A 72,089-nucleotide genomic window follows, 5' to 3' on the forward strand; every position below is an offset into this window, starting at 1 on the left:
CAGATAAAGATTGAATTCTGCGCCATTCCAGACCACTTACCAGACTTCCTCTTTTGGCATTTCATAATTCTTCCCAATAGGAAAGGTTTGAGGCGCCAGCGTGGTGGAAAAAGAACCAAAACAACAACAGCAGCAGTAACAACACAAACAACCCACCTCTGTCACCCCGGCTGCCCACGTGCGGGATCCTCGAAAAGCGCCTCTCGAGGTGTTTGTATGTATGGTTGACTCGTGGCGGGTGGGCAACTGAAAAGAGTATTTCCAACGAGACAGATGGAAGCGTGGGCCCTCGCTGCTAACTCTGCCTGCCGCTGCCTGGAAACTGCAGTGAGTGGCTCACGTTGACAGTAGGCTACGAACAAAAGCAAACACTCACAGTTTGGAACCAATCGCAACAATATGGCTGGCAGATGACAGGTCGTACTGCGCCGTTGCTATATACAATACAATGCAGTTCAGTAGGGTTACAGATTATTATTTCTTTCAGTTACTTCCTCACAGATGTGTGTCTTTCTTCCGCATGACTGCATATCTCACAATAACACACACACACACAGACACACACTCCGGATAAGGGTTAGGGCCTTGAGCAACATTTTGTTTGGCCATTACATGAGTCATTAGCCTGCGGTGGGAACTGTATTTGTCACTGGCTGGTAGAAATAGGGGATAACTGTTTTCTTATTGGAAAGGCATTTAGTGGTTGCAGTCAGGATATGAGCAGACATCTGAGGTTCATTACGTCCAAAATGATTTGATCAATGGAAACATTTAGATTAATGAAGAGCGATTGTTTGTTTCCCAAACTGACACAGACCTCATGAACCCTTTCAACCTCTCCCAGTTAATGTTCTTATGCCTGATTAATAACAATTAGGTGATTTCTATTTTGACAGTACAACTGATGAGATAAGCCTATTCATTTATCTGTTCCGGTTGTTGTTGTTTAGTAAATCAACCCTGAAATGGCGAGCACGCCATTCATTTAAACAAGCATAGAAATTGAAATACCTATGAATATAATTGCAGTACTTAATTTCATTTGACATACATTAAGATAGCATTTTTTATGGCATACATCATAAATGTTTCAATAAGTCAGTTCCTCTGAATCAATTACTGGATATTTCTTTTGTTGAATGAATAATTCATTTTCTTGATTTGTGTCATGAATAAATTAAAGCAAAGCATTTGTTCCCCCACCGATTCTGATGAAGCCACTGATGGTCCATTTCAGCTGACAGTTGGTCAGACATTCTTCCAAGACTTGTTCTCAGCACTCAGTTTGGAGACCGTGACAAAGATGCCAAGATACAGTACACACACACACGCTTCATATTCTTTCCTTTTCCCTGTGGTCGGTGGAACTGCTCCTCCATTTTTACTGTACGTGTCTTTTCTTTCCTTTTCTTATAGTGTTTCTGACTTACTCATCACCTTGGCAGGCTGAATCTTATATTCCTGTGTCTATTCTTCTGGCAGACTACCACTGGCTTCCCTCACTGTATGCAATTTAGAACTGACTCTGAGAAACTGTGTTGCTTAGTTACAAGGCGTTACTGGTCCTCGGCCTGTGAGGAGACTTACTCTCTGGCTCCTCTGCTGGCAGATGACACACGCCATCCTGGAGCTTTTTTTTTTTTAAACAAGGTCTTCTGAACACTTCCTTCCCCTTCTGTAAACAAGTGGAGCCGAGAAGAGGAGAGGAGAGCTGAGTAACTGTGCTGGGAAACCGAACTCAGCAGTACATTTTCAAACCCGTGTGTGTGTGTGTTTCTGTGATGTGAATGGATGAACGAAACACCAACGCGTCTGTGTGTGCACACAACCGGGTGCTACTGGTTGCTCTGTACTTTCATCACACTTTAAAAAGCTTGCATGAAATTAAAGTAGCTGTTTGATCTGACTGCAATCTCAGCAATGGCCATTTCCCTTATAAATAAATAATGATTTGCTTTTGAACAGCCAGTCCATCAAGAATGGCAATTAAACTGACAAGGTGCATTTTTTTTTAAACTGCTTCACGCCTCCGCTGAGACAAGCCACAAAATCTTTTTCTCATTTTGCAACACTCAAGGCTACAGAATGTGTCTTCGTCTCCGGTACACAACTGGCTTTTTATATAATCTCTGGTACAGATTAACATGATAAAAGATGGATGAGAGCGCTTGTAACAAATATCCTCCAGAGCAGCTTTGCAATCCTCAGCCAACAGCGGCAGCAGCAGCGCTACCTCTATACCTCCTCTCAGTCTGCTGCCTCAGCTCCTTACAGGGAGAGAGAGGGAGAGGGAGAGAGAGAGATGGAGAGAGAGGGAGGGGGAAGAAGCAGGAGGGGGAGTGAGGGAGCTGAAGCTTACAAGCGAGCGAGAGAGTGAGAGAGGGGAGGGAGGTAGAGAGAGAGAGAGAGAGAGAGAGAGAGAGAGAGAGAGGGAGGTAGAGAGAGAGAGAGAGAGAGAGGGAGAGTCTCACTGAATCCTGGTTGGCTGGGGAAGTGGGGGCTGACTCAGAGGATCTGGAGAGGCAGTGCGTGTGACAGATGCAATTCTCTCTCCCTCAGCCCTCGCCATCACACACACACACACGCAAACACACACACACACGCGCGCTCGCGGGAGACTCGCAGCCATTGGCTCCACGCACTGGACCGGCGAACGCGCAGCAACTCTATAACAGCCATGCCTGCCTCTGCCTCGGCCGCCGCCACCGCCGCGTCATCTAGCAGCCCAGCGCACGGACCTGCTCAGCACTCCGGCAGAGAGCGCCGGAACGCCAGTGCCACTCGCACACCGCGCCACAGCGCAGCGGCAGCGTGAAGCACCAGCGATCGGGAGCAGAGGGGAGGAGAGAAAGGAAAGCGAGAGAGAGTAGCGGCCAACTGAGGAGGCTGGCCAGAAGAATAGAAGAAGAGAGCGCAGAGGAGAAGAGAGTGCAGAGAAGAGAGTGCAGGGCTCTGCTGCTGCCAGAAGCAGTGAAGGAGGATATCGCGCTGTTGGAAGCAAAGTGGAAGAGGGGGGGAAAATAACACAAAGAAAACCCTTCCTCTTTAAAACAACAAGAAAGCTGCAAGTGGCTCAGAGACACTGTGTGAGTGAGAGTGTGTGTGTATATGTGTGTGTGCGTTTCTGTGCTTCAGAGCTTGTGAGCATTGCTCCACACTGCTTGAGGAGTCTCCTTCCTCAGTGAGATGAGGGAGCTCTCTTTCCCCCTTCTCTTGACTGGGGAAGTGAGCCGGTGCCTTTGATCTGAACACCAGACAGAAGTAGGAGAAGCAGAGGAAGAAGAAAGTAGAGAGGAGAAGGAGTAAAGCTGTGGACTTCTCTCACTCTCACTCTGTGTGAGAGAGAGTGCGTGCTTGTTTTTTCTCTCTCTCTCTGGCTTTTGTGTCAGACCGGGACTGTTTACTTCGTGGCCCCCCTGTCAGCACGTTGTGCATGGACGCCGCTGGAGCCTCATGGCGTGTTACTACATCGTCATCAGCTCCACGCACCTCAGCAACGGCCACTTTCGGAACATCAAGGGAGTTTTCCGAGGGCCCCTCAGCAAGAACGGCAACAAGAACTTGGTAATTATCCCCGGCTCTTTTCCGTCTCCATCTCCCTCTCCTCTTCATATATACCGACAAGTAGACTAGGCTAAACAGAAATGAGTATGAAGCGAGGTGACGTTCAGTGAAGTGAAGTGGATCAGCTGTGTCTGATCATGTGTGTTGTGCTGCTCCCACATTGCATGCTGGTTGTGTTCGAGGGCCCCCTTTGGGGCAGGAAAAAAAGTTGAGCACTAAGTCATGTGGGGAAGAGTTAAGTGCCAAAGAGAGAAGGGAGAGTGCTGTGCATGTTGTCGATATTCGCCCCATCCAAACACTCAATGGATTGGCTTTTTTTTCATTTGTGTGACAGCATATGGAAAGCTGATGCAGATGGATGAAATGCGAGCTGTCCTGACCAGTGACCGTGTGTAAATTCCTAACAGATGGAGGGGGACGTCTCTAATCTCCGTACACACAGTCATAACTGAAGCTCGGGGATTTAGTCTTAATAGTCCCTTTAAAGCTTCAGCTTCTGTATAATCCCCCAACCGTTGTCCCCTGCCAGGTTCGTGCCACTGTTTCCAAAATCCACAGCATAATACAACTTGCCCGAATCTAGACTACGGCAACTGGGGAAACCAGAACGGGAGATACATTGTTAGCTTTCGACTCCTTTTGAAAGTACTTTGAAAACAGTGTCTCGCTTTTGTCTCTGCTTTGCTTCCTTCGTAATATAGGTCGCCGTATTTAGACAGACAGTGGAAATACAGTTATGCAGTAACTAACTGATTCAGCCCCACGGTGTGAGTTTCAATTAAAATTCTGGGTTCCTGAAAGGAAGTGTCTCTCAAAGCGTTCATTTATTTCTAACTTCCGTTTATTTATTTATTTTCCGTGTTGTAATGTGCTGATGAAATTGGCGCGCTCTGGCTCCCTCAATGCTCAACTCTCAGTCTCTTACAGTGGAGAAGAACAAAGCCGTCTTGACAGCGAACCCCCCCCCCCCTTCTCCTTTTTAAAAGAATCCGAAATGATTCGAGATGAAATATTGAAGCGCTCCCCGTTCGGGATCAAGCGCTGACATTGCTCATCTGCCTTCCGCCCAGCTTGAAAGAGCCGCACGGCAGCCCTGATGTGTGTGTGTGTGTGTGGTGTGTGTGTGTGTGGAGAATCACCACAGTGTAGGCATCAACACCAGCCAGACCCTCCAAGATAAACTGTGTGGAGAAAGAAATGGCAGGAAAAGAGTTTCTCTCTTCCCTTTCTCCAGTGGCTCTCACTCAAAGCAATTATCCGTCTCAATCTAACCCCTCTCTATCTCAGCGCAGTCACTCTCACCGCCTCTCTCACTTACTAGGGGGACCCAGTGCCATTTAATCTAGATTTACAGAGGCCCAGAGTGGCCAAGATACTGGGGCTTGGAGGAGGGGAGGGCAGGGTTGTAACCCCCCCCCCTCACACACACACACACTCCACAACCCCATTTACTCCCTTCTCAAGGTACCACACACACACACACACACAAACACTCAGTAAATACACCTCCTTGCCTGGGTCTGCTGTATACGTGTGTCAGCCTCCCAGGGAGGGGAGTGTATGGGCAGAGCGAGTCTGCAGGAACGCGAGGCTTTGTAAAGTGCTTTGCTTATCCCTCATACTGGTGCTGTGCCATCTGGCTCTTGTGCCTGGCGCGCCAATATTTTTGGCCAAATCTTTCGACAGTGTAGAACATTTGTAGTACGGCACGGTTTAAAAAAAAAAAAAAAAACACGAGGGAGGGAAGGGAGAACGAGAGGAAGAGAGAGAGACAGAGAAGGAGAGAGGGAGAGAGAGGAAGGAGAGGAGTGTAGGCCTGCGTATAATAGCCGGCTAATAGATGCGCGTGGGGGAAAAGTGGGAGTGTGGCCCCGTGGTCACCCTTCTGCTGCGGTGGACTTGTGCTGCCCGTAATGGAGAGGCACTCAGTGAAATCCATCTCTGTAATTAGAGCTGCAGTACTTACTCTCCGGGCCGCCCCAACGCTAAGCTGCTGCACGCATCACAGGGCACCCAATGAATGAATGAGAGAGAATCACTTGTTGACTTCATGTTAAATATGTATACGTATCACTATGATGAATTATTAAAGAGAGTGGTAGCACAATGCAATAGTCATGATTTTACATAGTATTGTCCATAGAAAATATAGCGATGCTATGACGTATTTTTATGTATTTATAGAAATGTCTGAGAAATGGACAGACATTACTGAAATGTTCTTAATGTGCAAAATATGGCACTGCATCCGTCACTTTCATAAAAGATCAGAATTAGTGGCACACGCTCACACGCCGCTTTCTCCGCTCAATGGCCGTTCACACTCTACTCCCACAACAATTTAGAGAAACGGAATCTGTGTGGAGAGGAGGGGTCATAGGTCAGCCTCTTTACATTCTCCTCCCATGAATCTCAACCTCATTGTGTGACAGGCGCTCCAATGGAGCCCCCGGTGCTGGTGTGGAAATAGATTTCCTTAGGATTTCCTAATAAAAGTAAGTCTCTTTTAATGGTTAACTGTCAAGCCTTTAATTTAAGCCCTGGCACATTGCCTCACGCAGGAAATAATTGGCCGTGCAGCCCCCACGAAATGCAACGCGGTATTCGTTTTTTAAGGACAGTCCCTGTAGATTACGGCTACCAGTAAATAGAAAATATGATAGATGGCAGAAGTTCACTATCTCAAAGCTACTGCATTGCCATTATCAGCCATTTCTTCACGAAGGGGGAGGCATTCTGAATGCCTTCATGCGATCATAAATTGAACAAATACCTGTTTGGCCCTGTGCCATGACAGTGCCGAGAGGAGCGCTGGCCATTTATAACTTCTGTCAGTTTCCCCGGAGTGAACAATGGCTTTAGCGCGAGTGGTATTTTTCCCTCCCCTAGCTGTCGTGAATATGCATATAGCTGGGGTTATTTTCAATGGCCTTATTGATTTCCTCTCTGAGTCACTTCACCAGCGGGGCTGGAGCTGAAGCCGGAGCCGGAGTCGGAGCCAAGGCTGCCAGCCAGCCTCACTCCCCTGTGCCTGCTGCACCATGATGCAAGCATCCGTTTTCCCTGGAGCCGAACTGCATTTATTTCCACCCCTCCTACCCCTACCCCAACGGCACCCTCCTAACTCCCTCTCAATGTCCCCTCCATCAGCATCATCACCATGACCACACACCTCCCCTCCATGGCTCCCTCTCTCTGTCTTTGTAATCTCTCTGCTTCATCACATGGAGATAAAATCAGCCCCCATTACAAAAGATCTGAGGATGGGGAGATGCTCTGAGGTGCAGATTTCTATTGTAGCGGTTCACATTGTGTGCTATGCAAATGGCTTTTCTTCAAACATCCAGCCAATGTGTATGTGTTCTCAGCTGGTGTTTGGGGAAATGTTCCCAGCGGCTCGCTCTCTCCTCTCTCTCTTTCTCTCTCTCTCTCACTCTCTTTCTCTCTCTCTCTGACACACACACGCACAAACATGCATTCACTCTCTCTCTCAAAAATGCATTCTCTCTCTCTCTCTCACTCACACACACAAACATGCACTCTCTCTCACCCTCTCTCTCTCTCTTTGAGCTTTGCTCTCTGCCTCTCCTGCTGGGCTCCCGTGTGTGTGCGGGTGTGTGTGTGTGTGCAAAGGTTGCCGACCTGTGCTTACTATTCACAGGCTGCCCTTTTGCCATTAATCAGAAAGAGCCAGCACACACACAATGCCTGGTGCAGTCCTGACTAATAACTGTGCTGTGCTGTGACTAAACGCATGGCTGAGACAGCAGCCAGTGTACACAGCCAGGGCCGTAATCAGAGAAAAAACACCAGCCACATCCAGCCTCAAGCTGGCCCGCACTGAATGTTATTAGTTTAGGGGGCAGAGAGAGAGAGAGGGAAGGAGAGAGACTGAGGGAGAGAGAGAGAGAGAGAGAGGGAGAGACATTATTATGTTCCACTTGCCTTTAGCCTGTCTCAGCTAAGGAAGCTCTCTAAACTGTGTTTGTTGGGGGGAGGAGGGTAGGGCATCAGTGTTTGAGTATATGTTTGCATGTGTGTGTGCGTGTGTGTGTGAGTGAGTGAGTGTGTGTGTGTGTGAGTGAGTGAGTGTGTGTGTGTGTGAGTGAGTGAGTGTGTGAGTAAGTGCGTGAATGTGTGAGTGTGTGTGTGTGTGTGTGTGTGTGTGTGTGTGTGTGTGTGTGATTGTGTGTGAGTGTGTGTGTGAATGTGTGTGTGTGTGTGTGTGAGTGTGAGTGTGTGTGTGTGTGTGTGTGTGAGTGTGTGTGAGTGCGTGTGTGAATGTGAGTGTGTGTGTGTGAGTGTGTGTGTGTGTGTGTGTATGTGAGTGGAGCGAGTGAGCCACTGAGCTCATGCATTGAATGCTGTCCTAATTGATAATTACCGAAGATCTCCTGTTCCAGCGCTGACCAAGGCCCTGGCATTGGTGTTCCCTGTGGATAATTAATGTGGCGGCCTTGCCGATTAGTCAGGCCAGCACCTATCCAAAGCCCCACCTCCCCCAGGGCTTTTACCATTTTCACCACCCAGGTGTGACAGGACAGGGAATCGGCTGTTGAGCGGTTTGTTCACGTAGGGTAGCTATGCATTATTTACCAGTGGAGCGGAGGGTGGAGGCGAGACTTGGCACGGCGTGGCGTCAGAGCTGGATACAGGCCGCCCCCCCCCCACTAGTGGAGTCCACATGGGAGGGACACGCACGGCAAAGTGCGGCGATTCAAATTCACACCGCTCCGCTACTTGTTCTGAACATCGGTATCTGAGCTTCATTTGAATAACTTCACAAATTCGTCTTCGGCAGAGAGTCTTTTTTTTTTTTTTTGCTCAACGCAGCTTTTAAACCCCCTTGTCTCGCAAACGAGTTCGCCTCAACCACATGCATGCGTGTGTGTGTGTGTGTATGTGTGTGTGTGTGTGAGTGAGTATGGAAGCGAGCACGTGTGAGTGTGTACGTTTCTGTCTTTGTGTGAGTGTATCTGTGAGCGCACAGGTCTTTGCTTTCATCTGTTCCTCCGATTCTGTCACTTTTCAAATCTGACACTTGACGATATCAGACCCACCCCCGCCAACGCCACCACCCCCTCCAACCGCATTTGTTTTCTTTACCCCTGTCGTCCGCACAAAAGGATGGCAAAGTAGATTTTGGGGTGTTATAAATGTGCAAATCCCGTGTCTTCCACCACCGCCGGACCCATTCACTCTCTGATACCCGGAAAATACCCCCCTGGATAAACAGTGTTCTTCTGCCTCACAAAAGCACAGCGGGGGACTCCTGTGAGCCGCTCCACAGCTATAATAGCACAATTACCCTGTATCAGGGATACATTACCCTTTTCCCTGCACACACAGACACACACACACACACACACACTCGCACTCGCACACACGTATATACACACTCACACACATACACCTGTCGTCCTCAAATCGAATGTTTTCAAAAGTGATTCGCTGCCGAAACTGTATTTTTTCTGAGCTCATACATATTTACTGTAAGTCAGTCCAAACAAGGAGGTGGTCCACTCTGACTGGCGTGTGTCGATGATACATGGCCATACATGCTGTTCAGACACAGTGAGAGTGAACTGCACCCCGGCTGGGCTGGGCTTGGAACGTTCCTCTGACTTTGAAAAGCACTTATTTTCCGGCAAGGACCGTGTGCAGCTCGGACTGTATTGTGTGGAAAAAATGCTGCGTTTCTAAAGGTTTATTTCTCGATGACCCTGTTGGGGGGATGAGGGCCGTGGCCCCTGTGTTACGGCCCTGCACTCCTGTGCTGAGGGGCCGTGTCTGATGTCGGTCGACCTGTTTTTTTTTCTTTTTTTTTTTTCTTGTCCTCCTGCCGCCCCCACAGGGACTGTCGCTTACTGCCACACAACTGCACGTGACAAATCTTCCCTGACCCTGCCAGCTAGAACATCACTACACACACACACACACACACACACACACACACACACACACACACACACACACACACACACACACACACACACACACACACACACACACACACACACACACACACACACACTCACTCACTCTCACAGCTTCCTGGCCTTCTCCCCATCCACACACACACCAGCACACCGCCCACCTTGAGCAATTATGGTGAATAATGCAGCAGAGCAGGCCAAACTGAAGGGGGGGAATAGAACTGAAGTGTGCAGGAAACGAGAATGCTTTTTAACCGCTGTGCTGGCAAAGTGCTGTATGAACGAGAGAGAGAGAGAAAGAGAAAGAGAAAGAGAAAGAGAGAGAGAGAGAGAGAGAGCGAGAGCGTAAAAGAGTTGGTGTGTGTGTGAGAAAGAGAGTTAGTGTGTGTCAGTGAGAGAGAGAGGGTTAGTGTGTTGGTGTGTGTGTAAGAGAGAGAGAGAGAGAGAGAGAGAGAGGGAGAGAGAGAGAGAGACGGAGTGTGTCTGTGTGTCAGAGAGAGAAAGAGCCCTGTGGTCACACCGATAATTGAACGCGTCCCCATCGTTTCTCGGAGCCACTCGCTACCATTTGCGTGCTGAGAGCCTTTTTAATGTTGCCGATTCCTTTGAGCGATATTATAATGCAGAGAGCAGCCGGCAGCCTCACCCACGCCTGCCTGATTGGATGCTTGATAGGAACAAGGCCTCTTTTTTCACCCTCTTTCGCTCTCTCACTCTATCTCCCTCTCTTTCTCGCCCTCTCTTTCTCTCCCTCTCTCGCTTTTTCTACCATCTCGTAAGTTTTAAGGGGCTAGGGGGAAAAAAGGGGGGGGGGGGGGGATATACTCATATATGAGAAACCACCACAGCCGACATGTAGACAAAAACATACTGACTCAGAGAGAAAGGGAGAGAGAGAGAGAGAGAGAGAGAGAGAGAGAGAGACAGCTTCTTCTCTTCTCCTCGTGGCACTTACTGTTCATTCTCTAAGAATACCTCTGCTGGCTGTCTGACTATTTACCGATCCTCAGCCCTACGTTGTCTGCTGCAATTGCCTGAGAGGAGCGAAATCAAATTGTAGACATTACTGACGATGGAGGGATGTACGTTAAGAGTGTGTGTGTGTGTGTGTGTGTGTGTGTGAAGGGGTGAGAGAAAGTGTGTGTGTGTGTGTGTGTGTGAGAGCATTTGTGTGTGTGTGTGTGTTAAGGGGAGTGAGAAAATGTGTGTGTGTGAGTATTTGTGTGTGTGAAGGGGAGAGAGAAAGTGAATGTGTGTGTGTGTGTGTGTGTGTGTGTGTGTGTGTGTGTGTGTGTGTGTGTGTGTGTGTGTGTGTGTGTGTGTGTGTGTGTGTGAAGTGCTGCAGATGAGGTGAGTGGTCCCCGAGTGACCTCAGCGTTTCTGATGAGGTGTGTATGAAGCGTGTGAGAGATCCCCCCACCCCCCACCTGCCACTTCTAATGCAGGGAGATCTGGAGTAGGGCTGGAAACAGCTCTTTGATAGAAGTCAATTAGCCTATCTCTCTCTCTCTCTCTCTCTCTCTGTCCGTCTGTCTGTCTGTCTCTCTCTCTCTCCCTAGCTTTCTCACTATCCTCTTCAAACACACACACACACACACACACAATATTGCCCCCCCCAGCACCCACAGGCTGAATTTATGGATTAAACATCACATGCCTGCGAGTTGTAAAGGCATTTCTTCCCTCCGCCATGGCCACATTTTTTCCCCTCCATATCTCCTCCTCCGGAGAGAGAGAGAGAGAGAGAGAGAGAGAGAGAGAGAGAAAGAAAAAGAGAGAAAGAGATAGAGAAGGGGCTTGAAGTCTTTATTGGTGCTTGTTAATTATTCAGGCATCTTCACCTTCATTACTCTCCAGGATGTTGCCCAGGGTTGGGCCGGTCTGCAGGCGGCTGACAGCCCGGGTCTTAATCTGCCACCATTTAGAGATGCTGCCCAGGCTCAGGGTCAACCGCTGGCACCTCCAATTGGCATCAGGGGTGGGCTGTCCACAGGATGACTGGTGCAGGCCCACCCATCACAATGAGAAGCTTGGTGCAGGCTGGGCTTTGATGGATGAGATTGTGTGTGTGTGAGTGTGTCTGTGAGTGTGTGTGTGTGTGTTATGTGAATTTATTTGTATGTGTGTGTGTGTTTGTGTGTATCAGTGCACATAAACATACTATATCTGTGTATTGTGTGTGAGTTTGTGGTGTGTGTGTGTGTGTGTGTACGTGCATACATGTGTATGGCACATATGTGGATTTGCTGTACGACTGCCCTGATTCTTTTGCATGTGTGTGTGTCTAAGTGTATGTGTAAGCAGTTCTGTGAAAACCTGTTGGTGTAATGTCTGACCAATTACAAGAGGATGGGAGGGAGACGATGAGGGGATCGGGGGGAGGAGGGCTCTGTTTAATCAGCGGGTGACAAGACTCCCAGTTAATGGTTCCAGAGCGGCTAGGAGCAAAGCAGCCAGGGTTGCTGTTCTCTTGTCAGTGATCTGGCAGCCTGGAAGTTTGTGTGTGTGTGTGTGTGTGTGTCTCTGTGTGTATGTGTGTGTGTGTGTGTGTGTGTGTGTGTGTGTGTGTGTGTGTGTGTGTGTGTGTGTGTGTGTGTGTGTGTGTGTGTGAGGGGGGTGTGGGTAGGGGGGGGGGGGGGGGTTGGCAGGTCGGAGTGACCCCAATGCTTCCTGACATTTACAACAGCCTCTCCAAAACGCCCCTCTTCTCTGCTGGTCACCCGACGCAGCTGTGTTATTTTTACAAGCCTCTAGACTGTGCTCTTTTCACTGCAATCCGCTCTCACCGCAGACTGCTGCGATGTAGGAAATAAATGCATGTCGTGCTTTAGGTTATTGCTTATACATATTTGTAAGACACTTGCTCCCCCGCTGTTACTGTCTTTGGTGCATCATCCCATTACACCAATGGTTGACCTCAGTGGCCTGACATATAAATATCTATATACGTACATAAAAACGTCATAAACTGGCCAAAACAACCAATCTCACATCATAGCAAGAATAGATACATGCACTGGCCCTAATAGCTTGCGGCATTATTGACGTTATAAAACTCTGTTTCCATAGGCAACTCAGGTAAATAAGCTGCTGCTATTTCAGTGGAGATAAGAGGGAGTGGTGATAAAAGCAGAGGGAGAACATTGACCTCTGACCTTAGGGATCTGTAGCCTTGTCATCTGCCCATGTGCGGAGAGCTCAGGGCAACCCCCCTTTTTTTCTGGATTGCTTGAAGTGAATGCGACTGCTGCAATTTCATGGTGTGGTGCTTCTGTGCCTCCAAGCAGGGCTGGCCTCATAATATTTAAAGAATGATGAGAGTTTGACAAACAAATGTACAGCGTGCGGGGAGGGGAAGACGACGAAATGCGTATGCGCAACCTACTGTGACAGTGTCTGCTCCTCACTTAAACGAGAGTAGTACTGATGACAGGACAATGCTGAGGAGTTAACCAGATCTCCATAATTCACATACAGTAGCGGTGTAGACTTCAGAGATTTACTGCGAAGACACAGTCAGAGAGATAGAGCGTGCGTGTGTGTATGTGTGTGTGTGTGTGTGTGTGTGTGTGTGTGTGTGTGTGTGTGTGTGTGTGTGTGTGTGTGTGTGTGTGTGTGTGTGTGAGAGAGAGAGATAGAATGAGTAAGTGAGAAAGAGAGCTTGAAAGCTAGAGAGAGTTAGAGACAGAGAGAGGGTGTTTCAGTATGTGCATATTTAAATGCCGAGAGAGAGGCACACATGCCTGGGCTGAGAGCACTCACTGATTGGTGGAGAGCAGTACAGAGATGCCCTGCTGCCTGCTGTGACTAAGTTGCTAAGAGTTTTTCATGGCTCTCTCTTGTAACCAACATGTTACCAACGGCTAAAAAAACACCAGGCTGGAAGGTTTATACAATACATGGAAGGTTTATACAATCTGAACCTTTAGGGGACAGTAGAATGCATTCGAGTGGTAAACATGGTGGAAAAATACAATTAATTCGATTCCATGAAATTATTAAATTACCTTCAATATTACCAGGCAGTATATAAGCCAGCGGATAGATATAATGGCATGGTACACAAGGAGTTATAAATGAATGGTTAATTAATTGTGAATACAATAAATGGTAAGCCTAAATGTTGTAAAAATGTAAGGTAAAACCCGAATGGATGTAAGATAAAACCCAAAGTACAACTGTAAATAATAACAACTGAATAAACAGGCTGGATGTCAATTAGAACAAATATACCTGAATGATCAAATAAATAAATTAAACAGACAGAGTGATAGAAGAGAGCAGGGAAGAGAGGATAGACAGAGTGATAGAGAAGGAGAGCAGGGAAGAGAGGACAGATAGAGTGATAGAGTAGGAGAGCAGGGGAGAAGAGGACAGATAGACAGAGTGATAGAAGAAAGCAGGGAAGAGAGGATCCCCGCGTTCAAAGATAGGAGAAGAGAAGCAGCACTCTAAAGTCTCCTCAACATCTATCGCTATGCATTCGCCACACGCCAATCCTTTAAGTTCTCTCCAACAGCCCTCTGATTGGTTATTCCCAGGGGGGCTGGGTTAAATAAAGAACTAAAGTGAGACTCTAATCAAATTATACAACTATGGCAGGTACTTCAGATTGCAACGAAACCATGATCAGACTGCCGCCCACATCACAAGGATCAATTCAAGAATATACTACATTCATCATACACATAACATGGAAATGCCAATCATCCTGAGGTTCACTCTGTGACAGAGAGGGGTAAGGCTGAGGCAAGCAACCAGATTCTCAAGGAATGCAGGATGTGGTCATTAGTTGAACTGTGCCCGGTGGTAGACCATGGTGTGCCAGACAGCACCCAATGCATGGGGGTTGCTGTGAATACAAACAGACCAGGTTTAGAAGCTGTGGCATGGCTGCTGACTTTTGACCTCCTGGAGAAACACTGTGACTGTCCATTTTCTGGATTTAAATCATTCTCAGAGTGAATTTGGCCGTACTCTCTTTCTCTTTCTCTCTCTCTCTCTTTCCCACTGATGAGAGGACAGTCTGTGTGTTAACGATTACCCATAATCTAAACGCACACTCCTCTCTTCCGTGGTGAGGCATAACCCGACTTTAAAGCTCGCGCGGCTACCTCACCGTGACCCTTCTTAATCTGTACCTTCCCAATAATATCACCATGGCAAATGCCCTGCTGCCTAGCCACAACACCCCCCCCACCCCCCCCACCCGACTCCACCGCCTTCTCACACCCCTCCCCAGCCTCTTTCTCTCCTCAGCGCTGCAGCACATAGCGGTGGTCCGTATTTGTGTGTCAATTTCAGTCAATTCTCCTCGCTCTGATATGTGAGAAGGACAGTAAATCTCATGATTGATGGCGCTCGCTGTGAGTCATCGCGAGTTAAGGGAGCGCCATTTGTACAGGGCCTTCCAAACAGCCCCGGCAGTTCCTGGCAGATGCCCGGCCCGCCAAAATAAAATGCATCATATTTCGACCGGGCCAATTAATTACCTAATCTCTGACACTAAACGGCGTCGCCGCCATAACTCAGACATCCGCGCATTCCTGCCGATCTGACGCGTCCGCTTAAGAGGAGAGGTTTCGAAACAAAACTGCTCATGACACATCAAGCCCACCCCCTACCGCTTACTTATTTTTAAAACAACCCTCTCAATTAGTCCCTTACTTAACTTTACACGGAAGGCCTGGAAAATCACGTTGAGCTTCAAAAGAGCTAAACCTGCCGGCGATTTGTAAGCCAAGTCCAGCTGCGCCTTCATTAGAATTCTCCCATAGATAAAACATTGATTTTTGTGTCTGGCGGCCCTGGACAGATCCCTCTGAATTTATCCTCCTCGCGCCCCTCATTTAATCTCTGCTTGAAACAACAGCGGCAGTAATAGCTGCGGATGGATCCCAGGGAATGTGCGTGGTCAGCGCGCTGGGCTCTGGGGTGATGCTGCTTCTGCTGCTGTCGGTGCTGCAGCGGGCCGGGCTGCCTCTACTGTCTGCTTCTGCTGCTGCTGCTGCTGCTGCTGCTGCTGTGTAAATTAAAGGGGCTCGGGGGCCCGAGGAGACAGCTTTATGACGCAGGTCTGCGCCCGGGCCCTACTCTGTGTGTGCCAGCCTGTGATTTGGTCATGTAAATGTTATTTCGCTGCGGTTCATGTTGGTGTCGTCTGGCATTTCGTCTCGCTATCTGGTGCAGGCATATTCTGTGTGTGTCTGTGTGTGTGTTCGGCAATTTGTTTTGTGTCTGTGTATGGGTCTAGTCAATGCATTTGTTTGTCTGTATTCATGTGCGTGTCTGTGTACTCTGTGTCTTTTCTGTGGTTTTGCATCAGTCAGCGCTGTCAAAGGAAGCAGAGGGTAAGAGTGAGCATATACTAAACCTGAACGAACGAACAACACCACTGAACGATTGCATACACCCCTGCAGTAAGTTCTACAACAAATTGCTACATGCTATTTTGCAAGGTTCATACTTTAACCTGCCCTTTTTAAAGAGAGCAGGAAAAATGATAGCCTTGCTTATCATACCTACCAGTCTGGCTTTTTGTTTTGTTGTATTTTTTTCACCAACGGCTCAGGGAAAAAATACCCTACTTAATCAGAAGCTGGCAGCAGCAGCAGCAGCAGCAGCTCCTCTGAAAAGCTCAAGGTGTACAGCTTCAACACTGGGAGTTTGGTACATTCTTGTAGGAACTTTCCGTCAAATAGTTACATCTGTGTAGATATGACATCATTTAATTTTTTACAACAACAGCATAATGGCACAACACAGTAGCTCTTTATGGCAACAATACTGATGAATAATACAGCATTTACATCTACAGCTGTTTTGTCCTGGCAAATCAGTCAGCCCCCACCAGCCCAATTATACACACTGACATTGGTCTCACATTGCCTCAGCGTATTTGTTATGCTCTATCTTCTTGTGTGAGTTTTTCTGTCTATGAATCTATGTATTTTCTCTCTCTCTCTCTCCCCCTCTCTCTCTCTCTCTCTCTCTCTCTCTCTGTGTGTGTGTGTGTGTGTGTGTGTGTGTGTGCGTGTTTGTGTGTGTGTATTCTGTTGTCATGTAAATTGTATCTCCCGTTGCCTCTTCTTTGTTCTTGCGCGGAGGTTATTGTTGCACCATGTGATTGGAGTGACTCTAATGTATGCCTGCAAGTGTGCTGCTCACGCATCCACCTCTTTGTGTGGCTATGTGTAGCAGTCTGACTGTGCATACGTATAAAAGTCATTTCCATCGTAATTATACTACGTGACCAGCTTGTTTTTTTACCTCCTTTCATCCCGTATGCTTTTAAAGAATTCATTTGATCACCTGGTATAGGCTGCAGTGATATTTATGGTCCCGAGACTCTTTTTTTACGATATGTGTAAATACGTGGTAATGTTGACGTTACTGTTTGGAATAGATAAGGGGTGTTTTTTCTTTCAAACAGTAGGTTGTGCTCCCACACTTCCCTGTTGTCGATTTTTGTTTTTTTAATAGATATGTCTTTAGATCATCTGAATGCAGTAAATCTTTTATTTAGGTCTCACTACCCCCGCCCACACACACGCACACACACACACATCTCCCCGTGTGTTTCTGTGTGTACCTGAATTCCTCCTCTTTCATTCTGAGGATGCTGTGCTGTTGTTTGCTGTTGGGTAGTCCTGGGATTACATGACAGGAGGCTGGGAGAGGGGGGGGGGGGGGTGTCGGGGTAAGTCAGACCCTGGGGATGGATCAGGTTTGGCTCGGTGACGGGCAGAGAGCCAGAAATGTGGCTTCATCTCACACACTCACCCTTCCCCAACCCCTTTCCTCCAGAGATGTATTGATCAGTGCCACTGACCACCCTCTGCAAATCACCTCCCGTGCCTTTGGATTGCGACATTACCTTAGTGAACCTCCTAGCCCCACACCCCAGACCGCTAGTCGCTAGTCCTCTCAATAGAATCATCATCTCCACACAACACAGTGCCCAGTCCCTGCAGACCCCTCCAGACCTCGGCTGTTAATGGAGAATATCACCCAAGCAGAAGAGCAGCGTGTCCCTCACTAACTTACAGTGGTGGCTGCTGGCTAAAGCTAACGGAGTGAACAGTTGCTAATAAGAGTTATCTGTGTTCTGTGACAATGAGCTTCAGATTTCTCTGTGGAGGAGGATTCTTTTGTTCAGTTCGGTTGCCCACATAGTTCACCTCCCTCTCCTCCACCCACCTCGCCTCCGTCAGCTGCCAGTGAAAAAGCAAGGAAATCGCAACGCTTAACTGCTTAATGAATTTCATTAGCTGATGCTACTTAAGTACTGGAGGACTAATTAAGCTTTTTTGAGGAGCATGTCAAAAGGAAATGTGACACCGGATTCTCAGCGGATGCTGCAGGCACAACTCTTGTGATGATTTTTTAAAAAGCACACAATGGACTCCCGGAGAAAATATAACATAATTTTTTTCTGCCACCCCTTTAACCATTATTAAGCAAACATATTGTTACACAGGGGAGTTGAGAACAGCTTCTTTACCTTTTTATTCGAGGCCAAAACAAAACCGTTGGGAATCGTTAATCTGAACATGCCAGGCACAGTCTATTGTCCACACAATGGCATCTTTAATTGCTGCCTTGTCCAGCTGAATGCATGGGGCTTGCTCTTTGTTTTGTACACAAAATCAATTCCGACTACATCCTAAAGGTATAGCCTCACACACCAAGCCACGCCCTGCATTCCTTTCTCTTGCCTTGACTTCCATTGTTAGTCCTGAAATTGCCTCAAAATACAATTTCCCAGGACTTGATGGCAATCTGGAAACACAGCAGTCTAATACACACATACACAGATGCATACACACACACACACACACACACACACCTACACACACAGTTGTGGAGGGCACACAGTGAGGGGATTAACCCAAATTGATCAGGATTTTAGCAGCACGTTAGCGTCCCTCTGCTTTTGTGTGCAGGGCGCGATAGCATCTTCTCTTCACCATGGAGGTGTTCCTTCGCTGCCGGGGTGTATAAAGCCAGAGTCCTGTGGCTTTTAATAATTAATGTGTGGTCAGTGTTCTTGCAGCACTTACTGGGGTTGGATGCAGGGGTAGGAGAGTGTAAAGGGTAATTTGATTTGCTATTTTGAATTGCATCAATCGGGGGAACGGGTGAGGCGAGGCTAGGCTAAGCTAAGCGTGTGCGCGCGTGTGTGTCACCATTACTCTGACATATGTGATGTGGACCAGATGTCGGAGTGGATCAGTGACGTGGCGGGCCCAGTCTGCCAGATGGGTGGGGTTATTGTATTGGATGAATGAGGTGTGCCCTGTGTTTGAGAGGTGGCCCCCCACAGTAATGCAATTCATCTCTGAAGAATGGCAACAATAAAGAACAGCAGAGAGGCTATGAACTCTCAGCTGAGTTAAAATCGCACACATAAAAATAGACGCTTGGACGATAAAGAAGGAGGGGGGGAACAGGCCACATCTCTTATGAGATTGTGTGAACCTGCACGCCCAGGAAAAAGTGGCAGGGGTTGGGTGCCGTGGAAACCAAGCCAAATGGACACTCTGAATCTAACTCAATTTAGGCTGTATATAATATTTACTGTAAAGGGAGAACTATTTTGTGCGTTTAAAAAAAAAAAGAAGTGTGCTAAAACCAACCATTTCTGGTTGCACCTAGCCTGAATGGCGTAAAAAGTCAAACAGCATAAGACTCACTCCTCCGAAATCAGCCCTGTACCCGGTGCAGTCAAACACTGTCACCCGTCGGCTTATCAATGTGCCAAATCTGCATCCTTCTTCTGTGATACCATCTGACACACCCAGGCAAAACCCCGTCCTGTCATGCTGGAGATGTCAGATAGGGTCCAGCATCAGACATATGCACCTGCGTCATGTCTGCCTGTCTATCGCGACTCTTTATCTCTGTGCCTCTGTCCCTCCCTCCCTCTCTCTCTCCTTCTTTCTCTCTTCTCTCTCGCTCTTTCAGCTCTCTGATATCGTATGCTAATCAAAGCCTTTTAGCTCCGGCCAAAATCGGCGTATCGGATCTTTCCCCCTGGCTCGGTGCACGCCAGGGGGTGCAGAGTTCCACTCTGCCCCAGACTCTGTCGTTCACGGGGGAGTTGATTAATGCAGCATGCGTCTGTACCTGACAGCATGATACATTATTGATCAAAGCACTTATTACTGTTGATTTTGGGTCTTGTGACATTTACAACCGCAATTATTTTTCTCGCCTGAAATTGGTGACATTTGGTTCTCATTTAAGAGGGAAAGGCACTTAGCTGATGGCTGATTAAAAGGCTTCTCAATACACTGCCACCAGGCTTTGAAAAAGAAAAAAAATGTTTAAAAAAATACTGGAACCCAACAGGTTCTTCCAGCAAGATAAGTGCAAGCCAATAGTCACCTGACACATTGTTGTATCGGTAACCTTTCAGCCTAGAAGCACACACATACACACACACACACACACACACACACAGACAGACACACAAACATCATAAAGGTTGAACAGGCATTTCCTACGCTGAAAATCATGCACTTTCCCAGAGCCAGTGCCATTGTGAAATGCTTCCATGCCGTTTTTTTTTTTCCTTCCTCTTTCTTTTCTCCTTTTTGCCCCTTTTTTTCGCTGGCTAACCTTCACACTCACACTCACACACCCAGACATGTAGTGAAATAGAATTCCAGCCTTTAATATCTGGAGCAGTTCCTCTTTCTGTGTCGGCTTGCAGAGGCCCGATACGGAGGAGAAATGGCTTTCACGCGATCCTGCCCAGAGTCTGCAACCTATCAATTCAGGCCCTTTCATTTCGCATTGGCTGTCCTGTATCTAAATAGCGTGTATTATATGCCCCCCCTCATACGTGAGAGGGAAAAGCAATCCACCTCTGGGTTGATAGATTTTTTTGGGCGGACAATACTATCTTTCTCCCTCTGTCTGTTGGGATGGAGTAAGAAGCAATAATTTTTTCTGATTAAATGGAACTCGCTAGGGGATGTATCCAACAGGAAAAGCATCCTGGGAATTTAAGACCAGGGCTGGTGTGGGGTGATGTGGGGCCGTGTGGGGACGAGAGAGAGGGTTGGGCTCTTGGACATGGAGCCGAAGGGAAGCGACAGTGTTTCTGCTTAAAAGACAAATGATGCCGAAAGAGGAAGGAGGCCACAATGCGTATTGATTTCTGTTTGTGATGGGGTGGGGGAGTGGGGGAGGGACTCATTTTGCCACAACTAGTAACAGATTGGCCATTGTCTCAGCCAGCTGACTTTCCATTAGGACTCACCTTGCCTGCCCTTTTGCTCTATTCAGCTCCGTGAGAGCTCTTCTTGGGCCTTGCTTTTGCTCCATTCAGCTCCGTGAGAGGTCTTCTTGGGCCCTGCTTGTGTTGCCCAGCCTGCCTTAGATCTGAAGAGAGGGAGAGAAAGGGAAGGGGAAGGGAGAGTGGGCGAGATAGAGAGGGAGACGACAAGGCAAAGCCAACATGCACCTGTGGTGTTTCCATGCAGTTTCCTCGGCTTCTCCACCACGCTGCGAGACGGAAGATCCATTTCCTCTCTTCTTGGTTGTCTCTCATTTGTGTGATTTAATGGCAGGGGAGTGGGAAGAGGAGAAAAAAGAGAGTGCCTCTCTCTCTCTCTCCCCCTCTCTCCATCTCTCTCTCTCTCTCTCTCTCTCTCTCGCTCTCCCTTTGGGGGAAGGGTTTGATTTTTCGTTCAGGGCTTTGGGTCAGAGAGGGCTTCTAGTGCCATCACAGTCCCAGTAAGGAGAGGGAGCACTGGGGCCCTTTCAGGTCACGTGAGCACTGGGGCTGCTCTTCAAAACAGACACTGCAGGCCCGCTGTGTCCATGATGCCTGGCAGAGTGAAGACCTGCGGTTACAGTGAGCAAGCTTTACCCAGGCTTCACCTCATAACACTCCACCACATGGATGCTTTGCCTCCACTTTGACCTTTATTTGTATATAACAGAGCACCGCAGCATTTGTTATCTCAAATAAAAACTCCAGAGTACTATAGTTGAGTACAAACAGAAACCACACCATTCAGAAAACTGTACTTATTTTTAGGTTTATTCTTATATATTTATATATATATATATATATATATATATATATTTATGTTTACGTGTGTATCTTTCTCCTCGAGGCTTTATTTCACTCTGTCTACACAGAGTTGTAGAATCTGTAATGCTGGAGAAACACATCCAATTAGAACGTTGCAGTTCTTTTTGGGTCTCTTCCCTTCTCTCTATCTATCTCTCTCTCTCTCTTTCTGACGCCCTCTCAATGAATGTTCCACAGAGTTGTTGAGATGAGATGATGTGAGTGCACTGTGTGGCGCGTTAGAGTGTCTTTATTTACCCTAGAGAGCTTCAGGGAACATCTAAGGCCTCCGTCACAGCCTAGCAGCGCTGGACAGATTAAATGCAGTACCCTTACCAAAACTCCCTTTTATCCAATTATCTTTGTTGTTTTGCTGATATCTCTTCTCATCTCTCTCTCTTTTCCGTGCTCTCTCTCCCTCCCCCTTTTCTCAGTTATCTTTTCCATCTTTCTCTCACCTCCACATGTTTCTCTCTTCCTCCCTCTCTTTCCTATTGCACCCTTTTTCTCTTCAATGCTCTCTCTCTCTCTTTCATCTCCTCTTTCTACTCTCTCCTACCTCCCACTTCTGTTGATTCTCTCTATCCTTCCCTCCCTCCCTCACTCCCTTCTTTTTTCTTCAGTCTCTCCTTCTTTCTCTCTCTGCCTTGCTCCGCTCCACACTTCAGTCATCCTCTCTCCTCCATTCCTCCCTCACTCTATCCCTCCCTCACACTCTCTCTCCTCTCTCTGCCTTGCTCACTTCTTTTTATCCACTTCTGTCACCCTCTCTCCTCCAACCCTTCCTCACTCTGTCGTTCCTCAGTCATCCTCTCCTTCTCTCTCTCTCTCTCCCTCTCTCTCAGAGCCTTGCTGGTTTCTGTGTTGATTTGTGCTGAGGGGTCTATGAGTGGTTCCTCAGCCTTGGTTGAGGAGTGCGTTCCCTGTGGCAGTGGCTAGTCTCTGTGGAGGGTGCTCTGGCTGCCGCACAAATGACCAGGCGCCTTCTCCTGTGATCCTCTTCGCCACATCACAAGACAGAAATACATTCAGCCTCTGCCATAGCAACCGAAGATAGAGATTTTTTCCCTTTGATTGCTGGCCTTTTTTAAGAGCAAGAGCCTTTGTAAAGCCAAAAAAAAAAAAAAAGTGTTCCCTGTTGACTTGCATGGGAGCAGAGTGGGTTAGTTACGGAGGCATTAGTGGAATATTTTTAGCGCGTGGTCCTCCAGCGTTTAATCTTTCTCCCTCGTTTGTTTGTGAATGCCTTGTGCCTCGTGTTTTTTGAGGGACACGACTGATTCTTCTTTTGTTTTCATCGGGAGTATCTTTTTGTTGTCAGTATGCGGGCTTGTGTATTTTGCAACTGAGACTGTGTGTGTGTGTGTGTGTGTGTGTGTGTGTGTGTGTGTGAGTTTGTGTGTGTCTTAGTGTGTGTCCCCTTGTGTACAGCTATGTGTGTGTGTGTATGTGAGTGTATGTGTGTGTGTGTGTGTCTCTGTATCTGTTTATCTCTGAGCCCTTTCTCACTTATGTGCTCCGGAGGGAGGCAATGTGCTTCTAGAACATTCTTAATTGGTGGGTGCGGTGAGCCGCCGCTGAAGTAGCCGAGGAGAAGGAGGCACTGGAGTGAGACTGAGCGACGACCGAATGCAGGAGCGGGAGCCCACAGCCGCCCCGACACGGGCACTCATTACCAGTCAATGCCGACAGCATCTGAGAGAAACAACTCCACCAGGGCGTTGGGGAGACTGACAAAGTCCAACTCAAAAATATTATAAGAATAGAAATGAAAAGAAAAAGTTAACCTCCCCTTTGTTTTAAGGCAGTTTTTTTATGGCCACCCAGCCAGGCCTTGCCCATTTATTTTTTAAAGGGGGGAATATAAAAAAGGAGACCAAACTAGAGATGAAATGCTGATGGGTGCTGAAGCGGCTGAATAGAGTGGACGGTCATAGGTTCTCATCAGCCATTGCATTTTAAGACCTGCCCTGCCACCGGGACCAGGCTTGTTAATATATGCCAATAGATGAATATTTCAGCAGGAAAGTGATAGGCTGGTTTATGAATTGTGACATTCCCGAGATTGATTATGGTGCCCGATGACTTTTTAATTAGTAATCTTGCCTGATTGGCACTTTCTGATGTCTCAATCTTGCCGGTTCTTTATTACCAGACTTGGCCTTAGCAAAATGTTAAGTATGGAAGGGATAATAATATAATATTGTTCCAGGCCTGGACCTCGTGGATAATTAGATATGTTATAAAAAAACTAAAGCTTGAGAGAGAGAGAGAGAGAGAGAGAGAGAGAGAGAGAAGTAGATGCTCCTCATAAAAAAGGCTATTACATGAGAGAGATTCAAATGGCTCGAAGCGCCCCTGTAAAATCCCTATCATGGTACACTTTGAGAGGTTCAGCTTCAATCACTGATGTGAGACATCAGGGGAGAGAAAAAGAAGAGAAGAAAGGAGACGAGAAAAAAGAGAAAAAATCTATACAGCAAAATGGGATGAGATTAAGAGACCAGCCCTCCATGTTGTGTAGCTCCTATATCAGAGCGCCGCTCATGGGAATATATTGAAGCGTGTTGGGGGTGCCTGCTGCCTAGACTCCCAGCATGCACCGGGTGTTGTGTTGTTGTTTTGTCCGTGCTGCAGCGGTCAGGTTGTGTATCCCTTTTGCGTATAGTCAAAGTATGTGTGATTGTTCCTCATTTCGTATGTGTGATATGCTGTTTAATGCCAGCGTTAGTCCTTATGTTACCTTTTTTGTTATCCATCCTCCATTAATGTGCCCGTCAGTGTGGATGGTGACCTCCCCTCCTGTTGTGCCATTGATGTATGTGTAGTCTGGTTTAGTGTGTGTCATAATAAAAGGCTTCCGGCCAAATCGAAAGCAACTCTGTCGACTCACTTGAGAAGAATCCAAAGAGGCTACAATATTCTAGGGAATTCTTGGCCTGTTAGATCGGGCAGACCAGGCAGTCAAACGAGCCGTAATGAAACAACGAGCCACAGAAAGGGCACATGTGGGGAGCTGTTCTGTTATGCTTGAGTCTGACGTGGGCATAGCGCTCTGGGCTTGGGCTGTGTGTGTCATACAATGAATCGCCATCATAACCTTCATATCTGTGACCTTTTCACCGATAGCTAAGGGTGCCTGCGCTCACATGGCCTGCTGAGTTTCCTGAAATGTTATTTTTTTTTTCCCAGGCAGATATTTGAGTGTTCATTCGTTTTCACCCTCCCTCTACCCCCACCCCTCAAAAAAAAAAAAAAAAAAAAACATCAGGCTTTTGTTCGCTTCTGTCGCATGTGTCAGGAATAAAACATGAGCTGGTTCCACTCTTCATCTGCCTTAGTTGCGCTCTCCTATTAATATTTAAGCGTCGACCAATGATGCATTTACACTTGATGGTTTCTGCTCAAATGTGTCTCTCTCATGCTTACCAAGCAACATGAAAAACAGTTTGCTGTATAGTCTTGGAGCCGCAGAAAGACATAAACATGCTTTTTGAAAGTCACATTGCTGGCAATAACGCACAGGTGCATTTTCTCACCAAGCCACTAGTGACAAGAGGAGTGATGCCCCATTGAAAAAGGCTCACCATATTCATTCAAGCTATAAATGTTTCATCAGCATCTAAATGTTGACGGTGCCCTTCACTCAGGTGAAGCTGCCTCGTTTGCTGCTGGCCAGTGCAGGAACCTGTTCTTAATATTTCCACCAGTCTGTCGCCACCAGCTCCCATATCTGAATTTTAAGGTAGGAAATGTTGAATATGCTGAAATATGTATGACAGAATATTCACTAAAATATTCATAAAATATAAAAAAACAACCATCACATCCATTTCAAATCTAAATGTTTAATTAGAAGCAAAATATTTGCATTACCCATGCTGTGAGATAAGAAGGATATATACTGATGTCTATTGCACCAAAACTCACCTGATATTCTGGTCACAAAATATAATTTATCAATAATCCACAGTCCACAGCCAGCATACACACAGAGGCACCTGTCCTTCCTATACAGTATTTACCACAAACATACATACACCTGAGTTTGAAACTTAGATCTCTGAGACAGAGTACCAAGAAACCTGACTTGTTCACCTCAAATCTCTCACTGGGTGTACAGCTATGGCTGGGATTCAGTTCCTAGAACAAGCACTGTGTATCGAGTCAAATCTGGATGTTAAGAGTAGACTTTGGGAAGTTTTAGTTGAGTTGTAGTTTTGCTCTGGTAAATCTGATAGAAAGAGTACTGCCATCTGCAGCTTTCCTTTCATGCTGTACTCGCATTTAGAAAAAAAAAAAGTCATTAAACTTTGTGGAATGTTTTAGAGATTTTTCTTGATATCAAAATGAAGACGTTCGAACAACGCTTTGAAAAAAAATGTGTCTCAACTCTTGGCTGCGGCTCCCGCCCTTAAACATCTGAGACGCTCAAGGCCTGCTTCACTCTGGGGGTGAAATTAGTTTAACACCTTTAGAACTGCTAACATCCTGTGCAGTTGTATGGGAATCAATGGCTGTTTCTTCTGGCATTTAAGCCAAAGACGTAACACGGGAGTTTTAGCTGTTTAATTTTCATCATGTTTGAAAGACGAAACATGCTTTCATCTCTATGTCCCATGAATATTGGGCGGGAAAAAAATCATTTTGGAAAATCTTATCAGTGCGAACCAAAAGAAAAATCTAGAAAAGAGAAAAAAGCAAGCTTTGTGATTGTAGAGTGAGCCATCACTTTCATGTGAAATAACTAGATTGTGAGTTGAACCTATTGTGTTCTACGTTAAGAATACATTTATGCAGCATTTATGCTATGAAAATCAAACACCACCGAAATTCAACACTTTGTCAATGAAACATGTGTGTGAAATGTCCTGCATCAATGTATGTTATGTGTGCATATCATGTGTACTCCAAAATGATAATCCCAAAACACATTTGATTAATGTCTGTGATACAGTGGCTAGTATTATTTCCTGAGCCTAAGCTTTGTCACTTTTCTCATGGCAGCCACCCTTGCTTGGGTTCAGTGTAGTTCAGACGTCAGGATGACCCTGAAAGCCTTCACCTCCTATCTCCTATCTCACTGGTTGAAATGCGCATTTTAGGGCGAATGATTGGAGCTGCCATAACAGTGCTGACATTTCAGAATGAACCAAGAACTAAAACTGATGCAGTCGAAAGGGGCCGCAGCTTCAAAGTGCATGAAGCCAAAGCTTTTAACAGACCGTGCTGACATTCAAACGCTTGACTCGGTCACACACACACTCACAAACACACACACAAACACACACACACGCACCCACACACAACTGCGCACACTACACTCACACACATGAGCACACCCACCCACATACGCGCATACACACACACACACACACACACACACACACTGCACCCCCCATTAGGTGAGGTTAAACGTCTGCTTGCATCCCCCATCACCCCACAAACACAGATCACTTTACTATCAAGTGTGGCCATTAGCCCTTCAACCCCCCCTCTCCATTTCTCCTCCTTCTCTTCCTCCTGTTCATCCAGAAAAAACACCCCCCACCCAGGCAGGACTGACCCAATCCTTCCCCTCTCTGGTCTCTGGGCTCAGCTGGCTGGAGCCCAGACGCCCGTCAGCGCAGGAGGGGGCCCGCGCGTCTGCACTGAGCTGCACTGAGCTGCACTGAGCCGCAGCCGGGGCCCAGTCTCCCCTGAGAGCTCTTCCCCAGCTGCCCTACCCGGTCGCTGGGCCGCCGCATGTGGTTGCCCGGGCCCCATCTTCCGCCTGTGCAGTAGAGCTCCGTTGCCTCTAATGACCCGTGACAGGATCCCAAACAACAGACTGCGCACAGGATTGCGCTCACTGCGGGGATGTTTATGGTTTCTGACACCTGACTCCTGTTGTCCTTGGGACCGATCAGGGGATGCATATTCACGCGCTGTTGTCACCAGGATCCCGTTGAGACTTTAGATATCGCTCCTGCTTCTGCTTATCTCCACCCGCCCAGACCCCCCACCCCACTCCCTCCCGAAATGTTTTGTTTGATTTCTCTATGATTAAAAGTCTGTCGCTAAAATCTAATTTTCCCAGTCGTGCAGCTTCATTACACATATGAAAGACATGAATGAGAGAATGTGTCGCGCGCGCGTGCAAACGAGACTGTAAATATCAATGAATGTCATTTAGTCGACGAGAAGCTTCAAAACACCTGGTGATTATCCTAGCTCCCCTCTGGAACTTGATACCAGGGCAGATGCGATCTCACAAGCACATGGCAGTTTACAAAAAACGCTAACAATATTGTAGTCTAAACCGTTGGCTCGTCTTCTTTTGAACATACATCAATTGTCGGCATGAGAGCCAAGTGGTATGTCCTCTGGGTGATTCATTCATCTGGAGGATTTCTGGATCCATTCCTCTCCCCCCTGCTGGAGAAAAATAGACTTCTCACCAGATTGACACGTGCTCTTTGATTGTGTGCACTGATAGATATCCAACACATTCGGTTTAGTCGGCGGTATTTATTTTTTATTTTGTTTTGCTTCCAAAATAAACCTCGTTTCAGTGGCACTCTCGCTCCGCACATCATAGTTGCCTAGAAGGATATCCAAGGGCCTGGTTTGACGTCTCTTTTGGGGAAAATTGTTTTTACGAGCAATTAGCCATGCTGCCTCATTTGCCTTTCCGTCGGCGAGAGCGGGAAGAGTCAGTGCAGCGTATCATGTCGACATGGCGGTAAGGGGGGGGGGGGGGGGGGGCCCCGTGGAGAGACGCCAGCCCACCGATACAGGAGGATGTGTCAGATGTGCCTATCAGGATGCTCTGCCCCTGCATGGGCACTCGTCTTAGCCCGACCCACATTTGGTTCCGCCGATGCCAGCCCAAGCGGAGGTGCGAAAAGACTTTCGAGTCATTCTCTTTACATATAGGAGAGCAACTTGCATGGAATTCAGAGAGGTCTCTGTCTCTCTCACTCGCTCTCTCTCTCTCTTTCTTGTTTCCATGGTTTCTTGTTTTAAGCCCATATTTGATGAGAGGATGGGTTTTCCCAGGAGAGGTAGCTGAGAGGATTAACAAGGCGAACGCCAAGGAGCACGTTTCTCTCAATCAGAGCTACAGATGCCTGTGCTTTTGGTAATCACTGTTGCAACCTGACAAAGTTCTTTAATTAGCCGCGAAAAATGACTCTGTGTCATTATTTATACCGTAATGTGAAAGGCAGTCACTTGTTTTATTGCTTGCCGCGTGCATGCAGGGGCGGATCTTTTTATGAGATGGTTCATTATCTGAAGGATAAATGTGTTTTACGGCCATGTTAGGGGGTCAGATTACTTTGGAGCACCATCATGAAATAGTTCCTTGTCTTTGAGGGAATTTGGGAAGCAAAGCGTATTGCAAGTGCAGCATTAATTAATAATTGGAATTTTCAAATTGGTTCGTAATATTAATTGAGATGGGTGATTCATAGAATAACATTTCTTTTGAACTCCTCGTTCTATAAAGAGCACACTACACTATAGCGAGAACTTGATTAGCTTACAGTACAGTGACTAATAATGCATACAGAATGTGTCATGAACCTAAGTGCGTAGAGACTACAGAATGCTTTACTGTTCTGACTTTTCCTATTTCTCACATCATATAAATAACTAAGGCAGTCATGGCATGAATGTTGAGGATTTCAACCACCCATCCCTCTTTTAAGGTTTTGGTTTTGAGGCTACATGACCCAGGAAATAACCCTCTATGGCTAACACAGAGTTAAACAGCCGAACATAACAGTGGATATAAGCAGTATGTGACTATGAACTGGAACCAAAATGTGTCAAACCTCGACATCACAGCATTGTAGTTATTGCATATGTGCACAGCTAGTTGAATGGCAGTTTGGCATACCAGATGATTTGTAAAATGGTTTGCACAGACATGGTTCTATTTTGTTCATGTTCATGAACGATGTTACTGACAGTTTTTATTTTTTTGTTGTAATTGCTACAGGCTTTGGTTCAAAAGCCCATTACTGGGCTACCTAGGGAGTGAGAAAAAAGAGAAGGTGAGGTATCAATCAAGAGTAATTTGAAAAGAGGTGTTTTGTTTGATTCCATGTTCATTTTCTTATTCTTCCCTTCACCCGTCCCTTCTCTTTCTACCTAAAGCCTCTCTTATTATTATTATTATTATTATTCACAGCGTCTGCTGGCGGGATGCTCTAGGGGAAGACTATAAGTAGGTCATTAGAATTATTTTAGAATTTTTTTTGCTCTTTTCTTCCTTCGCTCTAGTTCTGGGGGGTTGGAAGGGGCAGAACTTGGGCCGCGGGACATACAAATGATAATCGCATATCATTTCATCAAAGCCAGGCATTGTTTCTTTTTTTTCTCCTCCCCTCTCTTTTGAAGTATCTTTAGTCTCGTCCTATTCAGGATTATTTGCCTCTGTCCTGTTTATGCTTGTGTGCATGACCTGACCTAGACCTCAGAGTCAAGCGGTTGGACACAGTTCAGAGGGAGAAAAAAAAGAGAGAATAATAAAAAAGCCCTGAATAAACAGCCTCGGTGAAAGGCTGCAGGGTCGACCAAATCCCCAGTCAGTCGGTGCATCCACACAGGCTATGACCCAACCACCATCCCCCAGCCAAAGAGCCTGCAGAACATCAATCTGACTGCTCAATGAACGGGAGCCTAATCGCAGACTACATTCTCCAGCAACCCTCCTCCCAACTCCCCCCTTCCACCCCCCCCCCCCCCCAGATAGCCTGCATATTTTTGTCTCTGGATCTGCACTGATGCGAAATTGAAAGGTCTTTAGTCCACCTCTATATCACTGTATCTTTCTTCCTTTCTTTCTTTCTCTCTCTCTCTCTCTCTCTCTCTCTCTCTCTCTCTCTCTCTCTCTCTCTCGACGCTGGCAGCCGTATGTGCCCAGCGGTCCGCTCTTCGCTCGCTCTCGTGTCAGCGTGTGATGAAAATCCCAGTGCAGTTGTAGGGTCATGAGGCTGGAGGCACCGTGAAGACGGACAGAACGCGTGGCAGAGCCGGCGCCCTGAGATGGAGGGGATTAATTACGACCTGTCTCATTCTGGTAGAGTGTCTCTTATTATTATTATCGATTGGAGCGATGCGAGGCCCTGGCGGAAGGACGCCGGCCCCCGTTTGATTCAAAACGCTGATGCATAGTCATCGCCGGCGGGCAGGGTCCAGGCTGAGACAAAATGAGACGAGACGCGGGACCATCTGAGGGCCACATCATTCATCAAGGCAGATTGAGTTGAGAAGAAGAAAAAGATGATGAAGAAGAAGAAGAAGAAGGAAAAAAAAGAAAAACAGCACCTTAGATTACACTTTTACGCTCTGTGTTCACTTCACTGTGGCGGAGAGACCCGAGAGATGCATGTGTCGCCGGGGCCCCTTCTGAGGAGACGACGGGTGCCGCTATGGCGGCGTCTGATGAGGGATGAAAAGAAAGAGGGGCCGCTCTCCTCCTCTGCTGGGAAGCCATGCTGAGCCTCAGGTCTTCAATCACCAGTGACCATCAAAAGCCCCCGACTCGCTACAGATATGGACCCCACAAAGAAGCTCACAGAAAGGGAGAGGGAGGGAAGGAAGGAGGGAGGTAGCAGTCCGAAATGGTCCTGAGGTAAATAAACAGTGTTCGTCATGAAAAAGATAAGAAAATTTTTACAGCTGCAACAACAAAAACAAAAAAAATCCCCTCGGCTCCTGATCGCTTATATTCATCACCCTCATGATTGTTATTTAAATCAAGGCAGGGTAGGATTTAAAATGGATGCAATTATTCTTTTTTATCGTTCCATAATCATCCAACTGTTTTTAGCACACTTTTAACACCACTGGAACAGTAAAATCAAATGATCCACCGGTAATGGCGGCGCGTGTTTACACGGCGCTGTAAAGAAGACGAAGAGCCGGCATAGGCACCTAAGAAAGGAACGCCGTGGCAATTCTCACTCTCAGCTACCCACCAAGGCTGTGAGGGGAATTAGCAAATTAGTCATCTTTCTAAATAAACGTCACCACCGTCTGTGGGTAGCTTTTAATCTCATTTGTTCCAGCTCGCATGGAGTTATTTTTATTGCCGTGCCAATGAATGAGGAAGTGTCACAAACTCGAGCTGCGCATCACTTGGCATTTACGGCTGTTTTCCCTTCACATTTAGTAGCATACAGTACATCTTCAGATTTCATGTTTACATGTACAGATTCAGTGCTCTTGCAAAGAGAATAAAATTACACACACACACACACATATATATATATTTAGAATAGAACCTGTCAACAGACACATACACACACACACATGCACACGCAAAAAACCTCCCCAACCCCCAGATTCCCCATTATGATATGCATCTAGCACATGTCTGATATGGATGCCTGCATACTGCTGAAGCCTCATTTTCAGAGGAAATACGCGCGCGCGCAAAAAAAAAACATCTCCATTTTGGTCAGGGTTGTTCGAGCTCAGTTTCATCAAGCAGAAAAATGTCTCTATAATTGCTGCATGCTCTTCATGAGTTTCCGGGGCGCCTCTGTCTCTCTCTCTCTCTCTCTCTCTCTCTTCTCTGAAAGAGAGAACCATGCTCTGTTCCCTTCATAACCTCAGTTGATTGCAGATGATAATTATCGCACCTCAGCTTCGCTCACAATGGGAGGGCAACCTCAGGAAAATTAGCAGTTGTCAGATGGAGTCACCTCTCTTCTATCTGGCTGTCAGAGCGTTGCTTGTGCGTCCGTCTGTCTGTCCATCCTCGGTTTTCACCTTGGCTTCCTTCACCACACATCTTTTTCTTCTCCTTTATGAGTCATGGAGTTTTGTTGCTACCAGCCCTGTAGGAGTTTCAAGTTGGAGTCGAGGCCTGTTTTTCCCCTCTCTGATAATTGTAGTCTTGATGAGCTAATTCATTTCTTTATTCCTTGCCCCAAATCCATCGGCACGAAGAGACCGAATCCAGCTTTTAACTCAAGCCCCCGCGTATGAGTGTGTCAGTATGTGTGTGTGTGTGTAAGTGGTGTGTGTATCTGTGTGTGTTGTCGGTGTGTCAGCGTGTGTGTGATCTCACCTCTCCTTGTCTTAATTCAGCTACATCTACTTCATGCTCTTTTCGGCTGTGTGGGCCCCAGGGTGAGTGAGAGGAGAGGAGAGGAGAGCAGAGCTGGAGTAAGAGAGCAAATTACATTGCCTTCTTTGGAGAGGAGCAGTCATGCATGAGAGAGACACCGTCCAGCTCCCTGATGTATAAAACACAGGGATGGGACGACGGAGGCTCGGATTTCTCATCAGTGTGCCCAGGCGACTCCACTTGGTCCTCCCCCCTCCATCCCCTTTCTGTACCCACGCTGCCAAGGCTTACCATAAAAAGAGGCTCTGCTGGGAATCCGCTGGAACCTGGGATGCTAATTAAACCCCATTCACTTTAAACCATTAGGATTCTCAGACAGATTTTTCTTTGTGTGTGTGTGTGGGGGGGGGGGGGGGGGGGGGGAGTAGTGGCATCTATGTGTGTGTGTGTGTGGGGGGGGGTTGCAAGTAATCAGGATCCAGGGAGGAGTGCGTGTGGCAGGAGAAATAATAGAGGGGAATCCTTGGAGTGCAGGGCTATTAGTGGGGTTAGTAGGGGATGTGTGCGGTGTGAAAATGCGAACACCTGCACATAATGCACGTATGCACAGAACATTTGAGTATCATTCAACTCCTTAGTGGTGTCCATTTGGGGCTTTTTGCGGGGCTTTCATGGGGACTGAAGTGATTATCTGCCAATAGGGATTTACTTCAGCAAAAAAAAGAGAAAGAAAAAGAGCAAAAGAGAGAGAGAGTGAGATAGAGAGAAAAGAGATAGAAGGAAAGTGTCAGAAAAAAGGAGAAAAAAGGGAAATTATTATAATGGCCTTGGCAGCTGAAGTGTGTTCTCTTTCTTTCACGACTGCAGTAGCCTGACATTTACAAAAGAGAGAAATTGCGTTGAAAAAGCCTCTTATGAGGATGAACTACATCCTTGCGGTGGACATTTTACTTTGTTTACCCTCTCAAGAGGAAACGTATTACCTATCAGAGGGGCTAAAATGCTTCCTAGAGTCCTCTCTCCAGTGCTGAAACCAATGTGCAGACAAGCCAGACACAGTTTTCATTATGGCCCTGTGTAGTGCCCTCCGCACCGCCCCTAAGTGAGAGGGAAAGAGCTCTCTCCCGAAGAGGACCATCTGTGAGAAAACCAACTGATGGCCGCTGAGAGATATCGCAGTGGCAACCCACTATATTTTTCTCGTCTCACTAAAAATCTCTGTTATTCGCTACAGAGTGAGCATGTCACAATTCATTTCTGAGTACTGCATGATAGCAGTGCTGTACGTGTATGGCCACATAGGATAAGGAAATACTTAGACATGAAGTAGAAGGTACTTAGAAACTACTTAGAAAATTATACACAGTCACAGGACTTTTTCTTGTTCTCGAGTTTTTTGCGACAGTCTCAACTTTGGTGTGATGGAGCTGTGCACAACAGAGAGTTGATGTTTGTTGCACCATAGCACCCAACAAATGATGATGAAAAAAAAATCACTTGCGCTACCATGACTCCACTTGGAATGTCATATGAAAAATGTCATGCATCATTTTAAATGCTTCAGCTCTTGTAAATTATGGCAGGAGCCATTTTGTGCGCTACAGTAACTGTCACATCACTCACAGTCATGTCCTTGATACATGACCATATGAGCTGCTATGGGTATACTAATTCCTCACACAAGGTTAGAACGTCAGAGCAATTTTCAGCATATTTGCGGCTGATTGTTATAGAGAATAACTGAAATGACTCAAACTGAATGATTAGTATGTGGATGTCAAGGTCACTCTACACCTCTATAAATACATTACCATGGCTGCACTGAAATACTGGAGTCTCTTAATTTACACACCTAATATCAAAAACTAATAGGCTTGTTTTTCTGTACAAAAGGTGGCTTTATGTTGAGACAGAAAGAGTAGTGAGAAGTTTGCCTCCATGCATTGAGTCAGTCAAGGAATAATCTCCTCTGTGTTCGGGAGAGAAACCCACAGATGCTTTTTCCATCTAGGTGGTGCTTTAGAATCAGCAGCTCTTACTGGACGACGGGAGAGAGAGAGAGGGAGAGGGAGAGAGAGAGAGAGAGAGAGAGAGAAGCGGAGAGAAAGGGAGAAACAACCGCTTTCCTAGTGCTTTAGTAGCAGCTCCCTCTCCAGTCAATACAAGGAGATAGATTCTTTGTGTGTCAGCAATTTAGAAACAACAGCCAACAGGAATCCCCCAGAAGCTGTACAATTAATCATGACAGCCAAGGTGCCAAATTTGGTGTTGAGCAGCTTCCAGTGTTTGCTAAGAAAAGAAACCAACATGATCAGAGAGGCTGGGCTCTGCACTCACAAGTTGGCCTCGTCCTTTTCTGAGCGAGGGTTTAGAAAAGCGAACAGATGATCGGGGAATTTGATCACCTGATGCAGAAAGCTCTTCATAAGAGAGATGAATCCCTGCGGACCAGTTGATTTAAAAAAGAACCTGAACGACTCCTATGGTTCCTGGAGAGTGTGGTATGTGGATAGACACAATGGGGGGAGAGAGCTCCTTGGGTGAGGATCCTGTGTAATTCCTGCCGTGAATAGTCGTGATTCTTTGGAGGAGATCATCGTCTTGATTCATTAGCTAGTCTGTGCTGTATCAGTGATGGAAGCCATTGTGCCAGTGCCTTGGCAAGAATTCACAGGCAGGCCTCTGATGAACAGCCTTGTTAGAATACCCAGGGCCATTTCCACGCGAAAAAAGAAGGGAGAGAGAGGGGAGAAAAAAGATTGAAAGTATGCATGAATTCACAACTGCATTTTCAGAATGTAATTTGCAAAGCTAATATTTTACACTTTATTTTTTCCTGATAAATTATGCAAGCATATCAAAGAGAAAAAAAACCTCAATTGTAACGTAGTAAATTGCTGTCCTAATTTCAGCGCCAGGATATTGTTTGAAGGCCTGCTGAAAAATTCATCAATATCGAGTCTAATTTTCCTGCATGTGGAAGTTTTGGCTAATGTTTGTTTATATGAAATGTCCTTATTAAAACTTACATAAGTAGGTGATATTATTATTGCACTATACTAACTCAGACCCTAATACTGACATCTTGAAACAACTTGCCCTTATGAAACAAGCATACTTAAGTACAATTAAGTATTACATACATAGTACTTAACCCTTCAGTCTCAGGCCTGTCAGGTACCTTTGAGGTGGCTTGATATGTATAGACATTTTCTATATACTTCCCTATTTCCCTACTTTTCTACATACATCGGGAAACATTAATCCAAAATAAATTATTTAGCACAAACTCAGTAACAATAATCTGAGAGCAGTAAGAATGCCATTATTATCATTTTTGGTGAAATCAACTGTAAAAATACTTATTTGTGGCTGCAGCTCCCAATGACAGGGATATTTCTGTTTTCATCTCTGTTAGTTTTAGAATGTTCTTCAGTCAACTACAACCTCCTATGAACTTTCAGTAGGAATTAAAGATGCACAAAGATGTAAACCCCAAATCATTCACGCCCCAGTAGCAGTTGTGGTTAAGTCTTATGTCAAGTCAGGTTATTCACATTTGTATGGGAAGAATTCCTAAACTGCACTGACAGCCACAGACATTAGCATTCTCGTATTTGTCACTGTGTAACTTGTGAGGTTTTGGCATTCTCCCGAGTGTTGAATTGAAGCTTAGTTTCTGAATACCCACCAAGCTGCTGAAGAGGGTTATTTATGCTCACGGCCCCTTGTGTACGTGGCAGTTCCCATTTTGGGCTTGTTAAAAAAAAAAAAGTCTAGTAATCCACTGTGCAGAAATATCCTGTCTTTTGATGTCACATAATGTAATGCAAGATTGGAAAAAGTGCTGCAACAAAATTAAACAAAAGACAAATATTATCGTTGACAAAACGAAGCTTAATGCATTCATTTTCATGCATTAGCTCAGTCAATGAATCAGGGTTAAACAGAGGCAGATTATGTTGCATAATAGTGCATTAGTCCATGTCTGGGGCTTTCCTTTCACACAGGAATAATACAATTACTGTGATTATTAATAATACACTCCTCACAGCACAGGGATGAAGCTAGAATCCTCTGGGTTAGCACTTTTACGGGACAAACTCCCAGGCTGCCAGATAAGGCGAGCAGACTCAAACTGTGCACACACACACACATGCACAAACACACACACGCACACACACTCTTTCAAACCAATAGAGGAAGTCAGGGTGCCCTTGAGAATATCCAGCACTCTGTTTTTTTTTTTTAACGGACCCAGGAAATGGGGTGGGATGTGGGGGGAACCGATAAAGAGAGAGGGGGGGGGGCTTGTTTTTGCGACTCAGGAGGGGGAGCCTCTCAGCGTGACACAAAGCGTCATTTAGCGCCGGAACTCCCCCTGTGGTGATTAGGTCTATCTGCTGTGTAAATGACTTCTCAGCTTCACACAACTGCGTTCCGCTGTTATTTATTTTATTAGTTTATTTTATTAATAATGTTATTTCCCTCCTCGTCTTTGGTGTAGCTGGTGCCGTTCTAATTGCCTTTGCTCTGTTCTCTACTTAAAAAGCAAAACAACAACAACAATAACAAAAACAAAGGTGAAATGAGATGCTTTTATTTTTTTATTTTTTATTTTTGGTTGTTGTTTTTCGGCAGTGTTTACACATCACTGACCTTCAGCAACCTTGGTATTTTTTTTTCCGGAACCTTGTTTCCACCGAATGCAAGTCGTGACGCCTGAGAGGCAATGCACCTGGAAATCAAATCTGAACACCCCGCTCCATTAGCACGCCTACCCGCTCATTAAGTGCAATTACTTTGCTATTGTGCCTTGCTTTATCTCAGTGGGAGTGGTGGAGGTGTGCTATAATTCGTGCCAATCAACACGTGTTTAGTAGCAGTTTTTCTCTCACCTCGTTGCGGAGATTGGGGAGGGCGGACGATTTTTCACAAGTCATCAGCTCATCTCAAAGAGCTCTTATTACACCTCGGCCTTTAATGGACTCAATGGACATTCCCGTGAAGTGGCAGGGAATACTGACAGGAGTGTCCTCGCACACACTTAGGCCACTGGCCAATAGTCGCAATATTAGCTGATAGTGGTTTCATCCACTTTTGCTTTTCTCTTTTCTTTTTGATGGAGCGCTCAGATCCTGTCGCAAATGGAGCACTTGGTGAAATGAGAGAGAGAGAATGGGAGAAAAGGGCCTGGAAGTGTCTGTAGAGGTGACGGGGCTGAAAGTTCAAGCTGTGCCTTGAAATTGTCTGTGGATTGGTTTTGTGGTCGGCTTGTTCGACTGTCCCCGTCTCTTTGGCAGGATAATGTCAGAGCATTCATATGACTGATACTGTAAACAGAGCATCAGAATGGGGTTTATGTGGTTTGTGGGGGTAGCCAATGGCCATTGGGTAGGACACAGAACACCCTTGGGGGAAGTATGGATCTCACGTTCTATTCAGCGCAATGCATGCAGAGTTTTGAACGTCTGACTCTCAGCAGCGGCTGAGCGATGAAGAAATTTGATTTGAGATGCTATCTCCCTCTGGTGAAACAATTCTCCTCCCTGTTTCGTTCTGAATCAATATTTAATAAAGAATATAAAAAGAGAAGATGAGGATCCCGATGAAACAGCCGAAATGGCTGAGAGGGAACATCAGTTAAAGATGCAAGTGCTCTCGCAAAAAATGATGAATATAAACCAAGATGACATTAATAATATGTGTCTGCTATTGAAACTAGAGCAAACAAAATATCATAGCCAGCAATTTCTATTCTTCCATGGCTGGCCACAAATGAAATATCGGATCCATTTAGCCATAGTTCCACACTGGCAATCTGTTGTGACCACATACATATTGGACAAATAACACACACACACACACACACACACACACACACACACACACACACACACACACACACACACACACACACACACACACACACACACACACACACACACACACACACACACACACACACACACACACACACACACAAACATGCACACACACGCACCTACTCACAGTCAAACAATGTAGTAGACGTTCATACTTCAGGGTCGTCCACCACAGCAGAAAGGATTCAGACTAACTTTGGGGAGAGAGAAAAGGATAAAGACAGTGATCCTCAGACACAGCAGTTTCTCTAGTGGGTCCTCAACCTTAAAGTCAAGTAGAGATAAGCAGATTACAGTAATTGTAGCTATTCTCTATGACTGCTTTGACTTCAGGGACACAGTGTTAAGAAACTGTGAGTCAGCCAGTGGCTTAGCTTCCAACAACAGTGCGACTCAGCAGCAGCAAAATAATAAATGACATTTAACCCATTTCATTTTAAAGAAATAAACAGGCTTAATCTGTTAAGAAGCGGGATTATTTTTAATTACGCTTTGCATGTCTAAATCCTCGTTTTGTGCTTCTGTGTTTGCAGGATTATGCCGAGAAAGAGAAGACCCTGGCCAAGGCCCTGGAGGACCTGAAAGCCAACTTCTACTGTGAGCTGTGCGACAAGCAGTATTACAAGCACCAGGAGTTTGACAACCATATCAACTCATACGACCACGCTCACAAACAGGTAATAGCGCAGGGCCACTCGGCTAAATCGGCCTATTTCCACTCACTCACGCCATGCTGCTGGCTGGCCCCGAAGTCTGCTCAGTGAATGAACGTAATGGAGTGTTTCAGTAGGATTGCAATAGGCTGCTGAACACGTGCGTGTGTGTGTGTGTGTGTGTGTGTGTGTCACAAGACAAATGATGTCACCCTGGTGTTGGTCGCAAAACGTGCATGGTCATGTACTGGGAGATGGAGTTTTAATTTCAGGCGCCATACATCACACAGTGGACAGCACAATTGGAAGTTATTGTATTTGCTGTTATTGTTGCAGTTGTTTTCTGTTCATTTCGAGACAAAGTGGATCTATATGGCATTGCCGGCAATGGGGTGGAACTGCAGGACAGAAAGAGCCTTGTCTTCCTTCCACCCTTCCCCATTTACAGGGCAACCATAATATGCAATGATACAGCTCAGTGAGAAAACTCAGCATCTGTCCAGACTTTGTACTTTGTGACTAAATTATTTCTGTTTGATTGTCCCTCGACATACCAGCAGTCATTCACAATTCCAGAGATTTGGTCTGTGAAGAACTCTAGGGGAGTCGACATGTCTTCTAAGGCAAAAATATGTAGCTCTTTTTTCGACCCTGAGTCCCGAGCAATCCTTCTCAGAGCTCTGTATCACAAAATAATTTAAAAGCTTAGAAGCACCCTCTCCACAGATCGACTTGTTAATAGAATCACACGGACGTCCAAAAAAACACAAGTCTCACCTTTAATAGCGAGTTAAAGCTTTAATTCCGGCGCTTGTCCTGTCGTTTGATATCCGCGGTGACCCTGGCAGTCTGCCTCGGAGCAGAAAGTGAATTTGCGGCATCTCAAGAGCCCCTCTCCTCCGTCAATATCAGGCCTGGCTGAACTATTGACTGGCCACATCTGCAAACCCTCTGCCCGTGACCTTACTACTGAGCACCGCAGCGGGAGTGAAATGAATGGATTATGGCAGCAGACTAGGAGGGAAAAAAAATAACTCAGACGTCCCTTGAGCTTACACTCATGTCAACCCACCATTTCTCCTCTACTGCCACCACCACCGCCAACAACAACAACAACAATAATAACAACAACAACAACAACAACACCAGCACCACATCATATCTACATTTCTGTTGGTCGTCGTCATTCATCACATGCATTTGAGCGCCCCTGGCTGCCTCTAACTAGAGATTAAGTGAGTGAGCGGCGCAAAGCAAGCACTGCTGCTTGGTCTCCGACAAACTGCTGATGGATGAGAGGCACAAACCCAGAGTCTGTTTGCAGGCAGACGGAGCATGTTCTCAGAGAGCATGACTGAGTGCGGCAGGGAATGGGGCCTTTTTCAATGAGCTTCCCAATACTTCTGAATGAAACCCAACACAGTCATGACTGTAGTTTCGAGTGTGAATTGTACACAGCAAACATTCAATGCCTGATTGTTCGAGAGCAGATGAAGCTGCGTTTTATGTCAGGCTAAAACTGAGTCAACCTGTTGAAAAGATGAGGAAATATTTATGCCGAATCATGATTTTCTTGTTTTTTTTTTTAAAGAGGGGAGCGTCACGGTTTATTCACAGTCACTCGAGGACATGAATGCTCCTGCAAATTCTCATTGATTTCCATTTTTTCCGAGCATCTCCCAAATGAATCAACTCGAAGTGCAAAGGGATGAAATGCGAGACGTTCACAACAACAAATCATTCTGCAACACTTCTGCCTCGGCGTACCTTCAATCAATGCTAACACCTCCGCTAAGCAACACACCTGGGAACTGTGATAAATATAGCCCACGCCAACCTGTTTGCTATTTTCTGCAAAGCAGCGTTGACAAGACAGCACCGCACAATGAAGAGGGGGCTGAGCCTTCCCACACAGACATTGCATCCAGGCAGAGTAGGCGATTCGAAAGCCTATACACTGTTAAGTGTATGTGTGTGTGTGTGTGTGTGTGTGTATGTTGGAGGGGAGGGATCAAACCAGTTACCCTTGAATGCCCAGTTTGAAGTGGAGGGCTCTTTACATGACCAAATTATATCTGATGTGAGCGCCTGGCTACCCTGGCTATGAGACCCCAGCCGTGGTAAATGCAATCACTGAAGCCTCCTCAAACAGGAAAGGTTAGAGCGGCGCTGAACTGTGTATAACATCCCGGGCCTGAGCGGAATGCCTAATGTGGGAGCAGACACCTCCTGGCTACCTGATGTCACCACTGCCGTTCTTACTCACAACTGTTACTATAAAAAAATAACGTGGGTGACCTTAGATTCTTTCACCGAAAAGCGAATAAATATACCAACAGATAATTAAATAAGTAAAAGTAAACAAATCGGAAGAGAAACAAGTGCGTCAGTTTGGCTCAGCGTGGATTTAGGTCTCTGAGGGAAGCAGGCATCTTTCTTAAAGCAAAACATTAAAAATTAATAGACAATTAAATGCAGGCTTTTAAATTAATTGGACTTGACTATTGTGGCAGTCTCCTGTGTGCAGCTAAGGTGTTTTAAAGGGAAAGTTTGAGTATATAAATCAATTTTTGAATTATTAATGGGAAGTCATTTAGATTACATGGCTGGATTAATGTGAGCATTTGCGCAATGATGGCTGCCTGATCGATACATTTCATTTGGCCCCCTTGAGAAGTATCCGCTGTCACGTACAGGAACTGCCAGAGACTGTGGGGAGACAACGAATGGCATCAATCCGAAATTCAAATCACAAGTTCTTCTGGACCAGGAAGCAAATGCAAATCAGTATCACTGAGTTTTATCTAAAATAAATAGGACAATTTCATGCAGTTTAGCAAAGCCCATCCTAAGCTACTTTTCATTTGCACAGAAAATGGGTTTGATGAAGCATAACATTGGTGTGCAAACACCTTTATTACCTTCACCAGTCTTGAAGAGATTTTTAATCTTTCGCGGTCTATCCCTGAATGCCTGATGCACAGAGATACCCAGACTTCATAATGCAAGGTTGTTAAGTGGAGAAAAGGATTCCTAGTTTCAAAGAGGATTATTATTCATATTGTGATGTTGCTTTGACAAGAAGTATACTCTCTCGGCAGTCTACTTGCATAGATACACACAGATATGCCAACTGAAAGCCTTCCTCTCCTCTCTCTTTCTCTCTCTCTCTCCCTTTCTCTATTACTCACTCTTTGTGTCTCATTCTCTCCTACATTATCTTTCCATCTCTTTTTTCATTCTCTGTTTCTTTCTTTCCTCTCTCTCTCTTCTACTCACGTCTCATCCCATCTTCTCTCTCCCCCCCTCCTCTCTGCAGAGACTCAAGGAGCTGAAACAGAGGGAGTTCGCTCGCAATGTGGCCTCCAAATCCAGGAAGGACGAGCGGAAGCAGGAGCGGGCTCTGCGCCGCCTGCACGAGCTGGCAGAGCAGCGGCGGGAGGTTCACTGGTGGGTGGAAGCCTCCTGCCTTATTCATAAAAAGCATGACATCTGTGCCTCACGCACACATGCACACACACGGCTGCTGTTGCCGTTGTCGCTCATTCACCAGCTAATAGCGTTGATTGAGAGACACTGCTGGTGAATGCTATGAGCTGTTTTAGCTGTGTTGACTTCCTCCCTTTGAGAAGGGATGTGGAAGTATGTTCGGAGCATATGCTGATGTTTGTTTGCGTTTTGTCTTTCATCTTTTCTCCCGCTCTCTGTCTCTCGCTCTCATTCACTCTCTCTTCTCTCTCTTTCTCTGTCGTCTCTCTGTAGTGCCCCAGGGAGCGGCCCCAAGTTTAAATCCACCACAGTGGCGGTGGAGGCAGGTCTGAGGGACCCCTGCGGTGATGGATCCCCCGAGGAGGTGCAGGGACTTGCTGCGCTGGAGGCAGGGAGCCAGACATACAACAGCAGCAGCAGCAGCAGCAACACTTCAGGCCTGGCAGCCAGCAGCAACCATGGCAAGCAGCTGCCATGGCCTCACACAGGCAAGCAGAAGAAGCCACCAGGCAGCCGGCGCAAGATCGCCTTCTCCTTCTCCTTCCCGAAGAGGGCCTCTCTAAAGCTGGAGTCGTCAGCGGCAGTTTTCTGCGAGGGCACGGAGGAGGGATCGATGGAGCGGATCCGCAGACAAAGGCTCCGGGCGCCCCTCGTCGAGCTCGACCTACCCGGATCCCTCGGGGACACGGCAGCCGGCAAGGCGCTAAATTGCGACGAGACGATTTACTGCATTGGCACACAGCAGGCCCGGTTTGCTCCGAAGAGCGGCAGCGTGGAGAGCGAGGGGTCATCTGATACGCTAGCGGGCCAAGACAACCCCAGATCCACTTCTGATTTGTGCGCTCTGCTGGTGTATTCGGAGGACGTGGCCAGCAGCCCTTCCATTTCCCAGATAGCCGGCTCCCCTTTCGCTCTCAACAGCGTGGACATCGCGCTGGACTCAGAGGACTCCGTGAATGAGAGCCTCAAAAGCTGCAATGCTAATGGGGGAGAGGAACTCAAAGAGCAACCCGCCACCGAGGAACCCGTGTCGGAGGACAGCAGCCCTTTGAGTCAGAACTCCTCGGACATGTGCAGTGAGGCTGACTCCTCGCACACAGGTCACATAACAGAAGAGAGCCAGCCTCTAAAGACCCCTTTCACAAAGCCAAGTCAGCCTTTTTTCTCCGTGCGGAGCAGAGACGGTAATACCATTTTCCAGTGGCCGTCGGAGATGCTAACCTTCACAAAAACTGCCCCGCCCTTGTCGTACAGTTGCAACCCGCTCCATTTTGATTTCAAGGGGTCACACAATCGAGCACCCAGTGACCCAAGGCAGGATGCCGAGACCAAGATAGATGAGGAGTCCTCCATCAGCTCGGCCTCGGTAAGCCCTGGGAAATCCATAAGTGCAGACAAGCATGTTGAAGAGGGCACGTTCAGTCTGGACCACAGTCCCACTGGAGACGGCGACACGAAATCAAGGAAGTGCCATCAGCACAGCAGTGACACAGAGAGCTGCCTCGGACTAAAAATACACGAAACATGCAAGCACTCGAAAGAACGATCTCACAGCCAAAAGCGAATGGAGGAAAAACTGCGGGTCAGGGACAGACGGCATTACCGAAGTCACAACAGAAAGAAGAGGCGAAGAAGGAGGAGGAAGAGGAGGGTGCGTCACCACAAGGCCGAAGGGGCCAGCGAAAGTGATGCCGAGAAGTGCAGGAGATTCCAGAGGCACGTAGAGTGTTGGGAGGAAGCGCCTGATAGCCAATTTCGAGCCAGCACTTCAGCGCAAGTGCAGCAGCCATTAGAGAAGTCAAAGCAATCAGCTCCGAATCAGGCCGAGGACAGCTGCAGCGGGGCTCCTGCAGCCGAGAGGCTGCGAGCCAGGAGGCAGGAAGCAATGGGGGGCATAAACGGCCCAGCGGGTGTCCTGACTCTCTCTGATAAGGGCCGGGAGGACGGCAAAAAGGTGGCGGCAGGAGGCGGTATGAGCAGCCCTGGCTTTCCATCTGCCCGCCTGACATGCTTGATGGGGTGTGGGTTGTGTCGACTCGACATGCCCCAGCCCCAGATCTCCGGCTTCAAAAGTCATGACGAGCTGCCTCTTCACACTGGAGACGGCAGCATCAAAGCCCTGCGGCAGAACCAGCGACTGAAGAGGAAGCGCAGTGCCTCTCTGAATGACGTGGATGCCGTGTGCTCGGATCAGGTGACGTGCGCCCGTCTCCGAGCGCCGGGCAGACAGCTGAATGAGCGGGGGCATCAGAGCTCGTCTGGCGAGGAGTCTGCATGTTGCGAACACGGAAGATGCCGGAAGAGAAGAAAAATTGTCTGCGACGTGAATCAGTCTCCTGACCCTGCTTGTAAGGTGCCCGTTGTTAAAAGCCATGTTCTGACTGACCAAAGCATGAGCGATGTGGACCCAAGCGTGAAAAGCCCGGTTCTAAAAGGAGTGTGTGACGGCGGCAGCATTGGCTCAGACAAAAGCTCATGTACTATTGATGATCAAAAGAGCCCTGTCGCTGACGCTCAGGCCGAGAGCTCCATTATCCCTGACCCAGGTCAGCTTGTGGCAGATAGCGACCGGCAGATGGGGAGCCCATCTCGCCCTCAAATCAATGAGCAGCACGGTCCTGACAACCCCCCTCCCTCCCAGTCAGCGGAGCGGAGAGATCCGAGTTCCACGGAAGCCACGGGAGACACAAGCGACAGCGGTGACACTCTCACCGCCATATCTCGACACGCCGACTCGGTGGCGGAAGATCACTCTAACAAGCCGGCGGCTGCGGCGGCCCAGGTCTGTTTGGCGAGCAGGAGAGAGAGGGGGAGAGAGACAATGCTGGCGAGGTTTGAAAAGGCCGGCCTGGACAAATCGTGTCAGCACAGCAGCCCTACAGCTCAGCCCCCGAGGTTTCTCCTGTCTGTCGGAAGGACCGAGGAGGAGAAGGCTGGCAGAGAGAGCTACCGGACCACCAGCAGCTGCAGCAGTCCTTTCAGCGGTCCTCCTCCTCCTCCTCCCCCTCCTCAGCTGTCATGCTTCCAGCACCCGTCCGACAGTATGGAGAGGCACTGCCTCCTGCAGATCCAAACGAACAGACAGGTGCTCCATCACCACCACCACCACCAGCAGCAGCAGCACCATCACCACCACCACCACCAGCACCAGCAGCAGCAGCACCACCACCACCATCAGCAGCAGGTGTTTCAGGCGACCAAGCTTAAGGCTCTGCTGCCTCAGCCCCAGCCGCTCCCGGTGTCTTCGCCTGTCCACCTACACCGGGTCCACCTGCCCTCACCTGTGCCCTCCGGCTCCATCACCATCCGCCACACCATCCTTCAGCACCACCACCACCACGCCACCTTCCTGCCCGCAGCCCCACATCACCACCACCACCAGCCCCCTCCTCCTCTGCCTCCCCCTCCTCCTCCGCCGCCTCCACAGCTCTTCCCGCAGGTCTTACCAGTGACTCGCCTGTCCCTAGGAGCTGAGATGTGCCCGCCCGGCGCTCCGGCTTTCATGACTCCGTCCCAGGTGTCTGTGGTGGCCCCACCTAACTGCCACCCAATGACTGTTACCTTCCACACCATTCCCCGGCCAGCCATGTTTCCTCAAATGCTACCCCCACACCCAACAGTCATCCCTCTTCAGCCTCTCTTCTGACACTGTACTCACCTGTGTGATCAGATTCATTGTGTTAGTAGGAAGAGTCACAGAGCTCAGTGCTCTGCCCGTAAAAAGCTAAGATGTTAGCATAGCTACTATAGCTGCATAGGATATGCAGAGAGTATTCGACAGTAAGTAGTTTGTCAGTGCTTTAAGGTTAGAGAAGGAGAAATTTGTGTTTGTGTAACATGCACCTAACCTTTCTGGCTTCTGTTTAAAAAGGAGAACTGGAGCAATGTTTTATTCAACAACACGACTGTTAATTAGGATTGAGACCTGTTTTAGAAACAATTCATTCTGTGTTAACTGAGGATAAGTCACATTTAGGTCACATTTGAATACCGGCACTACGGTTAAAAACTCTAAACAAAATATAATTATGTTGCAAGTTAATTGGTGATCTCAATGTAAGCACAGTGGTCGGTCCTGATTCAACCCCAAATATTTTAAGCAGATGGCCCAGTTTCCAAAGTAAAGGGGAAAAAATTGTCATAATACACACAGTGAGTTATAAAGTCTAGACTTTATGTGCCAAAGTGTATCACACATGTATCTCCACATAATCATTCTCCTGCAAGTACTAGCTGGACAATGCTATTAAAAGACTGTGTATTACAGTGTATGTAGGGATGTAATTTCCAATTACCAGTAGTGAGCCAATTCCATCCTTGAGAGGGTGAATTAGAGGACTGCTCGCCTGTAAGCTTTTAGATGGTCATTTAAGACACAGCACTGAGTGAGCCAGAACAGAGTGTTTTTGCCACAGCTACACAGCACAACGCAAATGATGGAGAGTTTGCTTATTCCTAGTCAGTATGAGTGGGTGTCTCCGTGTGTTGGTTTGTGTAGCCTTGTCGGAGGTTGGTTCTGATTGGCACCGTTCCTGCCGTGGCAGAACTAATACCTATGAGAGGTGGGTGGCATGACAACCATTAACAAAAGCGGGGTCTACCACAGTGTTTTCAAACCATAGTGTCCCTGCAGGTCAAGTCAAATGATGTTTATTGTAATGTAAGATGTGATGAAGTAAGGAAAAGGAGTGAAGATGAAGGAAAACAATACCTGATATGGTTAGATAAAATATGTAACATAGTTAGCATGTCCTCTGTATGGACCAGCAGTACTTTAGCAGAGTAAATATGGATTTCAGTTAACTACCTTTGCTGGCTAGTGTTATTCAAAGTGGAATCTCTGCGCCAACACCACAGGTTAGGTAAGAACATCAAAGTTACATGAGTTTCACAACATCCTCTGTTCCTCACGATTTAGTTTCTGTAATAATGTATTGTGCGCTGCATATTTCCACTGGTAGTTCTGTCATGTAAGCAATTGAACAACGTTGTGTTTAATGGGGAAGAGTTGTTAGGTCAGCATAATTTTGACGCCTCGTGAAGTGGGCAAACAGGAAAGCTAATGCTAGGTACTTTGTTCTCAGCTTACAAAGACTCAAAGGTGTGCCATAACTCAAAATGTAATGCCTGTTACAGTATGTGCTGAGTGAACAGTTTCCTTAAGTGTTCATTTATTTTACTTTTGTTAATTGATAGAGGGTGGTGTTGTTATTGGGCATAATGAAATATATATACTCAATATATTTTGGTCCCCTGCTTGTTTTTCTCATATAGGCCTTTAATCTTATAGAATACTCCTGACATTATAAGCTTTAAGGTTGTAAATGCAATACACATGAAATTAAATTTGTTCCTGAAGCACAAAATACTTTAAAGTGCTATTTTGAAAGTGAATGTTTACACATACCATTCCAGTCACATAAAGGGTTGTAGCATCAACATAATGGATCAATTGAAGCGTTTTTCAGAGTTAATTTGAAAGATCACAGTACATTCTCTCGTCTATCGGTGCATTCGTCTGTGCATTCACTAGAAGCTGTGGTCTTTTGAAATGATTGTCAAATTCCCAAATGAACTGCTGTTTTTTGCTGAGAGACAAGAGCCAATAAGTCCATCTTTTAGTTTCTTCTTTCCCCTTCCAAGTGCTAGCTCATTAGATGTCAGTAGGTGAGACACCAGGCTCAAATATAGCATGTGGCAGCATCCAGACCACCTCAAGACAGTATAAGTGTCAAATGCTCAGCTAAGGGGCAGGTGCCAATTATTTCATGTCAAATATAACCACAATAAGAAATAAAATAATCCTTACTCTTGCTCCTTGCTTGCATCAGACAACCAATAAATTCCATTGTCCAACCAAGTAATAGTTTTCTAGCTAAATCTGTAAGTCTCTAAACTAGGCGGACTGAGAGTATACAGACTACAGCTGATTATCTTTGTTCTGTTCGGAAAAAAAAGGGCAACTGTTTGACAAAGGAGCAGCTGTGTGGGGAAAACCTGTTGGTTTGATATTGCAACAGTAACTTATTGACACTGGAGCTCCTGTACAGGTGACTGGGTTTGTTGGTGTCTTGCAAGAAAGAGTCTTTCTATAACATGCAGTATGAGTGACATAAAAAATGGAAAGTAAGCATTTAAATTTGTCTTCTTCATAAATCTGCACCTCTAGTCCAAATCGGCATTACATTGTGTGAATGCACAATTTTAATGTATTTTCTCTCGTACATTCAATTTGCTCTCAAGACCTGTACATGGTGTAAATTAGCAATGTTTATAATTAATGTAAGATTTAATGTATATGTAAATATGTTCCTGTTTTTATTGTGCAATGTACCCTATATGTATGAATTATTTAGATAAGACAAAGCAACTATGTTTTTTACGCCAATTTGCCAACCGAATGATGTTAAAGTGATATCTAATAAAATAGACATAAGAGAAGTTTTCTCCTGTGTGTTCATTTCAGTTCTCTCAGATATTCAAAGGGTTCTGAGACCCTTCAAGTTCTCTCACTGGTACCCATTTGCAGACACTTTAAAAGTCATCTGTTTTAAGACAAAGAACAGAAGACACTATTTGTCTTGGTTATGAAAGAGCATTTCTTTGGTTTGCCATGGCAGAAAATAAATCTCTATAAATCTCTTATTATGCAAATTTAAGTGGCATTAGATCATGGAGAATGTTTTCTTAATACCCTGACAGTCAACGCGTGATGAACTTCAATGAGATTTGACATATCAGTGAGTCATTACTCGGTCATTAATCAGTGTGAAAAACACTTTCTGGCTCGTTTTGACATTTTGGGCTTTTAATGTGTGATAATGCACATTTACTGGATTTCCAGGGAGGTGACTATTGCCCCATTCCCACCTCTACAATCCTACACATCTCTGTTAGTGTACAGATCACCTTTTACAACCATACACATCTCTGTTAATGTACAGATCAGCTGTTCAACCATAAACATCTCTGTTAATGTACAGATCAGCTCTACAACCATAAACATCTCTGTTAAAGTACAGATTACCTCTACAACCATAAACATCTATGTTAGTGTACAGATCACTTGCATTGCTTTGTGCTTATTGATATTTGCTAGTAAAGTTCTCTGACAATACTGCATTGTTTACCCAGATCAATAAATCTTAGGTATACTGTCATCTATCTAGTGTAATATGATCTATTTTAAACGGAGGATGACACCCACACAAAGCCCCACAAAGATCACATCAACTATGTACTATTTGTTTTCCACAAAAAACAATGTATGTCTTCATTATGCATTAAAATACATAGGTATAAAGCTACAACTGGCACCATTTTGCGCCATTGTTCTGGAGTGTTTTTTTTATATTGCCTAGTCAGACGTTCTGCCCAACATGATATGCCTGCCATGGGTTAGTTACCTCATAAAAATTCCCCCAGTGTTGGCAGAAATCACTATAAGGTCTATTGTACCATCCACCCTCACAGGGAAAAATGACCCTGCTGGTGGCGTGCTATTTATAGCCAAGGCCACCCACTGTATATGAAACGTCAAGAAATTACATTTTCCACACAATTGGATTTCACCATGATAGCAAGTATTGACATCAGATAGTGTGTATATACTTTTTTTTTTCATCAAGCAAGTTATTGCTTATTTGAGCAAGGGTATCTTTACTGGCTGGACAATTCCAGCAAACTGACTCTCCTAGCCCATTACGTGAGACTTTTTTGTTGCTTCACATTGTCTGTGGGCATCTTTGTACGTTCCACAGCTTTACACTTCTCGCCCATGTGACTTCTGCGACTTGCGAAGCGGAGTGTCTTGGAAGGGCTGTTGGCTCTCATGAAACCTGACTGACCTTTGCGGGTGTTGTGGCAGGTGGTGCAGTGACTCGTGGTGCCACTACCGGACCACTCGTTTATCCTCCTGTGTGTCAGTGAGAGAAAAAAAACCGAATGAAACCCCCCCCCCAAAAAAAACAAGAAAGGTTCCAGACAAGACAATGCCATTTGAATTCCCACTGAATCTATTCTCACCCAGTCAACATGCAAAAACATGTTCACCCCTGCTGCCTGCCTTCTCGTGTCAATTCAGACGGAAAAAAAAACTAAAAAAACATGGTGAAGCATCCCTCTGGACCAACTGCCACAGTTCCACTGATTATTCAGATGATTTAGTCGGGAGGACACAATGCAGTCTGAGTCTGCCTATCTCGCCGTTACATAAAAGCGAAAGGGGATCTAATTTGCATATTTGCTCATGTTACATAAATCACCACACTGCAACATTATTTTAGTAGGTTGGCTCCAGGAGTCTTCTAAGAGGACTTAGCCTGGAGACTCACCGACCACCTCGTTTAGAACGCCCACGTGCAGCGCTGGAGAGAGACTCTGCCAGAACAGTGCGAGATAGAAAACAAATGACTTCACTGTAAAACAAAGAGCCTCTTAACGAATCTCGAATGTTCTAATCTCTGCTAGTTTTTATATTCACTGAGTAAAGCTATCTGAGTCATCTCGCCTGGTGGGAAGAAAACTTCGGTCTTTTGTGTCTTCTTCGTGTTTTCTGCCGATTTTTGAGGGAGTTGATATAGCGATTCGCTTAGGCAATTCTAGGGGCCCCGAAGCTCCTTTATCGCCGTGCCTCCCTTTCAGGTTTTGTTTGTTGTTTTGTTTTCCTCCAAGGTCAAACTAAACATGAGAAAGTGATATAATAACCCTGACAAAACACCACATAGGACTGTCAAGTTGCTAAATTAAAGCTTAATTAACGTTTCCATTTTCTGAGAGGGAGATTTTATTACTAGACGGTGATGACTCCCTGGGCAATTTCACAATCATTATTATAAAATGCCAGCGAGGTCTCTGTGGCTCTGACTGCTAGAGGAGCAGCTGTATTAGAGGCTATAAACTTTAAAACCGGGATTTAATTTGTGTTGGATTCTATCGGTGCCTTGTATGAAATATTGACCTTCAGTGAGATTCTTTGCACCTTTGCTTAACAGGCGGTATTTAGAGGCTTTTAAATGTCCAACGAGTGTCAAAATGACCTTTGACTAACAAGGCAATCCAGCTCAAGCTGCAAGATGTGCTCTGTGTTTGAATAAAATAACAAAAGCACGTCAGATACATGTGATTAGAACTGTAATGCCTAGCGCCTAGCGCCTAGAGACAATTGTATTGTTATGGCGCTATATAAATAAAATTGAATTGAATTGAATTGAATTAATGGCTTTGAAGGAGCAGAATTGAATAGAATAGAATAGAGATGGAACGCAAAGCAATCTCTCTTGAACACAGTGTTCCATTTCTTACAAATGAGGGTTAAACTCCTGAAATCTTTCTGTGGCTCCGGTGTAATGGGTGTGAATTGTAGCGTCCCCTGTGTCTTAGCCCGCCTCGAGACAGTCTGGCAGAGCTCAGTTCTCTGTCCCCTCTGATCCCTCTCATCGATTCAGCTGTCAGCAAATTACAGTATCACCAACCTGTCTGCAGGTGTGCTGCCTGAAAATAAAACAGAGAGACAGGCAGAAAAGCAACTAAAAAAAAGGTCGGTTTGTATCTTAAATCATTTCCTCGGAAAAAGAACAATCGTAACTCCAGGTGCATGTAATGTCGGCGAGGCTGTTTGCAATGACGCATACAAACATGATAAAACACAAAACAGAACCAATGGGAAATGCATTACACTCTTAGGGGCTATTATGGTTAACAACCAGAACATTTTGTATATTGTGTCCATGTTTCAGTTTTAGAAAACACAGACAGGTAGGTGGATAGATAGATTGTGTAGTATAGTATAGTATAGCATAGGGTAGTGTAGTGTAGTGTAGTATAGTATAGTATAGTATAGTAATTGGCCTCACAGTTGACATAATCAAATCTCAAAACATAGTGATGCATGTTGGTAGTATTGTCACTAGTGTGTGGTTATGGAGCTCTGTTATGAGACTCCTGTGTTCTCTATGCTTTGGCTCTCCATACATAACCACTACAATAGACGAGCAGGTTGTCATCATGAAATATTCAAAGTGGTGACAGTTTAATTTGAGAACTGGACCGAAGGTTTTTATCTTTATGTTGAAGAGGAAAACTTAATTGCTTCCAGTAACAGTCATCTATGTTGCATTAGCTGAGATTTAATAACAGACCACTTTGATATCGTTCATGTGATAAAATGTTTGGCACCCGAGTGTAATAGACTATGATTATTTGAAACTCACCCTGAATATTAAAGTCAAAGACTCTTGGTTTAAGCAGATATCAGTGAGCACATTTTGGTACAGAAAAGAAGCATAGTTTGGACTTTTCACTGATGTGTATTAAAGGTAAATATTGAACATTAATGAGGATGGTGGAATGAATGCAAATTCTCTGCAATACTGAGAGCTAATTCTGTGATCACCTTAAACTAAATCCTCAGTGAATTTCTATAGACACTCACATTAGAAATCAATTCCCAATGCCTTTAATATACCGCTGTCTTTGTCTCTGGAATGTACAGAGTTGCAATAAATTCCCCTAACAGTATACACAATGCACGTGGCCAACATTACACTACCAATTATTCTTTACTCTGGCACAGGATTTGAATATATAATCTCAATACCCCATATAAATTCAATTTAATTACATGCCACTGTTTTCTACCCCCTTAGCAAAATCATGTTGATTGAATTTAATTATTACACACATACATAAATATATATATATAGCATGATCTCCACAGATGCCAGTGTTAATAACACTGGGCTTAGCCACATTAGAGTTGATTCACATTTGAAATTAAGGGAATTAGTGCGATTTGTTGCTAGTGTGCCTGAGCCGCGCTGGTGATGCAGACTCCCGTCAGCGGCACCACCGGCTATTTTTAATTAAACACAAAAATAAAGCCCTTGAACCGAGGGGTAATGTGTGAGTGGAGTAAAAATGGGGCCGCCTCAAGTCACTGAAACTCGTTCTTTGTGAAAACTCGCCCTTGACCGCGAGGTTGCCAGTCGCACTGAAGAAAGGAATTTCATTTTTTAAGACTAAAGGTGAAGTAAACTAAAAAGTTGAATTAAAAAAAACATATGCAGGATTCTTGTGACATATGGCATGCAGGATGTTTGTGGGTGAAGAGGAGAGTAGTGTTTCCACTAAGGTCATGTTTTCAGTTGACTTTAAATGGGTCTTTTGAGTACCGATAATGCTTACCAGTAGATGCACTGAACCCTTCCATCAGGCTGTGTCTTATACCCTCTAATTCATCTTGTGCTTCTTTAACCAGGAATACTGTTTGCATTCACTACAGTGTTTCAGATGATTAAACTGCTACTGTATGAGGCAGGCTGAAACTCTAAACAGTGGAGGGCACAGGGACATTTTGCAATACAATAGACGATACTGACACAAACAGACCCTTTGTCTAACTGCTGATGAAAGCATTCATGGATTTACTTGAAAGACTCTTTTCAATTGCAAATAAATGTCAAGTCTGTTTGCAGACTTATGGGTTTCTATAAAATGATCTGAATCACACTGCAAGTCTCTCTTTCCATATCATTCTGGGGATTACTGCCATGTGTTCCTCAGAGTAGATATACTGTACGGTATCCAATAAGGGCAACATCAATCATACGGACTTAGAAACTGAACTGAAGGCCAGTATCTACATTCAACAACAGTTTTTCTATGAACAAATTCAATATTAATAGTTTGTCCTCAAAACATCCAATTTGTAATAAAAATACTCAGACAAAATAAATGTGTTGATTTCAGGTTTGTGGTGAATTGCGTCATGGCACGGGGCAGTGGAATCCAGGCGAGTAAGCGTAATTAGCTCCCGCTCTCACCATGAGATATCCACACTCCTCCTGTCTGACCATCTCATGGCATCAGAAAACCTGGGCCGAGCGCAACGAACCATTGCATGTAACCATCACGCTGAAACACATGCAAATCAGTCCCCCGCCTCGTCCCTCCCTCTCCTCAACGCCAATCAGCTCCTGCCTGCTGTCTGAATAATAGAAAGTCAGTTGGTCAGTTTGGGGGGAAATTCGTTATTCTATTAACCTTTCTCCTTAAAAATGGTTAAGGAGATTGAGGAATTTCCTCCCCTTCCGCCCGTCTTCTCTTTGTTGCTGGCATATTGGATCAGGAGCCGGCATTGTTCACCATTGTCTGTGGAGGTAGAGGGCAGGAGGTAGCACTTAATGAGGGATAGCGCCTTATCTCGCTCCCTGGCAAACAGCTGCCACTGGAATGGAGGTGTCGGTACATACTCGTTGTCGCAAAATGAAGGGCCGCGAGCAGGCAGGCTCGGGCTTAATGTCCCGTAATGGAGCAAATCCCATTTTAATGGAGATATTTCAAGGGAATGACAACATGTTCTTTTGTTGCCACCCATATCGTGGGGGGAATGAGAGAAGCCTGCTCCTGAAGCCACTTCTGTGCTGCAATTGCATTAGAGTTACATAAAAGAAAGTCGCACGATTACACGGATATGCAGTCCCCTATTGGAAAAATTAGAGTTGCCAATGTTGTTGATGACGGTTTATAATGATGGCTTCTTGTGAAGCCACCAGTGGCTAATCTTTCCATGTTTGTAATCTCAGTCCAATCTGCATCCTGTTGTATGTGAAGTGCTTTAACAGTAATTACTAAGGTTATTACTGTTACTAAGGGTATTACTGTTACTAAGGTGATTACTGTTACTAAGGTGATTGCTGTTGTAGCGGTAAGTGTTGTGGGTAATCCTGTGATGCTGTCGGTTTGAAGGCACATGATCTCACTGTTATTTTGATCCACTCATGGACCAGTGAATCCACAGTGAGACAGACACTTAAACCTTTTTACTGGCTACCGGCATGGAGGAGGCCACATTAAGGCGTCAGCTATTTTGTCAGTCTATGGAAGCTGTATCAGCGCTAGAAGAGAATTGACAGGCCCAGAATTGTGGTATCTGAATGAATCTTATTATCTGTGCATGACTCAAGAGTTCCTCTGCTGCTTGTCTTGCTAATGGCCTTTATTCTGCTATCTTCATTTGCACCTGACAGCCACAGAGATAAAAATGTAAAACACTAGAAAAAAAACACACACTCCATACCACTATTACAGATCAATCTACTACAGGGGTTCTTGGCTCAACAGAATGACTGCAAGTGCATAGGGAGATGTATGACTTTTCTTCCATTAGTGGCATAAACAGGCATTCATGAAGAACTATAATTAGCCTCTCCATCATCAGCTCAACTAAATAACCCAGGAGATTTCACAAACTTGTCCATCAACTCAAATTAATTTTCAAAAGCAATCATAATTGATAGCCTGTGATTTCCCCTCCATCGCTGGCCTTTTGCACACCTAATAATAGAGATTAGTGCGCATTAACAACACGTGGCTGGCCAAATCATTGGTAAATTCCCGACTGATGGGGAGTTATCTGTGTTCGTCACTGGGTGACAGCAGGGGGGTAAAGGTGGGTGATTGGAGCGCATTGGGGTGTGGGCAGAGGGCTGTTTTTGGTGGGGTCGGGGGGAAGGGGGATAGAGGTGGTTGGGGAGGGTGGGGTGAGGGTTGATGGAGAGTGTGACGAGGGGTGTGTGTTCCGTCTCCTGAGAACCCACGTTACCGCCACTGGCGGCCGGAGCATTTAGAGGAGTTTAATTAATTGTGGAAAGAGCTGAGCACTCATGCCCTCCGGGGGGCCAGCCACTCTCGGCTGGAGAATGGCCCGCAATCAGGACCGCTCAGATAAAAGTAATTATGTGGAATTATCCAAAAATCAATGATGGGAAAATAAACTGTGTATTTTAGGAAGTATGGTGAGAAGACCTGGAGAGCTTTGGCCTGTTCAGGCTGGTTCTCTGTTGTACTTCTGGGATACAAGATTAGGGTGAAACATTACTACATCCTGCACAGCTGTCTCTAAACTTGCCATTGTGACTACGTATAGTAATTCACTGCAAAAAGGGAAAAGGAAAAAAAAACAGGAGAGACATGTTCCTTTTGGCTTTTATATTCCTGTTTGATGTCCCCTGACTGTGTTTACTTTTACTGATGACAGTAAAGACAGTGTGACAGATGAATTCGCTCCTGCGGGCCCTCGATATAAAATAGGGGATCAAGTAAATGGCAGTCAAAGGACATCACCTACTGCGTTGAGCTCTAATCACTGGGGAGTTCTCAGCACAAATCCGGCATTATCACGGCGCTTTGCCAAAGGAGAGCTGCCCTGTCACAGTGTAATCTCTGCATTTATTTTAGAGAAAGACGACAGACACATACCTGAAACAGGAGCTGAAGTGCTGGACTTTTAAACTGCAGGTTTAAAGAGATCTGGGGTACCAGTTAGTAAAGTCACACTTCCTGAGGTCATTTCTTTTTATCAGAATGGCTGGTCCAAGTGTAATTTTGTCTCTTCAAATCAGGATATTCTACACATGCCTCTTTCACACACCCTCCGTAGCACTGAAAAATGTATAGTAAGCCCTGGCGCCTCCTATATCAACCTCCCATACACTATTGATGCCCAGGTTAGCTCCTCCTATACACTATTGATGCCCAGGTTAGCTCCTCCATAACACTATTGATGCCCAGGGTAGCTATTGGGCGAAATGGAAATTGCCCCAGACCTATCTCATTGACTCTCATGTTAAATCCATTTTTTTTCTCACAAAACAGGGCTCTCGATGCATTCTCTATGGCTTCCGGGAGGGCTCGCCCCACCATGCTTTCGTCATACGTAATAGGACGTATAAGAACGTCATACGGCTTCGGTCAAGACATATTCTGTCAAGATGGCTAACGTTCAGTGCAACAACTCGATTCGCTCTTTAAAAGAAACGTCTCGGTTACTTACGTAACCTCGGTTCCTTAAGCAGGAACCAGATATAACAGAATGGTACATGACGTTAGTCATGGACCCAAATCGAAGCATTTATCCATTCACGCCTGAAAGGCCGCGATTCGTCTGCGCTTACTCCTGGGCCCGCCCCCTCAGGAGTCTATAAATTCATCCGCGCAGCACGAATTCATCCTTGGAAAGAAAAACTGAGCAAGAATATCAAACCAAGGTAACACTGTACACGCCAACTTTGTTATATCTGGTTCCTGCTTAAGGAACCGAGGTTACGTAAGTAACCGAGACGTTCCTTATCGCAGTTCACTGCGATATAACAGAATGGGACCCTATACATTCCCGCGTGATAATACAGTGGCAGCCAATCACACACACCAACTTTATTCAAGCCCTTGCCCTCCTAGAGGTTCAAACGGCAGCTGGCGGTGAACATTTTACAGGGCATCCTTTAACGTAGGCGGCAGAGATCAGTGATCCCACGCCTGTAGGAAACAACCCTGGAATGGTTCATTTGCAACGTAACACGTAGACACTAATGAACACATACATCATTACATCGTTCTCAGGCCAGGGGATTCAGAGATCGCCTGTCTGCAGAACTCCTTGTAAGAAACTAGGTTATACCTAGGCGACAAGGATCAGTGATCCCTCGCCTGTAGGAAACAACCCTCGAATGGTTAGTTCGCAACGTAACACGTAGACACTAATGAACACATCCATCATTATATCGTTCTCAGGCCAGGGGATTCAGAGATCGCCTGCCTGTAGAACACCATGTAAAACTAAGTTCAGCCACATCTAACATATAGAATCTAATGAAAGTGTGGCGAGAACTCCAGCTTGCAGCTTTGCAAGTATCTTCCACTGAGACACCCTTTAGTAAGGCCCAGCAAGACGAGACCCCCCGCGTAGAGTGCGCATGCAACTTCTCCGGGGGATCTAAAGACAAGCTCTTATAAGACAACACGATAGCCTCTACTATCCAACGGGAGAGGCTCGGTTTTGATAGAGGTCTGCCTTTTGCACGTGCACCAAAGCACACAAATAGCTGATCTGACTGTCTGAAAGCTCCAGTGCGCTCTACATAACAGCGGAGAGCGCGCACTGGACAAACGTTCCTCCTCTGCTGACGCAAAAGGAGGAGGCGAGAAAACTGCTAGTTCAATCACCTGATTGCAGAGTGGGGTTGCCACCACTTTAGGTGTGTAAGCAGCATTAGGTCGCATAACCACTCTGTCACCAGCGATCGAGAACTGAAGGCACGATGGGCTGACTGACAGGGCTTGCATGTCACCAACGCGCTTTGCTGACGTTAACGCCAGTAGCAGCGCGGTCTTTAAAGAGACAAACTTTATGTCCACCGTCTCCAGGGGCTCGATCGGAGGCCCTGTGAGAGCACGTAACACAACCAGCAGATCCCAAGAGGGTATGAGGTGCCTCTCTGGCACCCTGAGCCGTCTCACCCCTGCCATAAAGCGTGACGCCAGCGGGTGACTGCCAGGAGAACTGCCATTAATGCCTGCGTGGCAGGCTGAAATGGCTGCCAGGTACACCTTGAGAGTGGAAGCCGCCTTCCCCTCATTAAACAACTGCTGTAGGAATTCTAGTATAACGTCCAGCGCGCAGTTAATGGGGTCATGCTGACGCGCAGCGCACCACCATTCAAAACTGCGCCACTTCAGCGCATACAGAGCCCGTGTCGACACCGATCGGGCACTCTGTATCGTAGCCACCACCGCGTCCGATAAGCCTGACGCTATGAGCCTGCACCTTTCAGGTGCCAGGCCCTGAGACGCCAAGGCTCCGGATGGGGGTGCCATACTGTCCTGTGCGCCTGCGTCAGAAGGTCTCTCCGTAGAGGCAGCTCCCAGGGCTGTTGCACTGACATATTGAATAGATTCGCTGCCCACGGCTGATTGGGCCCGTGGGGGGCTATCAATAACAATTCCCTGCCCTCGTCCACTACCCTGCACAGCACCTGCTGGAGGAGCGGGATCGGGGGAAGCATATAGGCGTAGGTCTGGCCACTAGTGGCCCAGCGCGTCTACGCCCAGTGGGGGGTTGTTGCCCCCTAGCGAGAACCAGAGCGGGCAGCAGGTGTTCTGCCTGTTCGCAAACAGGTCCACCTGCGCCCTAAAGATAACAGTTCTGCACCGTAGTTGAGGTATTATGAACTGCCCTGAGGGAAAGGACGTGAATCGCTGCCCACAGGAGCAGGCGGTTCGCCCAATGGTGCAGTGACTGGGAGCGCACTCCGTCTTGACGGTTTATTTATATGCCAAGGCCGCAGTGTTGTCCGTCCTCACTCATACATGCTGACCACTCAGTCTGGGCAGAAAGTGTCGTAGAGCCAGGACTACTGTTCTAACACATTTATATGAGACGCGGCCTCTGTCGCAGACCAGAGACCGTTCACGCCTCTCCCCTCGCAGACCGCTCCCCACCCCTTGGTGGAGACGTCTGTGGTTACTACTACGCGACGCGCCACTATGCCCATAGTGCCTGACGCAGCCAGAAACCAGGGGCTCTCCAGATTGTCAGGGCCCTCCTGCATCTGGAGGACACCGTTACCCTGCGGTGCCTGTCTGTGACTGCGTTGAGCCTCAGAGACAGGTACCATATCTGGAACGGCCGCATACGCAACATCCCCAGCGGGAGCGCGATAGCGGCCGACGCCATCATTCCCAACAGGCTATGGCAGCACAGCGACGAGACTGACTGTCCCAGTCGGAACCGGCACCCACATGTTTTGATGGCATGTATTCGTTCTCGAGACAGCCTGACCTCCATGGAGGTGGAGTCTAGAATCATGCCTAGGAAATGCGTAGTTTGGCTTGGGCACAGAACGCTTTTTTCCTTGTTTATCACAAAGCCCAGTCGATGCAGGTGTGCCACCACTAGGTGGCAGTCTTGCACCGCTGTTGCTCTTGAATGAGAGCTATGAACCAATCGCCCAAATAATGGAATAAACGCAACTGCGTTGTCGTAATGGGGCGATGGCTGCATCCACGCACTTTATGAAAACCCTCGATGCCAAGCCAGGCCGAATGGCAGTGCGTGGAACTGGTATGCTATTCCTCCGAACGCAAACCTCAGAAATCTCTGATCTCTGGGGTTGTTCGGGGCATGGAAGTAAGCATCTTTTAAGTCTATTGTGATGAACCAATTGTTTGGTCTTATGAACTGCACTAGTCGGCGTGGGGTCAGCATTCTGAACCTTAGCGGCATGAGTGCTTTGTTCAATACACGTAGATCTAATACTGGCCGATAGCTCCCGTCCTTTTTGGGGACCGGGACGTAACGGCTGTAGAAGCCTGAAGCTTATTGCTTATTGCTTCTCTTTTGGAGCAGGGAGTCAATTTCATTTGTAGGAAACGACTGTCCCCACTGCACCTGATTGAGCCACCCCTCCGAATGTCGGAGAGGGGCTTGTTTTGGGTAGCCGTGGCGACGCAGAGCCTGCGTGCCGCGCTCTCCCCGCAACATGTCATGCTGATCTGTCAGCTGAATAATTGGTCGGGAGTGAAACCCGCTCATTGCCAATTTGCCCATGTCTAGGTCTGTGCTCGCTCTGTCTAGGGGGGGGGGTCAAGATCTGAGGACACACCATCACATTTGTTTGAAAAATGAGGGTGTAGGGATGCAGAGGTGGATATGTTGAGGGGAAATTTACACAAGCATGTCTTATGACTGCGCCTATAGGGTTGTGCTTGTGGAGACTGATACATTGTGCTCGACATGAGGTTGCATGTGAGCGGTGGGCAGTCTTTATGGTGGTGGGGAGTCCACTCCCCCTCCCTTCAATGGCAGGCGATCAGGTCCGCTGGGACCTGATCAGCCCTCTCCCACGGCGGACAGCAAGCCGGTGTGGGGCTGGGAGTAAACCCGCTCATGGCCCATCTGCTGATGTCCAGATCTGTGTCCGCTCCGCTTGGTCAAGATCTGGGGGCCCACGTCACATTGCTTGTAAACATGTGGGCATATGGGTGCCGTGGTGGATGCATTGAGGGGGGATTAACACACGCATGACTTACTGCAGCGCCTACAGGGGCAGTGCTTGTGACATGTGAATGCTGTGCTTGTGAGGACTGACACCCCGTGCTTGACATGCAGCTTGCATGTGAGCAGCGGGTAGTCTCTCTCGGTGTGGGGGCTGGCACCGGGGTGCCGCCGACCTCACACACGTCCCTCTCGCTGTTGTCCAGCAGGCTCTCCATCTCCAGCTCGAATCCACCCCTGGAATGGGCTGATTGGAAAGTGGTGAGGGTGCTCCACTGCCTCGTGGTGTGTTGTCACCAGGATGGAGGGTGAAGTACTGGGATGGTGGAGTGGGGGAGGGCTGCAGCAGAAAGCGGCTACCGGACCCCCGCTACCTGTTGCCGACGGTGTGCACTGCTCAGCTGGGAGAGTCTCTCCAATCTGAGCAGGCGTCGGCTGTCCCGCATCCCTGCGGTCCCAGCATGGGATGCACTTAGCCTGCCGAGGCACTGGAACGAGAGAAAAGTTGTACAGCGAGTTCGAAAACCCAGTAGGCTAGCAGCTAACAAGCTAGGTAGCTAACTCAACCTTCTTAAGTCTAGGAAGTCTTAACTCGCGGAACTCACGCTAGTGACGGGAGTACAGACCGAGTTCGTTTACTTCCCCAACGGTGATAACTGTCGGGCAACAAGCTAGTTCACAGGGTAGTCCGTGGACTAGCCCGCTATCAAGCTAACAAGCTAGGCAGCTAGCTCGAATTTTTAAGTCTATAAGCCTTCATTCGTGGCACTAAGCCAGCGAAGGTAATAAGACATAGTTCGCTTACCTTCCCAACGGTGACGGCAGCTAGGCAGCAACCCAGTTTGCAGGGTAGTCAGTGGACTAGCCAGCTAACAAGCTAACTTGGTAACTCTCGTCAGACGGGAAGAGGCTAGCGGGTGCGGCAGCGGCTACCCAGCGGCTGCCTGACACCACGCTGCCCGGGGCCCAACTTGGTGGCCCTTGCTAGCGTCATGCTAGCGCAGATGTCGTCCTGGCGTGCCCGCAGTCGGGGCAAGCCTGCCTGGACGTATTCTGAAATGAGAAAGAAAGTTAATTTCACGAGCACACTATCACACAACTGAATGTTGGGTAGCAAAAAGCTAGCAGGCTAGTCAGAAACTGAGCCAGCTAACCAGCTAGGATAGCGTCTCTACTTTCTTAATAGTAGGTCGAATCTTGTAGCGCTCTGAGCTAGTGAGGGTAAAAAACCTGATTAGTTCACCAACTCGTAATGAGCAATAGGCACACAAAACTTTGACCAGGTAGCGTAAAGGATATACTTGGAGCTGGGGCTTCGTCTTGCGAAGTTTTTGAAAGAGGATGAATTCGTGCTGCGCGGATGAATTTATAGACTCCTGAGGGGGCGGGCCCAGGAGTAAGCGCAGACGAATCGCGGCCTTTCAGGCGTGAATGGATAAATGCTTCGATTTGGGTCCATGACTAACGTCATGTACCATTCTGTTATATCGCAGTGAACTGCAATAAGGAACTCCTTTTAGTCGGCGTACTAATGAAGATAAATTGACAACAAAACAATTAGGACTTCCTAGGCCAAATGTATCCATTCAACAGGTTTCTACACAGGGGGGGGGGGGGGAATCCTACATCCAAGAATTGGAACGAAAGAAAATCGTGGCTAGCAGGCTGTGAAGTGGCTAACGCGATCTGTATTTCTATATACCACTGTCACTTTTCATAGGTGTCACAGTGTGAATGTTCGCTTCTTGCACTAAAACCGAGTTATTTTCTATGTGATGACTTATTTTACTTTTGTAAGCCAATACTTTCAAGATCAGTCAATACATATTGTTGGTTTTGACTTATATGTTGCCCCCTTCTTTATGTTGTTACTGGACATATCATGTGTCCTTTTAAGCTATGTTACATCATACAACATTTTAGACGTGTGAATAATGAAAAAGTGGGATCATTTGTCCATGAAGGCTCCTGGATGCAACTTTCTTCCATCGCTTTCCACCTGTAACTAGCTACTCTATGTAGCTAGAGGGGAAATAGTTATGTTGTGTGCTGCCATCTAGTGGACAAAAAGGTATTGCTGTATGAGTTAATCAGCTAACAACAAATTGATACAATTGTTTTGCTTATGTACCTACTGAATGGGTCGCCTTAATCATTATTAAAACAATTGCCCAGGTTAGATCCTCCTATACACTATCGATGCCCAGGTTAGCTCCTCCACAACAGCATCTTGTTTCTGGACTCACTGTTGGCCTACCTCCTCCCCAACCACCTCTTCTCTTGAAGGGTATTCAAATTAGAGAGGCCTCATAAAAGTAAGCTCTGGTCCTTCATTTCCCCCAATTCTCTGTTAATTGTTCCTCATCACTGCAGGGAGCAGAAAATAAGTGGTTGAATAAGACCAAGCTCACTGACTTAAACTTTAATAATAGTAATGTTGCCTAATTAGGATAGTTTTCAGCTAATGACGAGGCAACTGCCTATAAGGACTTTCAAATCATTAGATTAAACCTGCTAGCATCAATTACCTACCCTTCAATCATTTAATATGTATATGACAATGGGTGAATAATTATTAAAATGATTGCCTTCGTCTGTCATCAACATCTGCAACCATATGCACACAGGAGAGTCCCAAATTATTATTCAGGGAGAAACTAATAGCAGTATGGTGGATGGAACAGAACTCAGGGATGATTCTTACAGCATATATAATGCAGAAGGTCAGATTTCATACAATTTATAATACACTTTTTTATTTAAAACTGAAACGGCATTCATACAATTTCACCCTGATAAGCACAAAAGATATCGCTATGCGGTGACAGATACTCGGATGTAAAGTTATGTGAATCCAGAAGGATTCATGGCAACTCAATTGCATTTAATATCATATAAAAAAACAACCTTGGAGACACCAGTGAAGAAGACTGAGAAGGACATGATGACACGACGAGGACATGATGACATACACATCACCAGCAGAGATCCTAGTGGATGTCATGCCGGGATGGACACGACAGTAATCATACTCTTACCAATGTCTTCTCTCTGCTTTTATGCTTTCCAGATTTTTCCGTCAGTCTCAGCATGGACACTCAGTGACCTCTACCGACTTTGATTGGTTAGTTATATGGTACCATTGCAAGTGGCATCAGCCAATTAAAACGGTGTGACTTGTGCATGCACAGTGCTTAAAAGCTTCCTTGTGGTCCATAGGCTACACTGGTGTGATGCATGAAAACATTGTATTCAGCACAGAAAGCTTACAAATGAAAGCAAAAGTATGTTTTTACATTGCAACTTAACCAAATTAATCAAACAGTCCCTTGCCATCAAATAAGATATTTAATCTAGGTCCCAAATGCCATCCTGCGCAGCTAATCGACTTGCTAAAAGCTTTGACTCAGTAGCACTGTCTTCATAGAAGCAGTTGTCTGTGTGAGCCTCGAGTCTGAGTGCTGGGCCGGATCTAGAGACACTTGCACCTACAAGCGTGGTTTTGTATGGAGATTGTATGTTACTGCATCATGGTACGGCACGTTTTTTGGTCAGAGGAAATGATGGCAATTTGCAGGGAAGTACTAGTGTGCGGCCACCCAGATTCTGCACTAATGCGTCACATTAAAGATGTAGTATGTTTAATAGTCACATAAAAGCCATGGGACATGTGTGGGGGAAGGGTGGGGGCTTAAAAGCCTTCAGGGGCTTCAAGGTTCTCTTTTTAAAGAGATGGTATGATGGAATTTCCATTTGATATGACATTTTACTGCTTATCTCTCTGTCCTGCTTAGTACTCTTTGTTCCAAAGTGGCTGAATTGCATACATGAGCTCCAACTTTATTCCAAAACATTACAGTTTTGTACCGTACATTTCAGTTTAGACCAGAGGTTGGACATTCATTGTAGGACAGCCACTAATTTTCCACTATAATGGTTCTCCCTATGGCATTCTTAGCATTGCAGAGTTACTGCACCATCATTTCTATTGCCATTTTTTATGATATAAGCCATTCCATTACACAGTAGTAGATTCTCAATTATCTCTACATGACCTCATAATCAGATTGCTGCCAATTCGGCCATTTTGCCATTTCTAATGGATGATGAAGAGCCAGTTGCATGGTGCTGAAGACAACACATTTCTTTCATTTTCTCCGCCTCAGAATCATTTATTTTTTATTTCAAAGGTGCGATAACTCTCACATTTCATTTATGCCACCCCACAGTCATCTTAATCGGCAAGAATCAAATATCCTACCCCACTGAAAAACTCATTTCACCCACACATGTATCAGTTACACCATGTTCAGACAACGTTATTAGTTTTAGGACACATAAACAGCCGCCATCTATCTGTGGTGAGAGGGACACTAAAATGATCCCGATAATAATTGAGTTCACTATCTGTCATCCGCATGTCATATATGTTGGCACTCTGAGATTCTTCTGAATGAAGAGTGCGTTACAAATAAAATTCATTATTATTATATATAGACACAAGTCCAATCATAATTTGCACAACACACAGCATGTGTTGTATTGTCTGGTGATGACACAGTAAGGTGTGGTGGCACAATTAAACCACTGAGCTATCTGTGCCATAAAGAAATGAGCCATCATCTCCAAATTCAACATGTCATTTACAAATGGACCTATTAAGATAGAACAGTATAGAACATTTTCATTAAAGGCTATAAAGATCTGAGATCAACTTGAAACAATTACGCCGTTTCACCCGGCAGTTTTTCTTCTATTGCTATTTGAATAGGCAAGGTTATTAGAATTTGTAATTGCATTGGGCACATTATACCAAGTTAATGCAGTTCAATAGGTACTGTAATTGTTTGCTTCCAGGCAACAGAAGGAAACCAAACACTTGAGACCGATCTTCTGAGGAAGATATTAGAGAGCAAGAGAGAGAGCAAGAGAAAGAGAGAGAGAGAGAGAGCAAGAGAGAGAGCAAGTTCAATGCATAATATTGAGTTGAACTTGCACTTGCAGAAGGCATTCTTAGGTAATGTACCATTGGCCCACGTACACACACACACACACACAAACTCACACACACACACACACACACACACACACACACACACACACACACACACACACACACACACACCCACACACTTACATGAGGCAAGCTTAGGTAAATGTACCATTGGTCCATTCATTTACACACACTCATAAACACATACACGTTCACACACTCACAAATATACACACGTTCACACATACACACACAAACACACACAAACACACACACACACACACACACACGGTCTATTTGTAGCGATCACACAGACGGCTTCCATTATGGAAATGTCTTCTCCGAATGGCATGTTTTCTCGCTGTCCATGGTTTGAGGCGCCATGAGGCGCTCTGGGGAGGAAAACATTCCCCACTCACTGACCATAAAAACCCAGCTGTCTCCCCAGCTTCAGGGCACAGTGCATTCCAATTCACCAATCACAGCTTTTTTCCCCATGGTGCCGCTCCCCTTTTGGGGATTCAGATGGCTCCCCATATCGAGGTAAGGGGTATATTTAATATTTTTTTATTAATTTATTTATTTGTGCTTTATTGGATGCCATGCCCCAGGTGTCTGAACTCCCAACAAGCGTCTGCTTATGGAAACATCATCAGTCGAACACCACCCGCGAGCAGTTCCTGATGAAAATTCAAACGAACAAATAAATAAATAAACAAACCTTTTGGACATGAAGAACCCAGGTGACCTCAAAACAGCATCACATATTATGTCTTGGGGTTGGGGACCATTTTTTTTTTTTTCAAGGGAAAGGTGTGTTTGTTGAGCTAGATAACAAGCCCCCTTCAACGCTCTGAGATCATGCCTGATGTATTTTTTTCCCGCCCCAAAGCCATCTCAGATGCAGTTACCGTGAGTGACTTTAATTTAAACATTCTGACATTTCAGGCCCTGAACTGCTTTGATCATTGTCTGATTTGCTCATCCTTTCTGTCAGCTGCGGTGTATTTTCAGGCCGGGAGATAAAAGGGAATCTTTCTGACACTTGAGCCTTCACGTGGAAATGGCCCCAAGTTGTTGCTCACGTTACCAAGAGGATGTCACAGCACTGCCCACTCATATTCTGCCCATGACGGAGGGGTATCTCTGTTTATTTTACACTTCACGTTCATATTTTTAGAGTCTCATAATAATCCACCTGAAAGGGTCTAACGCTGATTCTGGTTCATTAGTCAAGTGTGTTAAGCATTCATATATTCAGCTTCTATGTGGTGCGATTTACAGAGTTATATAAAAAAAAAACATTTTGTGAAGATGGAGTATTTTTTGCAGGCTTGGCTTGAATTAAGTAGTACCTCAGCGACTCAGATCAGCCAAGTGTTACATTCCTTGGCTTTAACAAACAATTGTTTAAAGGGGCAGCTTATTCTTTCATGTGCACTCTGGAAAAACGAATAGATTTTTGCAAAAATGTCAGTACGATGCAAAATAAATCATTTATACAAGCTTTGTTTACATTTGAATAAATATTCTTTCACTAATTTCATAAAACAAGCAACATGTGTTGCTCCACGGCTGCTAGTCTCCAAGCAGGCCTGACAGAGAGCATTGCCATTGAAGATTTATGCTGCTTAAGTGACCAAAAATGGTGCTCAGAATAGTCAAACATGTCTTGATTACCCGTGCCAAAACAACATTTACGCAGCCTATTTACATAGCTCTTCCTTACACACTTCCATAACACAGCATACGGTTTAGTATCCAAGAACAAATCGTTCGAATAATGCGTCGGTGGTCGTAACAAGACCTAACTAAACTGCGGAGTCGCACCCTGGGATGAGGCGCGGCGCTTCTGGGAATGTATTTCTATAGCATATACTAAAGTCCTCGTCTAGTTGTGCTGAGTGCCTCGTGAAACAAGCCCCTTTTGTCCTAATGACTGGGTGCTCGCTGAGGGCCCCCGCACCCACTTTATATGCACCGCTTTTAAGGCAGCATCTGCTCCGCCTGACAGTTCTAATGACGCTCCGCTGGTCCTCTCCCGAAACGAGCTCTGGGCATTTTGCATTTTGTGGAGCGGGGCCGCTCAGTTTCATTTGGATTTAAAAGGCTAATGGTTTCCTACTGCTGTCAATGCTTCTTTCCCCCCCTTTTGTAGATGGGTCGAGCTCAAGCGGCATAATTTTCAATGATTAAAATGATGAGGGGGACCTTAGATTAGCCTGTATTGATGCTATACATGGTGATGCTCTGGCATTTCAGGGGGGGGTGTATCATGGGTGGCAAGTTCTCCATAGCAGTGAGTGCAAGTCTGGGGTACTGAGCGGTCACCACTCAATATTCAACTCTAAACTTGATTTTCAATTATTTTTTGCCAATATACTCAAAGTACTAAGCTGTTTGGTGCATAATTAAATTTCAGACCTATTAAGACTTTCTCTAATTGCAAATTAAGATGTTGGTTATAGATTGTACTAATTATATTCCCCTGCAAGAAACAAGTTATGACTTCACCGTGATGCTTTTGGTTGAATTCAATTAACCAGTTTAGTTGTTGGATGTCATTAAACTCAGTGAAATAGACCAATGAAATGGTGTAATTGAATACTACTCTTTAATACAAATGGAATCTTACACAACACTGTGAAACCTGTTGTTAGCTAATTTTGATCTCCATTGTTTTGTCACCTAACAGGGTTAAGCCATTTGAATGTTTTTTGTCTGTGATTTCTTTTCCCCTCTGATCCCTTGTCTCTTAGGGGACATCATCTTCACTGAAAAGGCTGAGTGCCTACTTTCATTAACTTATACACTTCTGAAATTAGATTTTATTTTAGCTTCTTTTATGTTATGCAATACAATAAACATGACCTCGTAATATCCATTGCATCATGTAGAGATCTAATTTACCCCTTACATCAACAGTATTGCAGAAATACCCCCATGCATCATGAGAGGTCACATTCATATCCTAGAAGTTTACCTTTACTATCACTGCAGCAACATAATCATTTAAATGTCACCCAGAGACCACAGAGGCCATGTCAGATCTGGCCTTCTGCCCCTATTAACTTAAACAATTCCTTTTGTTAATGAAAGAAACACATTGCCCTTTCTGTCACGGCTATTTATTACTGTTGCTTTCGCAGTGCCACCATATTATGGTGGATAGCCTTTCCCCTTACATAAGCTGGAGGGATTTGACGAGGTTATATATTTACTGTCAGATATTATTAAAAGCCAGACATGTGGTCAGCCGAGATAGGGAGCATATGTTTGTCTTACAGAACGTTGCCCTCCTAAGGTTGACGATTGGTGCCTGACAACAACAAGGGTAAATTGTCCTTCCTTGTCATTTTCTTTTCATTTCTTTGGTCACAGATAATGCACAAATGCTGACTTCAAAGAGCTCTGTCCAATAGGCTTATTTATACTTTTTTCTCCTTTTTTTATAGATTATAGTTGACTGAAGTCAGTTTGTATTTTCATCGCATTCAGTTTGCGCTTTTCATCCCGCACCAACCTTGCAGATAGGGGGTTATTTTGCAACGAAAGATGACACAGTCAAAATGGCATTTTTCCTTTTGATACTATCTACTGTCACACGTAAGTTAAGGATTCACTGTAGTTACCAACAGTGGTGTTTAAAGGCAAGGTGCAGAGGAAAGGTCATGATTTCAATGATTATTTTGGACAATAATGTGATGTTACAGAGATAGCATAATGGAGCCGGACAACTGAAGGAAACACCTTCTCTGTAATCATGGTTATGGGAAAGCATTGTACTGAATTATTGACGTTCCAATTCCTGTCTTCACAGACTGCAAAAGGGTGATTTTTTTGTAGGATTACTGAAAGGGAACAAAGAAATGTAATTTCCACAGAAGGATATTGAGATGGGTTTGTCAGTGCTTTGTCAGCTCTGATTCAGGTCCAGGTGTTATAAACAGCGGGCTAGGGCTCGCCAAAGCTGTCAATAACAGGTGCTAGGTCAAGGCTGCGTTCATGACTATCTGGCTCTCTGTAATGCCAATCTGAGTTCATAATCTAGACAAAAAAAATAACAGACCAAAACAGTGCATGGAAAAATTGTAAGCATGCTGCCACCATCCATGCACAGTCTTTATTTGGTGACGTTTCTTGACTGTCAGATTGTGGGACAAGAATGTACATCTGCATGCTATTTTCCACTTATATCTATGTCTTGTATTTTATTATTAGTTTTAAAAATGTCACTCTAAATGAAGGTTTGGGAGGAATTTTACCATGTCTCTTGCGTCAAACTCTGCCAGGAGATTAATTCCTGGCGTACCTATTCACGTCGTAGCATTGGCTTTGGCGCTTACTCTCACCACCTCCACTCAAGCCTCCCATCATCCTTTCGTAAGGAATGGATTGGGGTGTAGGTATGGATGCTGTTTGACCCCTGCCTGTGCAGTCGACTCCTGTATGATCACCACAGAGCATTTCAGGACCCTGGCCCAAGAGACCTCGCCAAGCATGCTTCCTGTTTGCTTCCCTTTAGGAGTGTGAACTCGTGAAATAAGTGTTATTCCTTCAAAATTTTTAACTATATTCTCCATATCTGTAACTGTAACTCAGGAGCTGTGAAACCTGATCATAGGATCCTTCAAAAAAACACCCTCTAGCATAAGCAAGACTCAGTAGACTACAAAACACAAAAGTACCCATCTTCTCTGAGGGTAGATGGTAAAAGTAGTTATGCCCCAAGATCATTACAATGACACCCATCCTCTGTAATGTGCATTTGTATAACTGAAGACTGGGGTGTCTTCTCACTTGCTTGCTTGAGCTTGAGCTTGGTGCACAGCTCTGTGAGACCCAGTTCTCCAGAACTGACATTTGAGCAATGATGCCAATTAAGAAGAAGAGGGCCATTGGGCATCACTTAATTTCTTGGTATTAATTCGCTCCCCAGTAACTAGCTCCCGGAAAATGACACCAGTAATGGATGGAGGGAGAATATCCCATTTTGTACCTTGTTCCATTTCCCCCTTCCAAATAGTGATTTTGTTTGGCAAAGTTGACATCAAATGATTACTTCTGCAATTAACTTTATGCACAGACCACACCACCTGAGGTAGGGCAGTTTGACAATTTCCTTTCAGTTGCTCTGGTGATGCACTCCTCAAGCTTGTTCCCTTTTAGATACAAACGTTTCATGAACAAAATGAATAAAGATACTATTCATAATGTGAATTATTTAAAAAAATTAATCGTGAATTTTGTGTTTTCTCTCATCATCATTTTCTCTCATAGTCTGAGATAGATTCTTACAAACTGCTGGTGATAATTTGGTAATCATTTCACCAACATTAAGTTGATTTGTTGACTTTTTTCATAATAATTTGTTTCTACAGTGCACATTCTAAATGCTTCAATGTCTTTTATCTCGAGGTCACCCTCTCTGTATGAACACTTCCTCTCTCCTGTGGAGGGGGGAGAGAATAATTTGTTGTCATGGGGGGTTATGGACACCACGAGAGATGCAACGGAGATCAATGGCCGGGCTTCGGGTTTAGAGCAGCCCGCATGGTCGGGCCCTGGAGATGAACAGTGT

At 45.8% G+C, this 72,089-nt stretch overlaps 1 protein-coding gene across 1 annotated transcript; it reads left to right on the forward strand.

The window, feature by feature from the left end:
• Positions 1-2,492: 2,492 nt before the first annotated feature.
• Positions 2,493-49,124, forward strand: znf804a (zinc finger protein 804A). Its single transcript, XM_031586453.2, has 4 exons — positions 2,493-3,564; positions 39,075-39,218; positions 42,514-42,644; positions 42,957-49,124. Exons 1-4 carry the CDS (start codon positions 3,454-3,456, stop codon positions 46,327-46,329), a joined length of 3,759 nt encoding a protein of 1,252 aa, XP_031442313.1. The 5' UTR covers positions 2,493-3,453; the 3' UTR covers positions 46,330-49,124.
• The last annotated feature ends 22,965 nt before the right edge of the window (positions 49,125-72,089 follow it).

Source organism: Clupea harengus, chromosome 2 (genome assembly GCF_900700415.2).
Source record: "Clupea harengus chromosome 2, Ch_v2.0.2, whole genome shotgun sequence".
In the NCBI taxonomy this organism is placed as follows: Eukaryota; Metazoa; Chordata; class Actinopteri; order Clupeiformes; family Clupeidae; genus Clupea; species Clupea harengus.

Coding starts and splice junctions, on each gene's coding strand:
- znf804a (XM_031586453.2), top strand. CDS start 3,454: ATGGCGTGTTACTACATCGTCATCAGCTCCACGCACCTCAGCAACGGC. Junction 3,565..39,074: donor AGAACGGCAACAAGAACTTG/GTAATTATCCCC, acceptor CTGTGTTTGCAG/GATTATGCCGAGAAAGAGAA. Junction 39,219..42,513: donor ACGACCACGCTCACAAACAG/GTAATAGCGCAG, acceptor TCCTCTCTGCAG/AGACTCAAGGAGCTGAAACA.